Source organism: Saimiri boliviensis, chromosome 12 (genome assembly GCF_048565385.1).
Source record: "Saimiri boliviensis isolate mSaiBol1 chromosome 12, mSaiBol1.pri, whole genome shotgun sequence".
Lineage (NCBI taxonomy): Eukaryota > Metazoa > Chordata > Mammalia > Primates > Cebidae > Saimiri > Saimiri boliviensis.
Window position 1 is genome coordinate 15,700,669 of NC_133460.1, and position 72,089 is coordinate 15,772,757.

The 72,089-nt window shown below is 40.7% G+C and overlaps 1 protein-coding gene across 4 annotated transcripts; it reads right to left on the reverse strand.

The window, feature by feature from the left end:
- Nucleotides 1-7,722: 7,722 nt before the first annotated feature.
- On the reverse strand, nucleotides 7,723-40,843 carry RBBP6 (RB binding protein 6, ubiquitin ligase). 4 transcript variants are annotated; one of them, XM_010340791.3, is made up of 19 exons: nucleotides 39,575-40,843; nucleotides 34,111-34,210; nucleotides 31,312-31,348; nucleotides 26,744-26,788; nucleotides 24,589-24,677; nucleotides 24,374-24,470; nucleotides 23,857-23,996; nucleotides 22,047-22,160; nucleotides 20,920-21,092; nucleotides 19,205-19,308; nucleotides 18,750-19,087; nucleotides 17,280-17,376; nucleotides 17,094-17,172; nucleotides 16,934-16,988; nucleotides 15,775-15,843; nucleotides 13,084-13,446; nucleotides 12,695-12,796; nucleotides 10,085-11,842; nucleotides 7,723-9,709 (listed from the first exon to the last, which is right to left on the reverse strand). In XM_010340791.3, exons 1-19 carry the CDS (start codon nucleotides 39,738-39,740, stop codon nucleotides 8,140-8,142), a joined length of 5,496 nt encoding a protein of 1,831 aa, XP_010339093.1. In that variant the 5' UTR covers nucleotides 39,741-40,843; the 3' UTR covers nucleotides 7,723-8,139. The 4 variants fall into 4 exon arrangements, with proteins under 4 accessions (XP_010339093.1, XP_003930256.1, XP_074238019.1 ...); XM_003930207.4 differs by lacking the exon at nucleotides 22,047-22,160; XM_074381918.1 differs by lacking the exon at nucleotides 12,695-12,796.
- Nucleotides 40,844-72,089: the final 31,246 nt, after the last annotated feature.

The following is a 72,089-nucleotide window of genomic DNA, read 5'->3' on the forward strand; positions in this document are numbered from 1 at the left end:
AAGTGGGAAGGTTGCTTGAGCCCAGGAGGTCAAGGCTGCAATGAGCTATGACTACACCACTGCACTCCAACCTGATCAAACAAGAATGAAAATAGTAGAGGTTCAGTCCAGAAAATCTAATATCAAAATAATGAGTCCCAGAAAAAGAAAGCAGAAAAAAAAAATGGAATGGAGAGTATTATCCCACAAGTAATAGAAGAATGTTTCCTGGAAAATCATGAAAGACATGATTTCAAGAAAGACAGAAATGGAAGAGCTCATAGAGCACTTGACAAAGTAAAATTTTAAAAAATCACAACATCATCATCACAACATTGGGTTTGCTAAATGCACTAGGATAATAGGAAGTTACCAAAGAATCCTGGGAGGGGAAAATATTGCAAAAATTGCATATAAATGGATTAGGAGTCAGAATGGCTTGAACGCCTGGTCAGCAACGCCAGAAGGATTATGACAGAGAAATGTCTCCAGGTATGACTGTAAATAATTTCCATTATAGAATTCTATGCCCAATCAAATCATAAATCAAGCGTGAGGGTAGAGTAAGAACATTTGTGACATTTAGACTTTGAAAAATTTTACCTCCCAGGCATCCTTCCTCAGTAATTTACTAGAGCAGGTGTCCTCCACCTCAAACGAGGAAGCAAACCTAGAAAGACAAAGACACAGGGTGGAAGACAAAGATCCAGTGCAGAAGAGAGGGTGAGGGGAAGTCCCAGGAGCAGGCAGGATCGTAGTATTGTGGCACATCTAGAGCACTTTTTTTTTTTTTTTTTTTTTTTTTGAGTCGGAGTTGTCCCCAGGGCTGGAGTGCAGTGACGTGAGCTAGGCTCACTGCAACCTCCGCCTCTCGGGTTCAAGCCATTCTCCGGTCTCACCCTCCCAAGCAGCTGGAAATACAGGCACCCACCACCACACCCAGCTAATTTTTGTATTTTAGTAAAGACAAAGTTTGACCATGTTGGCCAGGCTGGTTTCGAACTCCTGACCTAGTGATCCCCCCACCCCCTCGCCTCGGCCTCCCAAAGTACTGGGAATGCTTGTCGCCCAGGCTGGAGTGCTGCTTACTGCAACTTCCACCTTCTGGGTTCAAGCGATTCTCCAGCCTCAGCCTGAGGAGTAGCTGGGATTATAGGTGTGCGCCACCGCGCCCGGCTAATTTTTGTATTTTTGTTAGGGGATGGCATTTCATCATGTTGGCTAGGTTGGTCTCAAACTTCCGACGTCAATTGATCCACCTGCCTCTACCTCCCAAAGTCCCGGGATTACAGGTTTGAGCCACCACACCCAGCCCCAATTTTTATTAGATAGGTTCTGGGAGGGATATCCCAAGAAAAAGGATAAAACTGATGACCACTTGATATATTTGAATATCCTGGAAGTTTGTTTCCAATAATCCATAAAATTCAGACACTTTTAAAACTGGGAGTTGTTATTAATTTCAGGAAAAAACATTATTTTATAGGAAAGGAATCCTGCTATACCAAAGTGACTCAATGTGGAACTATTTGTATAGATACATAATGCACACCGCGATTTTTATTTAATCCAAATGGCAAAACTTTTATTGAGAAGATGGGAGAGGGTAGAGGTGTGTGTGTGGGGGTCATGCTAAAATCAATTGTAGCTCATACTTGAGACTGAAAAATCAAGTAATAGGAGGAGTATGTTATTTACATCTAACATTCGACTTTCCTTTTTTAAAGAAAGAACTAGCAGAGTTGAAATTGCCTCTAAAGAATTAGTCAGGGTATAATTAATTAGAGCAGGAGAATGAAGTTTTTGTTGAAGAACTTTACGACTTTTTAAACAATGTACGACTTTGTTAGAAAAATAAGTTCTTCAAGTCTGCAAAATTGAGAATGTTTTATGACCTGGGCAAACGTAATGAAAATGCTAACTACCATAGACATATCCTGGTAGAAACAACAATATTGGGAGGAAGATGGAGAATCACACTGGTTTTGGACTTAGAAGTAACTCTAAATGCCTGAAGGCACCAGAACTTTGTTTTGTTGGCATTTCTGTTTTATTACTAGTGGCATTTATTTTTTATTTTTTATTTTTTTTGAGACAGGGTCTCAATCTGTCACCCAAGCTGGAGTGCAGTGGCATGATCTTGGCTCACCACAATCTCCACTTCCTAGATTGGAGTGATCCTCTGCCTTTCTAGTAGCTGGGATTGCAGGTGTGTGCCACCACATCCAGCTAATTTTTCTGTATTTTTAGTAGAGACAGGGTTTCACCATGTTGGCCAGTCTGGTCTTGAACTCCTGGTCTCATGTGATCTGCCCGCCTCAGCCTCCCAAAGTGCTGGGATTACAGGCGTGAGCTACTGCGCTCGGTTGCTAGTCGTATTTAAAATTTTCAGATATTTATCGACCATTCGTGTAATAGTTGAGATTGTAATTTTAAAAAATTGTAGAGGGGGAGAGTTGCTAAAGAACAAGAAGCTCCTTCTGCCCTCTAATGGCATAATTCATCTGAGAGGAATTGTTTCTTGATTCAGAAAAATAATGGGTAATTTCAGTTTCAGAGATGAAGAACGTATGACGTAGGACAGTAAAGAAGTGATAATGGTGTGCATAGGAAAATGAGAAGATGTGATGTGTTCTCAGAAAATAGGCAGTAATCAGAAAATGTATAGATTGAGACTCTACCATAATGAGAACCTCTGAAAAGAAAAATCAACACCAGGAATAGAAATAAGAAAATTAAAAAGGGGCAAACCAAGATAAACCAGCTCTCATACAACAATCATCAAAAATATTGGGGAAGCTCCTGGGTTTCCAGTTGACTGGCCAGTTGAAATAATAAACTCCTAACCTATTAAAAAATGGTCATCCTAGAAGATGAGAAGAATATAATCCAGGAATTTAATAAGATAGGTCAAAACACGCAATTATCACAATTTTATTTAGGTACCATAATTTCTACAAAAGAATATTTTAAATCCTAAATATATAATAAAATTTTAGATAAACAATATTTAATCTAGAATTTTAAGATGTGATTTTTTTTTCCTCCAAGTGTTTAACTAGTTCCCTCAAAGTTTATTGAAAAACCTATCCTTTTTCACATTTACTTATGCTGAAACTGTTGCATATCATATTTGGGCCAATTTATGGTGTTTTACTCAATTCCACTCACTTGTCTGCCTCTTCTAGCACCAGGGCCATGATGCCTTGAAAATCGCATACCTCCCCGCTTCAGCCCACGTAATAGCCTGGGGAATGAGGTCTGTGTGGTCTGGCCTCTGTCCTGGCAACAAGACCAGCTATAACGAATCTGTCTCTGGACAGTCTTCCTCCATCCCCATCAACATGGTAGCCTATGCTTCAGGTTTCCTTGGTGCAATTTTCATATTAAAAGTTGCTTTCAAGGAAATTATCTTCATTTACTCCATGGCCTATCCCTGTTTCTTCAGATGATGGCGTGTTCCCGGTACCCAAGATCTTCTATTCAAGCTTCCCAAGAGGCTACCTGCCTTCTCACGGAGAGAACTGTCAGTTGTCTTTATTTCAGCTTCTCCCCATTAAAAACAAAAAATTTTAAGATGTGGTGCTATGGCAGAAATGCCACATTTTTTAGCTACGTCTGCCCCTTGTGTCTTTTCCTGGTTTCTAGCACTAATGCAGTTTTCCCTGGCTTCATTTTACATATTTGTATTGGTTGTAGTTTTTAAGATATGAAAAGAATCAGTCTACCAGCTTTATATATCATTAAGCTAGGTAAAAACATATTTTAAGAAATATCAAAATTTTGTTAAGGGGCCAGGTGCAGTGGCTTATCCCTGTAACTCCAACACTTTTGAAGGCCCAAGCAAGAGGATTCCTTGAGGCCAAGAGTTTGAGACCAGCCTGGGCAACACAGCAAGACCTATCTCTAAAAAAAATAAATTTTCTAAAAAATTAGCCATGTCTGGTGGCACATACCTATAGTCTCAGCTACTCATAAGGCTGAGGGAGGAAGACTGCTTGAGTCCAGGAGGTTGGGGCTGCAGTGAGCTATGATTCTGCCACTGCACTCAAGCCTGGGAGAAACAGAGAGAGGAGAGTGAGAGGAGACAGACAGAGAGAGAGAGAGACTCTCTCTCTAAACAAAACCAAAAACACTAAACAAATTCCACAAAAGAATATTTTAAATTTTAATTGTATATCCATTCTCATGTTAAAATCTTACCACCAAAGACTTTAAAAATAGAAACCTAAATTGAAAACATTCACACTGGCCAAACCAACTTCATAGCAAATTACAAAAGACCCACATTTGAAGCAAAGTGGAAAAGCAAGATTCATGCTGGTGTTGGCTTTAGCATGAGATCACTGTTCACTCTTCATTAAGTTTAATAAAGGTAAAGTGCATAAAGGAATTAGTAATATTTTTTAAAAGTTCTTTTAACATGATCCTAAAAATAATCTCAAAGGGATTTTTCAAAGAGGAGCCTTGATAAGCTGTTTAGACTTTAGATCCATTACTGAAAGAATTCACCTAAAATATTTGAATATTCCTATTAACCTTATTTCTTTCATATCCATATGCTGAAGTTACTCACATACAGCAGCTCTATGGCATGGTTTTTCAAAGATTTAGGTAGGTGACCTTGTCTATTCTTTCCTGACCATTCCAATTCTCAAAATTAAAATGTTTGTGAAAAACATTTAATGTCAAAGGATGTGTTTATGATAAAAATGCAGGGTATACGCCTTCTCTCTATATTTTACATATACACGCATATACATACATACATACATACACACATGCTATGTATAGGAGGCTTTTTTCTTGTTAAAAATAAGACAACTGCTGAAGCTACAGTAAATGAGCAGTGGAATAAAAAGTCTCAGAAAGGACATGTTCCTATTCAGAGGTTTTGTTCTATGTCTAGCTTTATACAGTAAGAACAGCATTCATTACAGGTGCTGAAAGACCGGGAAAAGTGGACAAAGTACACAGAGACTCTTGCACGGACTGGGATGAATAAACCACTAAGTTTATTAAGTAGCTTTCTGCCCCTCTGAAATCCTGGCTTCAGTATTTTGGAGCGGGTTTCGTTCCCTTCATTTGGCATGCTGACACTAGCAAACGAGTGATTTTTAAGCTCCTGATTTCAACACTCTGAAGTGTTCTTGGCACAAAAAAGCACCTAGGTCCTTGAAAGCTACTACTTTTCAAACCTATAATAGGCCAAAATTAATCTCCTCCCTTGAGAAACTGACACATCACCGGCTGTCTGTGAAGTCTGCTCTTATTACTAGCTTTTACACATACCTCTTTAGGCCACTGCGTGGGTAAGAATTGATTTGCTCGGTAAAACAATCTCGGAGTTTAAAACAAGATAATTTCATTTTATTATTTCAAACTTTTATTCCTACAAGGCATGGTTTAGCTTCCGGAATATAGACTAGATCTTTTTGTGGAAGTCATGCTCAGTCTGGTGAGGGAGATAAACACAGACCACAGAAAACAATTTGGAAGGTGTTACTATAGCATATCCAGGGATGCTACCGCACCTCAGGCGTTTATGGGGGCGGGCGGGCACAGCAAGGGAATCATTCCAAAGCAGCAACCTAATTCCCAAACAATGAGTAGGAAATTATGAGGCAGGCAAAGGAGGAAGGAAATTACAGCTGAGTGCAAAAGATAGGGAGACATAACATGGTCTTTTGGGGATCAGCAAGAGGTGGAGTCTTACTTGCTGGCTTTCTCTTCTACATGGTGGGGGCGAGTTGGATTAGTTAGGAGTTGGCTTGACTATCCAAGGCTGGACTGAGCCTTCACTGGTAGTGGACTTTCTTGCTTAAAGTAACACAAGACTTCATGTGCCGCTGGAATTTTTATGGATTAAATTAAGTACAACCACTTGGCACAGTGCCTGGCAAATAAGTTCCTTCTTACATTGTTTTTCTTTCGTTTTGTTAAGCAGTGTTCAGGACCTTAATCCAGGTTTGAAGGTTAGCTGTGTGGGTGCAGCGAGATGAGTAAGTAGCAGCAGGTTATAGGGATGTTAGCGCGTGGCTCAAACAACGGGATATAGCACCAGGGAAGGGAAAGAGTAGAAAGAAGAGAGACTGGGGGATGAGTTGAAACTTTGTTGGCCCCAAATAGACCAACAAAGGATGGAGCTGGAAGACCAAGTTGAGACCACAAGAGCTTAACTCCAGTGTGTCATCAAGAGAGGAACTGTCACAGGTGCTGAGTAACTAGAAAATTGTCATAGGAGTGGACTGCAGTTAAAGAAAAGGTCAGTTTAGCTTAAATAACAATGAGCTTAGGTAATGAAATTCACCACAGATGATGGAATGTATGATAAAGTCAGTTCTGGGTGCCAGATCCTATGAAGGTCAGAGATTGAATCCAGAGTTTTGGTCCAGATTAGCAAGAATTAACAGTAAATCTAGCTAGAATATTTTAAAGTAGAAATGGCAGCGTGTGTTGTGTGTGGGGTGGTGCTGAGTCAGAATGGTTAGGCCAGACATCCCATCCTTGGCAACAAGGGTGTTTGGGAATAAGCAAATGTAATCTAAGCATCATAACAAACACAGGGCCCTCTAGAGGAAAGTTAATTGGATTTAGAGGCAGCATTTCTCTAACTTAATTCAGTTCTGAAAAGCTTTCATGATCTTTACAGTATTTGGATGTCATCTATACAAATTAACATTCTAAAATTTTAATGTCACTTACTATTTTTAAGTATTACACTTCGAAAAACACGTAGTCAAAAAAAGGTATGCCTGTATAGCGCTTAAAATCTATGACTGGCTAGGCACGGTGGCTCACGCCAGCACTTTGGGAGGCAGAGGCAAGCAGATCACCCTGAGGTCAGGAGTTCGAGATGAGCTTGGCCAACAGTGAAACCCTGTCTCTACCAAAAATACAAAGTTAGCCGGGTGTGGTGGCGCATGCCTGCAATCCCAGCTACTCTGGAGGCTGAGGCAGGAGAATCACTTGAACCCAGGAGGTGGAGGCTGCGGTGAGCTGACATTGTTTCACTGCACTCCAGCCTGGCTGATAAAGGAAAAAAAGATTATTCTCTCAATCCCTACTTACACCATGTTTCTAAAGTACCATTCCTACCCTCATTCCTCAAATGCTTTCAGTACCTTTTCACTGTCCCCAAGTTCCCAAACCAGAGCAATGAAGGAAACTAGTAATTACTGCTTGCTTGTCAACTGGGCAGATTAGGTAGGCCACAGATGCTCACCGGTTTAGCTGCATTCTACTTTATCAAGGAATTTAATACTCATTCATCAGGGTTTTCAGAAAAATATGTTGCCATAAATGAGCCACAATTCTGCATCTCTAATATTCAAATCCAAACCATTTTGAAAGCTCAAACTTCTAATTTCTATGTAATTCAAGACTCTCCTAGACTTATTTTTATTTTTTTTAATAAAGACAGGGTTTCACCATGTTGGTCAGGCTGGTCTTGAACTCCTGACCTCAGGTGATCCGCCTGCCTTGGCCTTCAAAGTGCTTGCATTACAGGCATGAGCCACTATGCCCGGCCTCTCCTAGATTTATTTAACTACATCTCCAATTAATCCCGATTCATTTCTGGCCTTTACCACGAGCCCATCTATGAAGTTTTTCAGCTTAAATACTAGTTTTTAAAACTAAAATAGGGAAATGGAGACACAAACATAACCTGTGTCTGGTAGGTTAAGTATATAAAGTCTATAGATGTGGCACTACTTTCCGTAATAACGCGAATACTCAACATTTGAAAAGTTTACTGAAAACTTTTATTGTAATCAAAAAGTGACATAACGGGGTTGTAATGAATTCAGCAAATCATTCTGCCGATATTTTAGAACTGATATCAGCTTTTGCCAGGCAATTAAAAAAATTCAAATGTGAAAATTTCACATTACAGTAAACTCCACCCCAACTAATTAATGGTGGTTAAAAATAATAGGCCCTAGCAAAACCTCTCGTTACATGGTCACAACTCACAATTCTGTACAAAAGTTCGTGTTATAAAGCTCTGATGTAAAAATCAAATAATCAAGCAGCAATATTTTAAGTGCAGCACAGGGTCTTCCATGTCATTATTTACAAGGCTTGAATCTCTTTACATTATAACAAAATTTAATACAGATGACTTAGTAATTAAGTCAATTTTTAAAATCTGTCCTTTTACACAGTGACAGATTTCACTTTTTGGTCATCTTTCTCCTTCTCCTTTTCTTTATCTTTGTTCTTCTTAGACTTCTTTTTCTTGTGTTTGTGTTTTTGGCTTTTTTCCAATTCTACTTCAGTGCCTGCATGTTTCTTATGCTTCTTATGCTTTTTATGTTTCTTGTGTTTTTTCTTTTCCTTCTTTTTCTTCTTCTTCTTGCTGTCCTGACTTTCTGCTGAGCTGGCACTGCTACTGTGGCTTCGGGTCTGGCTTCCAGAAGGGCTGTGGCTTCTGCTGGGGCTGACACTGGGGCTGCTGTGGCTCTGGTTCCTGCTTATTCCCACCTGGACCACGGCTGCTGTGTCCAGGCTCTCTTTCGCCTTCTCCATTATTTTATCTTTCAGGTCATTAGAAACGGTTCCTGAGGTTTCCTCTTCTTTTACAGAAACATTACTTTCACTGTCACTTTCATTATAGTCTGGTTCAAAAGCAGCTTCATCAGTTTCTCTAGTTAAGTCAGAGGAGAGTCTAGAAGAATGACTTAACTGGGGTTTAGGCTTGACAGCATTCTTGTCAATCTGTCCAGTAATTTGCTCTTTTTCAACTTGTGTCTCTGGTGGGTTAAGCATATAAAGTAGTTTATTGCCACTTGACTCTTTATTGTTCTTTGCTTCTAATACATGCTTTTCACGATCCTTACAAGGATTTTTATCTACAGATTTTGTCTCTTCATTTGGGCGTTTAGTATCATAAGTGGCTTTGTGATCATGAGGTTTTCTGTCTCTTGAGGGACTAGAATTACTTTTTTTGGACTCTCCAGTTCCTTTTTTAGGCAAATCTCTCTCTTCCCTTGGCTTATTTTTCTGTCCAGAAGCGGAATCCTTATTCCGAGAAGGAGAGTCTTTTCTTCTTGTTAATTCGTTCCTTTCATCTCTACGTTTGGAACTTGAATACTCTCTGGTGTCATAGTCAGTTTTTTTGTCTCTATTGGGGGTGAAGTCTTTATTTGAGGAAGTACGAGTGGAATCATGTTTATCTGATGTTCTAGCTTCTTTGGAAGATTGAGACAGACTTTTAAGATTTCCTTGTTCATTCAGACGGTCCAAATTACTCTCTTTCTCTGGCTGAGTGCTGTTCTTCCTCTTTTCAGGGTTTTCCTTTTCCAAAACTGAATAATCCCGATCTTTGGTTTTCCCTTTTTCACTAGATGCAGAGTTTTTTGAACTTTTAATCTCGTGTTGTATAATTTCGTGGCTCATGTCCTTGGTGAATTTTTGAATTTTCTCTGATGGTTCACTTTCTTTCTCAGGATACTTGACTGTATTTGATGGCTTGGTACTAACATTTTTTATAACACTAGCAGGTTTTCCTACACTTGATATAGGCTGTGTGGATTTAACATCTTCTTCTTCGGATTCAAAGTCATCTTTATCCCATTTTGATTGAGGAACCTGAATCATAATGATAACATCTTCAGCTGGCACTGTATTGTCATTATTATATTCTTCCATAGTTTTAATCACAGTTCGCTTTGTATCTGTTTTTTCTTCAGATTTCCGCACAGGACTGCCTCCAGTTGAGCTCGTACTAAAAAGAATAACAATATTTTTAATTACTGAAGAATTTACTAATTATAGAACACCAATAAATACAAAAATACTAACTTAAACACAATAAATGTCCTTTTAACTTAAAAAAAAAAAATCTTATCCTGTCCTAAAAAAGATACACAATTTAAGATTATGATTGCATAAAAACAAATGTGGCTCACCCCCAAAATTTACTTACAACCTTGACTTTAGCAATTCCCTTCTTTTCAAAGATAACAAAAGACTAAATAAAACCAGCCTACTTCCCTAGATCAGCACATTCATAATTAATATAAAAAGCACAAGCATGGATAAAACTAAAGAAAATCCTTCCCCCAAACAATTTCCACACCCACCCCCTACAGTCAGATACCTGGTATAATCCACCAGAGTTGAGCTGGATCCTTCGGTTCCAGTCACTTTTCGTCTGACCTTTCCTTTGACTTTTTCTTGTTTAACTTTGCTAGATGTTGACTCCAATTTTTCAGAGGGTTCTTTTGTGTTAGATATATTTTCTGTACTTCCAATTTTTTTCCCAGTTTCTCTGTTGAGCTTGATTTTTTTGGCTGGCGCAGTTGATGACGAAATTTTGTCCTTTTCAGGGGTTCTATCCATTTTTTCAATATCAGGTTCCATTTTGCGTTTTGGTGATGGTTTCACTATTTCAGTCACTTCTAGTTTTGAGATTTTCATTGAAGAAGACTCAAAATCTTTATCTACACCTTTTTCTTCAGTTTTTCTTTTCCTCTTTTCTCCCTTATTATCAAGTGGTTTGTTTTTCTCATTAGGCTTTTTGGCCTTTTCTTCCTTAGTTGTTAGTTTTTCTGACTTGACGTCTTTGGAATAGTCCTTCTTCACCTTTTCCTCTTTGACTGGTTTTGTCTCTTGGTGTTCTTTCGCTGATTTAGAGTGAGCTTTTCTGGGGGTTCCGGTGACTTTTTCATCCTTCTGAGAGGAAGATGATGATTTAGCATTGTCAGTCTTTGGAGTCTCCTCTTTGGCTTTTTTAAGTGGAGGTTCAGATCGAGGAGATTTCTCACGTTCGCCATCTACTTTTTCTTGGGGTCCTTTAGCAGGTTTTACAACATTTTCTTTTTTGGACACAGCAGATCCATCATTTTTCCGTTTGGTCTTGTCACCCTTTGCTTTTGGTTTATCCCTTTCTCTCTTGTCTTTTTCAGACACTGATTTAAAAGTGATGGATTCTGCATCCATTGGTTCATCTCTAACAGGTGTGGCATCATCTCTACTTGGGAGAACGAACAATGAGTCTGTCTTATTTTCTTCAACAACTGTAGGTTCTCTTGATTTTCTTGAAGTCTCTAATAACTCTGGGTTCAGAAAACCCTCACTTTCCTCCCCTTTTCTTCTTTTTCTGTGTTTCTTATGCTTATTTCCTTTACCATCTCCTGGAACGTTTTCACTCTCCTTCTCTTTTGACTTTGTATTATCCTTCTGATTGTGACCATCTCTTGCTGAAAGCTTCTCTGGATAGTTGCTACCTATGTTTCGACTTCTATGACTTTGTCCACCAACGTAATCTTCTCTGCGGCCTCTAGTGAAGGGAGAATTCCTGATGTTAAGTGGTAAAAATCTCTCTGGAGAAAAGTTCTCTCTATTTGCTGAGGGTCTAGGCTGTGCTCCAGCAGCATAACCTTTATAATATTTTTCATACCACTCTCTGTATTTTCTCTCCCATTCCCGGTAGCGTTCTTTTTCAAATGGGTCTCTAAAGTCAACACTCCTTCCATAATAAGCTTTCATGTCATAGGGTGGTGGAACTTCTCTGTATCTATTAAAATATTCACGTTCTGTTTCTCCTTGAGGTACGTTACGTTTATTAGGAGACTGTCCCCTAAATGCTTGAGGAGATCTTGATCGTGAATGATAGCGTCTATAAGGAGGTGACCTTGACCTAGATCGATGATATCCATGAGATCTAGACCGTGAACGGTAATTTCGACTCTTGCCTCTGCCTCTTCTGGGGTATGGAGGTGACCGTGAATAGGAACGAGAATGTGAGCGGCTGAATGATCGAGAATAAGAGCGTGAACGTGTTGAACCAGATCTTGATTTAGAGTAAGTATATGAACTTCTTGAATACGAAGAACCACTATAGGGAGATTTAGACCTAAAAACAAAACAAAACAACAGTTGATAGTTGAGAAATATATACAAAATAAAACACAGACTCTCAGATTCTAGCAATCTCTTCTCACGGTTTCATCTGTCTTTGCATCAAATTTCATCTTAGATGATTAAAAGAGGCACAGTGACCTCTACTGGAATGGAAAAAAAGTACACAAATCAGAGCAATCACTTGTTACAAAATAAAAGTGAAGTCTTAACAATTAGAGTGGAGTGCATTAATGTACCGTGAGTTATATGAGCTAACTAACATTAAACAAAATGTCAATTAAATTTAAATTTCACTTCCTATCTGAATATTGAGGTAGGAGTCTGTTTTTTGTCCTATACTGGCCAACAGCCTAGTTGTAAAAGAAAACACATTTCAAGTGTAAAGCTAAAAAATAGTCTTTTAAAACAAACTTCCAGGGAATTTTTATAATTTACTTTTTCTATCAATAAAGCAATTTGTACTCTACTATTACTTCATAATTACACAGGTTAATGTTCCAGCAAGAAGCTGTAGCCTTATGGTAATAGGGTCCTGAGAACTGTTCTTTGGCTATTCCCCTATTTCTTTCCTTCCAAAAACATTTCCCAATTATTTGATACTATAAATAACTTCAAGGGACAAGGGTAATTTAATCCCCATAACTGTTAGTTCTACACAATAGAATTTACATTGAGACATTATTTCAATGAACAGATATTGGGAAATAAGCTACATCTTCACTTCTATACACCTAGACCGAATCAGAAAAATTCCTAAGTGCAATGTTCTTTATATCCATAGCTAATCCCTGGATATTCAAAGTCCCATTTGTAATTCTGTTGTGAAGGCTTGCAAAACACTAACCTGGAAAATGAGCGCCTACGCTCCTTTTGAATCTTTTTGTATTCCATCAATTCCTTAGCAAAATCATTTGTAAACTCATCTAGCTTGGACTTTTTCTTTTCCCTAGTAAAATAAAGTTAAAGAGTGAAAGTTAACAAAAACCATTTAAGAAAACTAACAAGACAAATGTAATTAGATCATGAATGAAATGAATGAAATTGCCATTAGTTTTCCACTTTAAAACTATAAACTAGGAATCCCTGAGGAAGTTGCTTGTATGGCTTTGGTTTAAATTTTAGGTGAATTTCTCATACTAACTGGAAACACTGGAAAACGTTTCCAGATACCTATTTAATGTTATTATCAGAAAATGAAAAAAGTGTATAATAATTCCAAATCAGAATACATACTCTTCTTTTAGTCGTCGCTGCTCTCTATAGAATTCTTCCCTGGACAAAGGTGGTGCTTGTGTTGTTGGGATGGTATTTGAATGAGCTGTCTGCACTCCTGATGATACCCAAGGTGTTGATAAATTGGTAGGAGCTGGAGGAAACCCTGGAGGAGGGACACTATACCCAGCAGGTGGTGGCTGTCCAGGAGGAAACTGAGGAGAAAACTGTGGAGGAGGAACACCCGGAGGGAGAGGAAGTGTATGGGGAGGAGGTGGATACAAAGGAGGTGGTGGAACAGGTACAAAGACTGGAGTTGCAGGTAGTGACGGGCCTTGAGTCCTCTGTGATCTTTCGCTGTGGTGTCGCCCACGGTTTATACTTCTGGAGAAATAAATTCCAAGGTATTACTTCTTCAAACTAAAGTCACCTGAGAAAAGTAAGCTTATCTTTTCTATCTATAATTATTTTCTAACTTAAAAACAGTGAAATAGAACCAACTATTCAACTAGTATAGAATCATAAATACCATTTATTTGTAAAAATAACTCTACAACATCATTTTTAAGGTCACGTAGCGACTGAGATGATGCAAGTTTATGGGACCTTCTCTATGTGGAAATGTTGTATTTAAAAGTTATCTTTTATGAAGTCCAGATTGATTATCACTCCACTAATTACCACCCATTACTTCCTAAACTGTCTTTTGAAGGAACTGACAGGTTAATGCTGCTATGACCTAGTTCTACCCAAAAGCTTACTTACTCATTTATTTTTTATTTTTTTGAGACAGAGTCTTGCTCTGTTGCCCAGGCTGGGGTGTGGTTCTGATCTTGGTTCACTGCAACCTCTACCTCCAGGGTTCAAGCAATTCTCCTGCCTCAGCCTCCCAAAGTAGCTGGGACTACAGGCGTGTGCCACCATGCCCAGCTAATTTTTGTATTTTTAGTAGAGACAGGGTTTCATCAGGCTGGTTTCAAAATCCTGATCTACGTAATCCGCCTGCCTCAGCCTCCCAAAGTGCTGGGATTATAGGCGAGAGCCACTGCACCCAGCCCCAAAAGTTCAAATGAAGGAAAACCACCTCCTGTAACCTCTTTTTTGATGTAGAAGGTGGGTGAAGATCATATAAAGCAGAATAAATTCTAGTTTTAACTTGTATAATTAACAATGAAAATATCAATGCTTTCTCTCAAAGGCTTAAGTAAAAATAACAGTGTTGGGCTAAAGTTTCTAATTTGTGCCTCACCAAAGAAATAGAACGGGCTCACTTCTGTTAAACTACAGGTTCTTTAAATTATAAATAACTGGTATACAACAGCAGCAGCAGGGCTTTAGATTTTAAGTATTTTGTTCAGAGAGCCATGAATTATTAAATATTACCCTTCTTTTAAAATGTGATCCAGTAATGACAGAGTAAACTTTTTAGTAAGTTTAGCAATGAAGCACTAGAAGATATCCCTAATTTTCTTTCTTCTTTTGAGACAGGGTCTCACTCCATCCCCCAGGCTAAAGTGCAGTGGTGCGATTAGAGCTTACTGTAGCCTCGACCTCCTAAGCTCAAGTGATCCTCCTGCCTCAACCTCCCAGGTAGCTGGGACCACAGGTGTATCCCACAATGCCTGGTTAATTTTTAACTTTTTTTTTTTTGTAGAGACAGAGTCTTGCTATGTTGCTCAGGCTAATCTTGAACTTCAGGCTTCAAGCAATCCTCCCCCTTCAGCCTCCCAAAGTTCTCAAATTAACCAGCATGAGCCACTACACTTGGCCAAAACTCTTTTTATAAAGTTTTGGAGGCCCCTTTATCCTGGTGGTGATTATGATCTAGACCAGCAGTTTCCAACCTTTTGGGCACCAGTGACCTGCTTTGTGGAAGACAATTTCTCCAGGGACAGGAGTGGGATGGGGGGATGATTTCAGGATGAAACTGTTCCACCTCAGATCATCAGGCATTAGTTAAGATTTTCATAAGGAGCGTGCAAACTAGATCCTTCACATGCGCAGTTTACAACAGGGTTTATGCTCATATGATAATCTTAATGCCACTGCTGATCTGACAGGAGGTGGAGCTCAGGTGGTAAAGCTTGCTCACCTGCTGCTCACCTCCTGCTGTGTGGCCTGGTTCCTAACAGGCCAAGGACAGGTACCAGTCTGTGGCCCAGGGTTGGGGATCCCTGACCTAGACAGTAAGACTCTTACTTCTTGGATTAATAATGCTTGTACCTGCCCAGAGCTGGAGCCTCTAACAATCTCCTGTCTCTTCTTTTGGAAGAGAAGGTGGGAGATGATTGGGACAGTGGAGTCTAGAAGATAAATAAATATAATTCTTTTTGACAGTTGGGAGCTGAGCTTGTTAACTTTCATCTTAAACTGGTATCTTAGAGATTGTCTGAGTCTTAACGACTTTCTTCTACTTCCAAGAGGGTAAATACAAGCCAATACTCTGCTGTTTGCTGATAGAAAGTAATCACTGGGAAGGAACATTAAAAATGTCTTAAAAACCATCATTTAAGATACTATATGTAATTTATTCTTTCTAGGCCTCTTTAAGGGTAACTATTGAGGACTTAAGAGTGATAAACATAATCCAAACAAATGACCTCCTTCCTGCCTGCCACTGCTGTGCTTTAATTTCTTTGATGTTATATATATTCTTTCGTGATATACATATATAAGAAGATGATTATTTTCCAAGATTTTTAGCATACCTACCTGTAGCAGCTTCTCTCCCCTCTTCTAATTTGTTGTGGTGGAGAAACCAGATAGCCAAGTTTGTTGGAACTGTATGAGAGAAAAAAATAAAATAAGCTCAAGTATTTTTCCATGGGTATAATACATGACCTTTCCATGCATAGATGTTAAAACACTGATTTTAACTACTCAAAAACTTTTTCCTACTCCCCAATTCTTAAACTTATTTTGGATAGAGGAGAGGTGAGCAAACATTTTATTTACTTAAAACTAACTTTCCCCCCAATTAACAGTATTATAACAGTAATTAGACCTTAAAATAGATGACTTTATGTAATATCACATTTTAATTAGCATTCTATAAGTTACTCTGTGAACTTATTGTTACATACAAGCCCTTTTGTCTGCTGGGCCCTATGAAGCTAGGTAGGTAGTGTCATTCCAATTCCAAACAAGGAAATGGATGTTAGGGAGTAAAACCACATGACCACTGTTATGCAGCTAGAAAATGAAGAAGATGGGATTCAAAACCCAAGTCTACCTGTTTCTAAATTCTATGTTCATTCTACTGATATATCCTGCTAGTAACTCATACTTTAAGAATATGTCAGTTTTCAATTGGATTATATAAACAGAAAAAATTATATAAATAAAAAGATAATTAAGTAAGTCTGTTGATTTTCAATGCCATGAAATATCCCACAGAGAAAATCAAAATTCTTTCTATTTCAAGGTGGAAAAAACATATCCTGTGGAATAAGACATGACTTAAAACAACAAATTTTTGTTTGGTAGACTTTAATCTTATTATGTATTTACGTACTCAAACCAAACTTTGATCTTCCAAATTAAGGATAGAAAAAGTTAAACCTACTAGGAAAATAACTGACACCATAGTTAAAATAACTTTTCTGTAATTCTAATCCTACTCATTAACTGAAGTCCTGTCAAGATCCCCATTTGTTGGACATGAAAGTAGAAAAAAAATTCTAAGATTTTTGTATTTTAGAAAAGATTTACTCATTTAAAAAAAAAGAAAAACAACTCATATAAGCTTGAATTTTGTTAATCTGGCACGTGAAAGTTTACAATAAAGAGCGGCAACCCGCTGCCTGGTTTGAAGCTTCCGTTATCTAGTTTGCAGGCAATCATCTGAAGATTATTGTAAACAACTACTCACTGTTCCCAACCTGGTCGACCACCACCTGGACGAGCAGTATTTATTCTTACTGGACCTAGAAACAAAAAATAAAAACAGTAAGGTAAATAAAAAGTTGCCTATTAAATCAAGCTAAAATTATTCTTTAAAGGGAAAAAAGTCTAAAAGTGATCTTACTCACCAGTTGTGGGGATCAACTGTCCGTGCAATAATGACTGTCCAAGCAAAGATGGGGTTCCGAGAACAGGCACCTGGTAACCCTTTAGAAACAACCACAAATGAACAGAAATTGTTAAAAAAAAAAAAAAAAAAAAGGTAAAAACAAAACCCTACTATAAGAAATCTCAAATTAAAGAGTAAAATTTACCTTCTCTTCCATAAGAGCGGTAATTGCAATTGAGGAGGTTCCCTTTGAGTGCTCTGATGCAAGAGCTGCAGCTGGCAATATTTTATTATCAGAATCCCTTAAAAAAATGTAAATTACAACACATTAAAAATTATCAGAAAGGGACAATTAAGAGTAAAAAGGTTTGTTGCTGTTTACCCATCATCTGCAGTAAGATGAGTCAAAGATGCAAAGATGATGAATACTTTTGAGGAACGTGAGCGAGGACTCAAACTTTGAAGAGTTCTCTATATGTAAGTGGAAAAGAAAAACGAAGGACCTTCCCTAAGAAGCTATGATAGTTATGACAGAAATCAGTTGCAAGAAGAGTAAAACTTAAAGTGTGGCCTATGGAGACAAAAATTCCCCTAGGATTAGGAGTGTTTTAGCTCTAGTTCTACCACTAAGCTAAAGGGATAATCTTGGGTCAGCCACAGAACTCTCTGGGCCTATTCCCACTATCAACCAAATAAATTCCACTAGATTAGAATTTCTTAAATGTATATGTAAAGGTCTCATCCTAAAGATTTTGCTTCAGTATGTCTGAAATGGGCCTGATACCTATTTTTTTTTTTAAAGAATTTATGAGCCGTTAAGCTACATGCACAAAAGTCTCATTTCTGAAGTGGTAGGCTTTAAGTGAGTTTTCACTATTCTCCTGCATTAATTATGTCCCTAATCACTTTCCTGAGTTTTCTACTTACCTGTTTTTAACCCCCTTGTCTCTACCTATCCAAACTATTCTACTCAAATCTACTCCTATCCAGTAGCATCATTATGACCACAAGTGAATTCTCCCACCTCTGAAGTTCAGAGCTGTTATGGTATATAGTACATTTAACATTTAACAGGGGCTGCTGGCAACCTGTGTAGTATTTGACCTTGGGATGCTTAATCATCATTTGCCGAACAAATCACCTTTATTTTCCTCTTCCCGCAGTAAGACTAAATCATTTCTTACAAGTCATCCCATGTTACTGAACACAGTGGTCCACTAAGAAAGCTATTAAAGTCGGGTGCGGTGGCTCATGCCTGTAATCCCAGCACTCTGGGAGGCTGAGGTGGGTGGATCATAAGGTCAGGAATTCAAGAACAGCTTGACCTATATTAAAGTTGCTGCAGTTAAAAAAAAAAAAAAAAAAAAAAAAAGAGACCAGCCTGAGCAACATGGTGAAACCCCGTCTCTACAAAAAGTACGAAAATTAGCTGGGTGTGGTGGCACACACTTTGCAGTCCCAGCTACCTGGGAGGCTGAGGCAGGAGAATCACTTGAGCTAGGAGGCAGAGGTTGCAGTGAGCCAAGACTGTGACACTGCATTCCAGCCTGGGTGACAGAACAAGATTTCCTCTCAAAAAAAAAAAAAAAAAAAGCTATTAAAGTGATACCCAACAACAAAATGTAACATCATTGACCTCATTTGGTTTCTAACAGTGAAAAATACATAGGCTTACCGAAAGGGTCCATCTGATTTTTCTGAATGGACCGATATGGATACTGTTGCAGTTATATCAGGTACAGGAGCTGGAACAGAAGATGGATTTCCAGATACAGGAGGGGCCAAGGAAGACTGATTAGAAGTTAATGAAGATATAGAGGGAGTTGGGTGAGTTGATGAAGATGTCACTGGAATCATGAGAGGATCTTGCTGTCTTGATATTGGAGATCTCATCAGAGGTTGTAGGTTTCTCTGAATCAGTGGTCTTGGAGGTGGTATTGGGGGTGGTGGAGGAGGTAACTGTTTTCGTAGTCTTTTTGTATAACCAGTTTCATTTTTGAAGTTATTAACAGCCTAGGGATACCAAGCATAATAATACAGAAAAATGTTATGTAGTATTCACTGAAGTACAGTTAAATCAGTTAAAGATTAAAAATAAATTTTTCATAAAATGGATACAAAGTTAGCTACCTGTCGTAAAAATTTATTGGCAATTAAAGCATCAGGAGAAACATCATTCTGATGACACGTTGGACATGTATGCTCATCTGATTCCAAGAGTGCTGTTCTTATACCTATGTGTAAGATTTCAAGTATTAATAAAAACATGGTAGGAACTCAGTGTTTACAGAATGAATTAAAAGGATGGTCTACATTTGTTCTGTTACATTACCGTTTTTCCAAGCACATCATGCTAATCACTTCTTAGATGAACAAACTTAAGTAAAATCTCTTATCTTACAGTACCCCTCTGCTCTTTTCTCTATGATTGATGCTATGCTAAAAAAAGAGAAGTCATAGCTGGGTGTGGTGGCCTAAGACAGGATGCCACCTTGGGAGGCTGAGACAGGAAAATCACTCGAGTCCTGAAGTTCAAGGCCAGCCTTGGGGAAAACAGTAAGGACCTCAACTTTTTTTTTTTTTAAAGGACACATTGAAATAAATGTCTGAACTGAGAACAAAAGCACTTTCTCAAATATTATTCTGTGTTTAGCTAGTAAATGGAATATTGTAGAAAACAAAATAGAAATATGAGTCAGTCTAGAAAGACAAAACTTTTACATGGCTAACTTGGGGTTTTCATTCAGGCAAGGAAATGAGACCTACAGCACAGCAAGTGAGAGCAACACTAAATTACAGATATGAAGATCATGCTTCAGTGTAATGAAACTCCAGGAATATCAAGTGGTTTGTTAAATCTAAGATATATTCTGAAACAAGTCTTTACCAACCTCTTCTTGACCTTGGTCTTTTCACTGAAGAGGTCAAAAAACAAAGATTTACAGGTATCTGAAGGGGATGGATTCCAGGACCCTCTGAGGATAACAAAATCTGCAGGTGCTCAAGTCCCTCAACTACCTCAAAGGCACAGTATTTGCATATAACTACTATGTACATCTTCCAGCATACTTTAAATAATCTCTAGATTGCTTATAATACCTGCTGCAATATAAGTGCTATGCAAATAGTTGTTATGCTATATTTTAAAATCTGTATTAGTCTTTACGATTGTATTATTTTTTACTGTTTCTTTCCCCCAAATATTTATCATCTGTGGTTGGCTGAATCTGCAGGTGCGGAACCATGTGTATGGAGGGCTGTATATTTCAAAACTATCTTTAAGAATGAAAAGAGCCAGAGCAGGTTTGAGCAAATTTTCAGATAACACTGATTTCTTCAGTGTAAGAAGGTACATGATAAGTGGCAGGAAACAACTGCTAATATAAGTGATTTAAAAAGTCATAACAGCATGGCAAATGCTGGGTAATAAATATGTCTACAGGAAGTATGTCTTAATATACCTAGAAAAATTAGGATAAGCTATTCACAATCCAGAAAAGGGATTTACTTAAAAAAATTTCCAGAATTATCTAAGGCCCAAAAAGGTTTTAAAATTCTGGATACCGCTTAAAACATACAGGAAACAAAAAGTCTATATAAAAAAACCTGTCAGTCAGGTCACCCTGATGAAGGTACAGAAGGTGGTCAATTCTATTATTTCAAAGGACAAAGAGGTTATTGTTTAAAAAAGATAGAATAACAAAAACAGACTTTTCATTACTAAATGCTCACTGATCAACACTTGTCATCAACATTATTTATTTTGTTATTAAAATAGATGAGGTTAGGAAGAGTAAATACAAATATTCTAAAATACACAGTTTCCAAGATTCGGCATTTCTTACATTCGTCACAGTAACTGTTTCCACAGCAGGGGATCACAACAGCATCAGTCATAATATCTTTGCAGATGAGACACAACAATTCATCCGGAATAGGATCATCTTCCTCCGAGGAAGAAGATGGCTCCTCTGGTAAGAAGGGAGGTTTCTCTTTCTTCCCAATTGCATATGCTTCTCTGTAAAAGAAGGAATTCAGTGGTTTAGCACTGTTAAGAAGGCATAGTATTCATGCTACATGTTCTAGTATAACATAATGGCAACACATAATTCAGAATAATGCCAAATTAGACAAGCACCATATCTTCTCAAATAAGGGGGTAATTATGTACAACCTCACCCTAAAAAAGACACAAAAGTCTAAACAAGTATAACAAAAATAAGAGAAGAAATGCTATAAATACAGTAAAACAATCTTAGAACCCATAACTCTAAGAACTGAGGGCCAGAAATAAAGCAAAATGTTCTATGCCATAAAGTTCTGTTTAAGTGACAAAGACAAGACTTGAATTTAGACAATACCACAATCACAATTTTTCCTACTAAGTTTCTTGCAAAAAAAACAAAAAAAACAAATTAACACCCCCCCCCCCAAATTTTCCCTTCTCCATATCCGAAAAGTCCCTCAAACCTGTGAAGGTACTGGAGTAAATGCCACAAGATGGGAAATAAAATCAGTACTGACATTATACTATTAAAGATAGTTAGTTCAAGGGAATATTATGCCATTACCACACAAATAATTATTAGAATGAGACACCAAAACCCATGATCTACTTATTAGTATTTTAAGAGAGGTTAATCAATTTATAGTCAATTAAGCGTTAGTGACTTAAATGATCAAAATATGTGTTACAAAAATGTCAAGTAACACCTCATTAGACACTCTAGGTCCAGTTTTTTGTAGAAATGCATTTTGCAGAAATGTTGGGCATTAAATATAGTACTAAAAAAAACTAAAACAGCTATTCTCAGACTTGTTACCACTGCTTCTACACCCCCATCTTCTTTGTAATCAGGCAAATTTGCAAAACACAGGAATCCCTAAAGAAACCCTTTCTATTTCATTCAGGAACAGTGTGTTTATCTCAATGCTGAAAATGAAAGAATCTCGGCTATACAGAGTAGGGTACCTTAGGTGTGTTATTTGTGTTGCAGTTGCTCCATAGACATCACCACGATTCCAGAAATAAGTATCAATTTGCTTATGCCCCATTGTTCCCAATTTGTGAAAGAGGAGTCTCCCACTGCCCAAAAGAGAGAAAAAAGAAAAAAAAAAAAAAAAAGAAAAAAAGAGGAGAACAGAGGATAGAAAAAGAAACAGAAGAAGAGTCTGAGTTGCTTATCAGTGGTGTTAGTGAAGAGAGTGAAAGTTTCATTTAAAATATTTGGATTCCCATCTTTCCCCAGTATTTGCTGTGTGTCTGGCACAAATGGACATTTGTATTTCAGCATTCAAAAGCAATGAAGTTAATTATTAGTTAGGGTTTACAGGTGATACTAATTTTTCCAACACAAATTTCTATTTAAAAATTTTACATAACATAGATGAAGCGGTCTGCTCTTAATTGTGTCTGTAAAAATAATCAATTTCAAGCTAAAATTGTTTGGAAACATCTATGAAATGTCTCTGAATTAGAAACAGCATAACAACAGACTGTTCAATGATGAACCACAAAAACACAGGATGGTGACTGATAAAAAATAGATGGGGGTGAAGCTGAGGAAGTGAGCAGGGTTGGGAGTTTAGGAAAACATTCTTATCTGTGAATGAAAACACTATTTACTGAAGTACATATTCAAAAATACAAGATCTTTTCAATATTATTCTATGGCATAGCTATTTTCATTATCCCCACCTGCTCACTACACTACACTTCAATAATATTTATAGCATGAAGCTGAGGAAAACTATTCTTACATATAGTACTTTTTTTTTTTTTTGGTCACTGAGAACATGAACACCTATTCTGTAAATTTATGCTCTGAGGATCTCCTAACTTCATAATCTCCTGGACAATCTGTTAAAAATGTAGAATCAGGGTCTTATATAACCTCTAAATAAAAAGCAGGGGTGTGGGGCAGAGCAACTAGGATCTTATTTTTTTTTTTTTTGCCCAAGGTCACTCTACCTGACCAGTCTTTTAACATACTTTTGTAGGAGTTTCTTATGCACAACAAAGTTAGAAAACCACAGCCCAAAGGAGCACTTAATATTATGTTGTATGATATGTGAGTTCACATCTGTTGAAGGTAATGAAAAAAGTAACTGACTACATTAATAAAAGCAGATAAAATGGGAAGTTACCTAGTTGAACCCTGCACTAAATTTTCACATCTGTCCATTTCACTAAAAACTGGTTCATAATATAAAATCTGAATACACATGAAAAATGGGCATTGAGGTGTTTTACAGAGCTACAGTTGATCTGAACTAGTGGTTTATAAAATAAACCCTACTTGAGAATCTTAAGACTCACAGGGTATATCCAAATTTATTCAAGATACTTCAGTATTTCATTTATGCTTGACACTTAAATTTATCTCAACATCATGCAGAGCTTTTATCCTTAAGCCTCCTGTTTCTCAAAATGATTACAATCTGTTTTGTTCACTTAAAAATGCAAGTAGCATATATAATAATATTATGTGGGAGTATGTATGTGAATGAGGAAGAAAGCAGGGAATGACAGAAAAAGAAAAAATTAGAAGACTACAAGGGAAGTGGCACTCACTGATAACAAAAATCCCCAAATCCATTTTAAATTTGTTTTAAATGGAGCAGACTGCAGTCTCACAGAAATGCGAGCTATAGAGACTAATGACCTTGGCATACAAAATTCTCAAGGAATCCAAGTAGCCATGTTACAAGCCCATGATTAAAGCACTATACCCTGTGACTGACTGGAGTCTCCACAGGTCATACCTCATTTGCATACTTACGCATCTATAGTTGGTATTGCGTATTTTCCAGTGTTGGTAAGCATTGCACCTTTCATGTTAGGATCTTTCACTTCCATCATGAAACTTCTGGGAATTCCAGTGCTCTTTTTAATCCTAGGGCCAGATTCAAAGTTTTTATCCTATTCAGAGGAAAAAGGAAGAGGAGAAGAGACAAAAGTTATCTTTATTTAATAAACTGGCTAACCTTATACAGTGCTTATTTTATTACTTGTAGTGCTTTACACATATGATCTCATTTAATCCTCATAACTGCTATGTAAAGTTAAGTACTATTCTATCTCAATTTTAGAGAAGAAAAAACAGGCTAATAGAGATTAAGTAACTTGCCCAAATTCACTCAGCTAAGGGGCAGAAACAAGATCTGAAGCCTGGCAAATTTGGCTCCAGAGATCACACTCATTTGCCATTGTCTACAGAAGGCAGTATTAACCAAGAAAAATAAAATGGCTAAGAAACAATTCCATAGGGAAAAAAGTGATTTCTACTTTGAACTTACCCCATTGGTTGGGCAATTCTTAATATAATGTCCAGGTTTACCACAACGGAAACATGTGTAAGATGGAGGTGGTGGACCTAGAGGTTTCTTCATGTAACTAAAAAGGGGAAAAAAAATTACATGTACACAATGACTTTGAAAAAGCAGTGCTTTTGAATTGGGGTGGAAAACCCACCCCAAAAGTTCCTATTTGTGTAAAATATTTATGAACTTACTTGATTGGGTCGTATTCATGGCCAGATTGCGACATCATTGCTTTAATTTTATCTTCTTCAGAAGCATTGGCTTCAGCCAGATTGGCAGTCTGTTTAACAGGTAATTATTTGACACACACATTAGAAACACATTTAAGACCACACAGCCAAAGACAACACCACTCATCCTGTAAAGAGCAGTATCTAACTAACCTTGCATAAAAACAACTATTTACACGTATAACCTGGAAGAGGCACTTGGGAATTCCTTAGGTAATTACATGATGTTTGGGTGTCTGCAAGGCTGAAGAAAGTCATTCTGGGGGCACTCAAACCTTAGACCCTGTTTGTACCTTACAGTAAGACTTGCATACTACTTTTCTACAAGTTAAAGAAAATGATATTAAGTTAGAAGAGAAACACTTGATGTTTTAAAAATTCAAGTGTCAGAGCATTAAGACTATAATTTATACTTATAATGTGAAGGTAGGGATGAGGGTAGAATGACTGAACATATTATGCAGCAGATATTAGAAGCAGAAGGCTGTTTAGGTAGTGCTGTTAGTTTCAAATCAAGTGCAAAGGATGTGCATTGAGCATAATAATTTTAAATTAAACTCTCCAGATAAGTTTTATGGATTTCATCTTTGAGGTATGATATATCAGGTCTAGATATAAGCAGGGTCTAAGGGAGTGATTTCTAACAACTTGAATCTTCAAGCATTTAGCACTCATATCAGCCATTCACTGGGGTTTGTCTTTACATTCATCCACAAAACAAGCAACCAGTTTTAACATTTTATTGTAATTTTATATACAAAGAATGCTTAACATTAACAGAGCTTAAAACAACAGCAACATTTACAGAAAACTGGATTACAGATGTTTAACAACTAATTTGTTTGAACCCAAACATTATTTTACAAATACCTGTAGTAAAAAAAAAAAAAAAGAAAAAGAAAAAAAACAATCCCCCAAACCTTCCCAACTCCTCCCCGCAAAGAAACAATGGTAGGAATAGACCAAAAACTCAAATATGGTCCTTACAGTACATTAAGAATAAAAACAGTAAACTATAAATATCTAAAGTGTTAACTCTATACTAAACCACTTTGCATTAGAAAATTATAAAATAGGATGGCTTTAGTCCACTTTATGTTTTAGAATACTCAATTTTAATGCTTAATTTTCCCAGAACAGGAGCTTAAAAAGCAATTTGTTACTAGGACATTTTGTTGGGATACAGTCTAGGGGAAAGGACATAACAAAGCCAAGGACAAGATAGGGACAGCACTAATGGAAAATCCATCTTTTCATTAATCGTGGTTGCTAAATTTGGTTTCACATTTCTGATGGCAGGGAAAAAGGATTTTTGGAAAACTGGACAGGTTCCTTCTTGGCCCTCAAAAGTCTGCCTATTTTTTTTTTAAAGGCACAATTTGCAAGCTAAATATATTGCTTTAAAAAGTAATCCATCACTAGTGCTTTCCCAAACAGAAGATACACATTGTTGAGCAGAAAATGCAAGCAATCTTATCGCAAAACATGGCATATACAATGATTCAGGAGGTAACAATTTGCCCCTCTGCCAAACATACACATTGGTATATTCCTGCAAACAGCTTTATACACTTACACAATTCATGTAGTCTGTGTTCAAACAAATTAGGTTGTTCAAAACTTTTTCTAATGCAGACTACAGTTCTATAGCATAAAGAAACAACTGTATCACATTTAAAATATTGACCTTCATGGGATCAAGTCAAATATTCAAGAAATAACCATGCAATCGTCCGTGGAAAGGAAATCTTCTGTTTTGGCTGCTTAAAAAAAGTCCACATAATTTATAGCCAAAACCAGGAAATTACTCCAGAACCTTGTTAGTTTCCAATGTATAATTAAACAAAATGTATGAGGGAAAAAAAAAATACTTAAGTGTAGCTTCATGTGTTTCTTCTGTCTTGAAGGTGAACAATACTCCAATACGCTGAGGCTGACAAAGTACTCCCCTATCTTCTCAAAACAGCAACTACTCTTTACAGGATAGTAATAATATGTACAATGCTTTTGCAAAATACATCCTCCCCCAACCCCTCTTAAAAAACCTTTCCACATAAAAAATATGATGTTAGAAAAAGACTTATATTTTCAAGAATATATATATATATATATATACCTTTGTAAGCTGGGCCAGAGAAATAGACGCGGAAGAGTCATCAATCTGTTCACAAAAAATTAAACATACATTCAAGTTCCAAACTGAAAACATCTTAAAGTGATCATTTAGCCCCTCCCTATTGACACTTAATGTTGAAATATTGGGCATTTTCTTAGTTTTCTAAAGAATGTTATTTGGTTTTAAGCTTGAAAGTGTAGCTCAGCCTACTTCATTCTTCTCTAGATATTCCACACAGTTATAAAAGGCTATCAGTTGGAGGGGGAGGGGAAGAGGGGACTCAATTACAAGGAAAAAATGCATCACACAGAAAATCTGTTCAGAGTATTGAATGACTACTAGGAGTCCCATGTGTCTCTACGGTCTCTAAATTTGACAATGCTCAAGACAATGTACACTGGATGAAGAGAATAAGAAATCTAATTTTCCTCCAAGGCTATTACACAACATTGTAAAAACAATCAGCCCTTTAAGGGCTCAGATAATTGCTTTAATAAGTAGCAGCTCCCATATAATTGCTACTTTTTTAATTTTTGAAAATGTACTCTTCAGTTTGAGTATGTTTATTTAGTCTCTCATACAAAGAGTAAGAGTGCTTCTCGTCAAAGAAACTACAGCTTTATCAGGGTAAAGATGTTAAGTCAAAAACAGGAAAAACAAAGGCACCCTGAGGAGAAGGCCGACAGAGCTGTCACTTATTATGATGGATTCTAATAGCTGAAGAAAGTTAATTTAATCAAACACAGCAAGTATATATAAAGGATATAAGAGGGCTTTAAAAAATGTGTATTAATGAGTCTTAAGCATTCTGCCCCACTCACTAACTGGCAATTCTGTAACTCTGAAGTGGGGAAGACAACTGGGCATATTTGAAGAGGCATCTTTGTATAAAAGATGTATGGAGTCAGGAGATAGCCATCTTCATAAACCACTCTGTGCAAAGAGGAATAAAACATTTCCTTTTCAAAATAAAATTAAAATATAAATGTATTTTAACACTAAACTTTTTTCATGATTTGATCCTCTGAAATAGTTTTACTATCAGTTTTTTAAAAAATCTTTAGCAAATAATCCCAAAGACATGACTACCCTACAGCTTTCTATGTAGTACGTGGTTTGCTTATTTAACATGTTGTAAGGTCAGAATTCTTCATTTAAAATGGAGAATGCAAGAAGATGTATGGATCGAAGAAAAATGTCTTCATCAGGTATTTTATGTTCCAGGGAATTAACAGTTTTAAAATAAAAGTAACATGACTTAAGAGCCCCAAAGAGAAATGTAACCACCCTCAAAGTTCTTAGCCAATGCCCACCACAGGGATCAATAAATGTAAATAAAAAATAATGTTGGCTAAATATAAGACACATCTCACAAATATCTTAGGGTTTTAAAAGTTAGTTTGATGAGTATTACTGGGATGTTTATTCAGACAAAAGTTCTTTCTTTGCTACCCATCAGGGAACTATAAAAGAGTTCATAATGCACTAATCCCCCATCCTAATGCATAATTACATAATTTGCCAATGGAATGTCATTCTTGTCCAGCTTTAAAGTATTTTTTTCCTTTAAGAACTAATCTCAAGTGGTAAAATAGAAAAAAAAACAAATAATACATACTCTATTTTTATCTAAAATAAACTCTGACCTACTCAATCTATTTTAAGGATTTTATACCAACCAGGAATTATCTGATTTTAATTAACAAGGACTAGAGAAAAATTGCTGTCAACCATCATCTACACTACCTTTCTAACCAACGAAACAAATAGCTTTTAAAAGTAGCCCACTACTAGCTAGAATAGAATACAAATACTGATGACTTCCTTGGGAAGAAAGCAATTATGTTAACTTTCTTACCACTGGAACTAAAAAACTAAGAACAAAAAATCATCCCATTCCTAACACTTTTTTGTTTTTATACTGTGCTTTTGTGTGCTCTTTTAAGCTTTCTGCCAACTTATTAAATATTTATTGACTTTGAAGTGGTTTCAGATATGTAACTGCACCTAAATCACCTTTTTCCCACCAAATAATCACAATTGCCCCTAATATCTTACAGTCCACAAAGAAGTCAAATTTACCTCAAATTTAGAAAAGCAACCAATTTGTTTTCTAATATAGCAAGGTGTTAAGAAATGAGTGAAAAATATTGATAAAGAATGGTTTAAAAATGATTAGGAATTTGTATTACTAAAATCAATAAAAATAGTGACTCTTGGTAAGATACCAATGGTAAAAAAAAAATCTGCCACTTTAAAGTTTCACAAAACTGACTGATGCAGACTGTAGGCATTAAAATGAACTCATCTCCCTGTATCTAAACAGGGGTCACGTTTTGGAGAGCAAGAATCTAAAATCTTTTATGCCAATAATACTTGCTTTTTGAAGTTAAAGGATCCTACAAAATGCAATTCTGATGTTTAGTTAACAAGAAGAACATCCAGTTTTAGAGTATCAACATGGACAAATGACTAAAAACAAGGCTGGGGAACATGGAAATAGCTATCCATCCGTCACAAGAGTTTGCTACAACAACCAAAACTATACATCTGCTTTACTAATCAGGATAAGAAACATTTGGCTTAGTGCCTCTATTTACTTTGCTTTAGTGAATGTGTACAATCCACATGACTCTGACACCTCCTAAAATGGGTACTAATTACGCTTGATGAATATATTCTCATCCTAAATGCCAGCAAGTTTACCCCAAGCAAATAAATGATGGGGACAACAAGGTATCTACTGCATCTATTTCAGTTAATTCTACCTAAAAATTAAAGCCACTTTTAAAGTATGAAAAAAAAGAAATGAAAAGAGAAACCTAAATAAGCTTAGAAAAACTGCTTCTTATAAATGTAATACAGACATGCCGGAACACACAAGGCTAAAAGAATGTTAACTTTATTTATAAACATGTGATTTGTGTTTATACACATGCTAATTAAACAAAAAGGAAATAACTGTTTTCAAGAAATAAAACTTCATCTGAATTAGTTTAAATACTATATAAACTGTACTTTATACAAAATGTGTTACATTAGCTACTACAGTCACCAAGATAGTCAATCTAATTTATGCTAGCATTTGGATACATAAAAATCAGTTTTAAACCAATTACCAGCAAAACATAAGCTTGGACAGTTTTTACAGCATTATGCTTAAAAAAAAAAAAAAAAAAAAAAAAAAAAGAAAAAGAAAAAGAAAAAAAAGTCCATATCCAAAAAGAGGAAAAAAAAACCAAAACCCCAACACTAAGGCTTTTGATCTTAGAATCACTGTATTTAGTTCCACAAGAACTAAAGGCCATATACTCTAAAGAACAAGTCCAATGTTCAGATACTCTGTATTATCATGTTTAAGATCCAATAATCCAAGGTTAGTGAAATGCCTCATATACAAAGATCAATAGTATTTATAAAGTATATAATGTGAAATAGCAAGCAATACCCTTGAATTCTAAATGAAGATTTTAGACATCTTGCATTGTATACAGTAACAAGCCTAGGCATTAAAATGTTTAGAGAACCATTACATTTACAGAACTCAATTATGATAGACCTGTATTATGAAACAGATACTTCACCCACAACTTAGGAATGCTGCTACTTTTTACTTAAGAGCTCAAAGTTAAAATGGTATCACAAATTAAAGTTAATCTGTGATTACAAAAATTAAGGTGTTATCCTGGTTAAGGGGAATTACCTCTGATAAGCTAAAGCTTTCAATAGCCTACAATTAACATAGCATTTTAGTATCTGATGAGAAAGAGGGAAATATTTTAATTTGGACATCTGTGCTAACTAGACAAAAGTGGAAGATCTCATTAAACTTTGAAAACAATGTAATCAATTTATATAAAATCAAAATAGCACTGAGACAGACCACAGGGGGCCCCAGTTCCAGGTCTCACTTTATAGTACAGATGTAAACAAAAGGAGCTCAAAATGCCAAATAAAGCAAGACTAAATAATAAAGCTGCATCAATGGTCTCTGGAAAGCTCTTTTATATGATGTGTTTGAACTTGGAGAAAGCATCAAACTTTAATATAAGCTTTGCATGTTGCTAATGCGTTTTTGGAAGCCATAAATCAGGCAGAAAAAAAAAAAACTAACAAAAACTAAGTGATACAACGTGAAAATGGCAAAATATACACTCCAAACATTTTTTATTGCAAGAAACAAAAAGCACACAACAGCCTGTACATACATACAAAATACTAACTATAGACAGACAGATGTAGAACATGTCATCATGTTCATTAGTGTAAAACCTAAACGATCTAAAAAAGATCATACATTAACTGTACAACACAGTGTCATACAGGGAGAATGCTACCATATTTAATATGAAACAATGTTACGGGCACAAATTACCCATTTCTACAAAATAAGTGTGCAAATGATGCCACATATATCCATATTCAACTGAGCTGTCATCAAAATACATTTTATTTACAATATGTACTATGATCAGTTGGATATTAAGTTCTAAAATGATTTACTTGACTGCTACATTATAAAGGTAAAGCAATGTGTAGAAAAAGTGTGAGATTGTGTTTTTACATACTGCTTTTGTAGTTGCCATCGCTGGTTCAGTTCGACTTCTAAAAAGCAAAATAAAAACAAAACATTAGCTATTTATGAATTTCTGTGTTAATAACTTTTAACATCTTCAATCATACATTTTTAGAAACATAATTTTCCTTTGGTATATAACAGTCAATTTCTGAATGAATAAATTACTTTTGATTAATCTTTACCACCTTTGAACAGTTTTGAGATGGATTTGTGGTTGGAAAAAAATTCCACACTAGGGAACGTGAAAATAGGAGTATCTTGCCACTTAAAAGAAGTGTTTTCTGAAAGGTGATATAGGGATTCTATGTTTAGAAATGTGTTTTTTTCTTAATAAACTGAAAAATTAAATTATGTTATTTCTCAGTTTCTGAATAGGTTCAGATGTAAATTTCCACTTATCAGGAAGACCACTATCGTAACATCTGTAACTTGGATCCCTGAGAAACTGCTGTGCTCCAAAAACTAATTTTCAAATCTGAAAAGCCAAGCTGATAGTTATTTTTACTTTTCAAATGTCTCAAAACAATGATCAAGAATTGAACAAGAGGCCAGGTGAGGGGGCTTATACCTGTAACCCCAACATTATGGGAGGCAGTGAGAAGATCCCTTGAGTCCAGGAGTTTGAGGGACTAGCCTGGGCAACACAGTGACCCCATTTCTTAAAAACAAAAACAAAACTGAACAAAAATTCTCACTCCCAGGAAAACACATTTAATCTGAGAGTATTTTAGTTAAAAGAACTGACTTAAATGGCTGTGTAGAACTGGACAATTTGATGTTTAAAAAACATACAAATAACCCCCCCAAAAATTCTTTTAGTCCACAACGCAAAGGAGAAGGAGTTGAGTTGCTAAATATAGCCTTTTTATGCTTAAAGTTTAAGGCATATTGACTACTAGTCCACAACGCAAAGGAGAAGGAGTTGAGTTGCTAAATATAGCCTTTTAATGTAACTTAAAGTTTAAGGCATCTTGACTACAGAGAAATGTTAGCATTTAACAGGAGTTTCTAGGTTTGTGTATAATTTGGAATTTGAGATTAAAAAATCAGCTTTGATGTTCTAGTATCTGCTCAAAAACTGATGCATTTTATGAGTCAAATGTATCACAAACAGAATCCTATACATTGTAAATTAACATATAATTCTGGGAAGAGGCAACTTATTTTGCCATGTACTTCAAATAATTCTTTCCCTAAGAGTTTCTATCAAAAAAAATCTACAGAAGCAGTGTCTGCCATTTTTAAAAAAGCACTTGGTAAATTAAAGTAAAATTTCATACTAGATTGTAGGAATTAACTCCATAAATTTATAATTCTTAGGCTGGGTGTGGTGGCTCATGCCTGTAATCCCAGAACTTTGGGAGGACAAGGTGAGAGGATCACCTTGGGTCAGGAGTTTGAAAACAGCCTGGCCAACATGGTGAAACCCCGTCTCTACTAAAAATACAAAAATTAGCTAGGTGTGTCAGTGGGCACCTGGAATGCCAGTTACTTGGGAGGCTGAGGCAGGAGAATAGCTTGAGCCCAGGTGGTAGAGGCTGCAGTGAGCCAAGATTGCATCACCGTACTGTAGCCTGGGCAACAGAATGAAACTCTGTCTCAGGAAAAAAAAAAAAATTACAATTCTTAGAATCATTTAAAGGTAAGAACACATGCCATTAAGTCCACTTGGAAATTACACAACAAGGAAAGAATTCAGCTTTTTAAAGTTGTTACTATATGGAAGATACTGCACAAAAAGACCTCCAAGTGTTAAGATACGGAATGTAACTTTACAACAAACTAATGAGAAAAATATTAGAATACCCATTGCCCACATGAGGTAAAACTCCAAAATGACTATTTTTACCTTAATTTCAAGAACACATTCCATTCCCTAGCACTGGCAAATTCTAGTTTTCATTGACTCAAAACAATCTGTTCCAATTTCAAACAAAGCTACCTAATTCTAAGTGAAAACCACTATACTTTAAATAACCAATGTTGTTGCCCGTTTCACTACTGCATCTGCTATCATTACTAAAATTGCAAGAAAGTGGAGAAAGTTAAGGATATAAGGTTTTAATCCTGCCCGAGGTTAGTGAATATTAGCTCTAGACTAGTTGTGGGAAATTGCTCTTTTCCAACTCCAATACTGTGCATTCACCATGTGCCAGACACTATTTAATTCTTACAACCCTCTAGGGTTTTAAGTACTCACATCCCTATTTTATTTTTGAGGAATCTGAGGCGCAGAGACTTACCCAAAGTCCAAAGTCACACAACTGGTATGAAGCAGTAAATGGAATCAAACCTAAGCCTGATTCCAGTGCCTACGGTTATAAATCCTACATACTTTATGCCTCCTGGCCAAAGCCCCTTATTGATAAGGAGTAAATATTAGCATTACTGAATACTCTTGATGCTGTCAAAATATTTAGGACACATCGTTACAACATTAAATTTTTGTGGTGAAGAAAATTAAAGCCCCTCACCTCCAAAAACGCAGGTAAAGAAGGGCACAGAAGTAATTTGAATATGAATTTCCTGTCTTTGTAAATACTGCCCATATGGAGCAAACATTTTTCCTAATAATGGCCCCTTTCACTATAGGCTAAGTCAATTTAACTGGGGGAGGAAATCAAAAACAAGTAAATGAACAAATTCCTATCCTTATAGTCTTGAGAAGATGTATTCATTAAGGTTAAGGTGATGAGTTCAGTTCTAAAACACACTTCTCACGAAATTAAAAAAAAAAAAAAACTAAGAAAAAGTCTATTTAGAGAAATACATGAGATTTGATACTTACATAACATATGTCTTGCTTGTAGATTTAACACCTCCAATAGGAATTCTTCTAACAATTACAGACGAATTCTTAGGAATTAGAGCATTATCATCAGTATATTCTGTAAATAAAAAGATAGAATTGAATTTCCATTTGGGATTTGGGTGAGTACCCAAGAATTAGAAGACTTCAAATACAAATTTTATGGGAAATGAACTTAAACATAATAACTACATGTTCCTTGCGTCTAGATTACTGGTAACTGTCAGAACAAACATCCAAAGCCATAAGAGAGCTTCTTTTCAAAGGACAACAAATATCATCACGCTCTTGGCTCTAGCACCTCTACTTTTGTGGAACTCCAAATCTCAGTAATACTATCATTCTTTAGCCAGAAATGCTAAACATGTGAATGGAGAAAAAGCTGTTATTTAGAATGAAGATATTCTCTCTCTCCTAGTCCCTAAACATTTTAGTTGAGTATTATAATTCCTGCACTCAGAAATTATTACTGAGGAAGAAAGATTAAAAATTAAATTATAACATGTTATGAATAAAGAGAAAATGGAATAAAGGAATAAAATTCATTCCTTATTCACTCCAATAAGGAATGAACAGTGGAATAAAACTTCAGATATAATGTTGATTCCAAGAAAGCCCCTCAGAACTTCCACTGGATACTTAAAGACTGAGAACCCAGCTAGATATGGGGGAAAAAATACTGGTTGAGGACTATTTCAGGCAGAGGATAAAAAAAGCATGTGGAAAAATGACATAAAACAGCTTGGTGGGCCTAAGAAAATAAAAGAGAAGAATGACACAAAGGTACAGATCATATACTGATTTATATTTTGTTTTGAAGTCCATAAGGAAGTCACGGAAGGATTTTAAGCAAAGTGATGATTTGCTTTTTGTTAAAGAAAAAAAGACTACTGTGGCATCCATGTGGAGCAGGAACTGCTAGGAGAACAAGAGTAGATACCAGGGGACCAATAATGAAGCTGCTAGACAATCCAGGTAGAGATAACAATGACCTGTGTTAGGATGTGGCAGAGAGAAAGACAATGTTTTCAGGTAGAATTGACAAAGCTTGCTGATGGACTGAATACTGGGAAGATGAAAAAGAAAGAGGAATCAGGTCAGAGGAATCCCTGGGTTCCTGGCTTTAGCCACTAGATAAACAGTGATGTCACTTTTTGGGAAAACCAAGAGGGAGGTGAATGGATCCCATTTTTATACACCTTGGACTATTATTCGCAATACTTTTAGAAGAATGAAATTAAGAAACTGGACTTTAACTCTGGTAAAAAGATTTGCTAAGGAAAGAATCTGTAAAATTGGCAAAAAGAAAAATTACCTAGAAGACGCAAAAATATATCCATTTCTTTTAATTATACAACTAGACCTTTTTAATGTCACTAAGTTTACTCACTTCACTTGAAGTTACTCTGCCCCAAGTGATTATCACTGTTCTTCCAACTATTAAGCTTACCAGGCATGTAGGCATTTAGGCTTTTAACGTGTATCAGTTTCATTACTTTTAGTCATAATGCTAACAGTATTTCCTATTATAAAATTGTTCAGGGAAGGGTTGTTTTCTATATACTTCAAGTAGAAGGCTATATCTCAGAAGTATTCTATTAGAGTTAGGCAATTTCCTAGATTTAGCCATGCCAATGTAGGACTATAATCATTATCTTGGGACAGTTCATCATAGTCCCAAATTCCAAGAAAGCTTTGAGTCAGAAAAACTGAGAGCGTGCGTGGCATGATTTTTTAAAAGTTAATTCTAGAAACAAAACTTAGTGTCAAACACCTGACAGGAAGTTTCTGAATATATAACAACTCAATGCACTCACAAGAGCTTTCAAGACAGCTTATTAATTTGATTAGCACAGTACTGTGTCAAACTAAAATGTGCCTCAATGCCCTTCCAAAGAGAAGTTCTAACTTTTTAAATACCTGAATTATACTGGTGATTTCTTACCCCTCAAAGTATCTTTCTAGGGGTAATAAAGACACTTTGGGGGTATTTCATTTAAAATATCTTCTTAATAAGTAGTCTGTTGGCTTCAAAAGACCCTTTCTGCGTGCCAGTTTTTTTGACCCCAGACATGAAAGGCAATGGATGAAATGAAAAACAAGATAAATCTGAGAAATGGAAAGTAAGAAAGATAATAAGGGTCATTTACAAACACTTCATATTCAGCTTCCAAATCTCTCACACTTTTTAAGTTCAGAATGAAGTATGTTTTGTTTTTGTTTATATATATATATATATATATATATATATATATATAAACTACATATAAAGCTTCTCATATATAACAAAGATTACTTGAGATTCATTTTGAAATACAGTCTAGAAACAAGCAAGATTCTTGTCTAAAAATACATGGAATTCTGACCCAAGCATTTTAGTCTTACCAAGATTTAAGGGCCCTAGGCTGGGCACAGTGGCTCAAGCCTATAATCCCAGCTCTTTGGGAGGCCAAGGCAGGAGGATTACTTGGGCTCAGGAGACCACCCTGGGCAACATGACAAAACCCCCATCTTTAACAAAAAATTAGCTGGGCATGGTGGCGTGTGCCTGTAATCCCAGCTACTCAGGGGACTGAGGCAGGAGAACTGCCTGAAACCAGGAGGCGGAGGTTGCGGTGAGACGAGATCGCGCCATTGCACTCCAGCCTGGGTAACAAGAGCGAGACTCCGTCTCAAAAAAAAAAAAAAAAAAAAAGAAACTGGACCTTAACTACGGTAAAAAGATTACCATAATGACACTGGCTACTATTTCCCATAAAACTAGTTAAGTAGCTACCCTCAATATCTTTTCTTTTCCTAACTTGACGATTACATAAAATACATGTTTTCTCCATCATGGCTATCTTTTCTCAACAACTCCTAACATCAAAGCTTTCTCCAATAAAGGGCAGTTCACACAAATATAAAAAAGAAAATGTGCTGGGCAAAAACACTTCTCTGGCTTTCTGGGTTTAAAATTATCTATCATTTATTTTCCTGGACTGGGAAAAAAAAAATTCAGTTACACAAAGTCACAAAACTCTTAATTTGTAGAAAGGATTCTTTCAACTATAATTTACCCCAGTCTAAAATTGCATTCACTCCCAAAGTGCTGCATATAATCCACTTTGGGAGATCCAAGTGGGTGGATCACTTGAGGCCAAGAGTTCGAGACCAGGTGGCCAGCATGGCAAAACCCTGTCTTCACTAAAAATAAAAATATTAGCTGGGTATGGTGGCACAAGCCTGTAGTCCCAGCTACTTGGGAGGCTGAGGCATGAGAACTGCTCGAACCACGGAGGTGGAGGTTGCGGTGAGCTGAGATGGTGCTACTAAACTCCAGCCTGGGTGACAAGAGTGAGACTCGATCTCAAAAAAAAAAAAAAAAAAAAAAAAAAAAAAAAGTTGCAGGCTGGGCACGGTGGCTCATACCTGTAATCCCAGCACTTTGGGAGGCTGAAGCAGGCGAATCACAAGGTCAGGAGTTCAAGACCAGCCTGACTAACATGGTGAAACGCTATCTCTACTAAAAATGCAAAAATTAGCTGAGTGTGGGGGCAGGCACCTGTAATCCCAGCTATTCGGGAGGCTGAGGCAGGAGAGTGGCTTGAATCCAGGGGGTTGCAGTGACCCGAGATGGTGCCACTGCACTCTAGCCTTTGCAACAAGAGGGAAATTCTGCCTCATTAAGAAAAAAAAAAAGTTGCATTCAAGTGTGGGACAAAAAGATGGATAAGGCCTAGCCCTAATGATTCAATTGTGTAATACTGCAGTAAAATACGAAACCTGAATATATGACGATTAAAATTGCCTTAATAGCCTTTAATTTCATTCATATTGTCTCTCCTCTCATACTGAACTTCTTATAAACCCATCTGTTCTGTGAAATGTGAATGTTACAGTTAAGGGATGCCTGTGATGCACTTAAATAAAGATATTTATCAACTGTTCATGACCACCACCAGCCTTTCCTCTCCTTAGGCAGAGGATTACAAATAGCTCCAATTATCATCAAAGGGTATGACACTTGTTTTTAAAAACTGGGGAAGCACAGTATTTTCACATAATATCATCCGGACAAATAAAATTCTTCCTTAATATTTTTGAGTTATGATATGCCAGCACTGCTGTTCCTTAACCTAATACAATTACACTTAGGTCTGCCTTATAAATGGAACGCTGGCCTTCTACAAGACAAGATTTACTCTACCTACTAAACTACGGGCTGGAGGTGGGGGACCTTCCACTTCAACTATAAGAATTCACGTCATACCTCAAGTGTGATAAAAATTTTAGTGACTGAATGGGTGTGGTGGCTCACGCCTGTAATCCCAGCACTTTGGGAGGCCGAGGTGGGTGGATCACCTGAGGTCAAGAGTTCGAGACTAGCCTGACCAATATGGTGAAACACCGTCCAAAAAAAAAAAAAAAGTGACTAAAAAAATACCCTAACATAATCGTAACTTCATGTTATTCCTTCTTATCCCGTCAATAACTTTTAGGACATTAAACTGCTAAAAACTACCCGTCGGCATTACTGATCTCAGAAAAACCAAAACAAGTTCAGAGTCAGGAAAGACACATTTATCTACTATTAAGTTCCAGATATTATCAAATATTTTGGAAAAGCAAAGAATCTAACGATTCTCATCAGTGGCTTATTGTGTTCTATGGTAGCAGCCTATTTTTCAGTACCTTAGTATCAACAGTCACGTAAAATCTAGCAACTACTACTTTTTAAAAAATCAGTACTTTTGATGTTTACCTATGAATTGCTAAATCCTAAGGGTAATGTGATGAACTAGGAATTCAACTGCTTAATTGCCGTATTACTAATTCCGGAATGGACACACAAGACAAGAGCAGTGACATCAGAACATTTCAAGATCCAAAAACAATTCCAACACTGAATATCTTCAAAAATATTAAAGTTCAGATCCCTTCCCCACAACACAGGCAAGCAACTCCAGATACATCAATTCGGGGAGGGAGAAAGGCAGGACAGAAAATCTGCCATCAAACTCCACAACGTTGTTAGGCTGTTAGAAAATGAGACGTCTCTCTTTTTTGTTTTTTTCCTGATTGAACAAACAAGCCTTGAATAGGCTCTCCTCTCCTCCTGATGGAAAATAAGTTAGAAAACGCCCTAAGACAAGCACCCTAAGAATCTAGATAGCAATCCTCCTCTTCTCCCTCCCTCATTTAAAAAAACATCGAAATGAATAATTAGGCTTCCACGTTTTGGGGTTAGCATGTTACTGATGACCCCAGTATGCAGAAATCAAATAAACCAGTGAAACTCCAAGGCCGGCTGCTGCAACCCTTGGCTATCAACGAAAGTTGTATCCAAAGTACTAGAACGAACAGTCCCACTAGAGACATAATGGCGGTTAGCTTCCTGCCAGGCACCTTCTAACTAGTATCTCTCCAGCCAGCAAGTCTCTGAAGCCCAAGCGGCACTTACCTTCTTTCGTCTGCGCATTGGTGATCTGCAGGTCGCAGTCGGCAGCTTTCAGCTTCTCTCTCCCCATAATCTGCTTCTTTAAGTCGCAGAGGGAGATGTGGAGCCCATCAAAGGTGACAGTATCATAGTTGAGTTTAGAGGAAAATTTATAATGCACACAGGACATGGTGCCAAGGATTCCTAAGGTTCAGCGAGGAGACGTGGACACTCTCAATATATGTATATTTATAAACTTTAAGAGCAAAATATGTACACACAAAACACTCAAAGACACCGAAGGACCCTAAGGCCTCAGATTAAATACCCCCCAACCACAAGCAGGGGTTCGTGAGAACAATGATCCAGAGCCCCCCCGATACTCAGAATCACTTCATGGGGGAGGAGGAGGGCGAGGACGGGGCAAAGGGGAAATCGAGAATCCGCCAACGGGCACAATGTCACCCGGCTGGGTCCCCCTCGCTCATGCTACGGGGCCGGCAGAGACAGGGGCAGGCGGTGCAGTCAGTAGCGGTCAGTCCACACGTTAAGAGTCCGAGCGACCCCACTGGGTCAGGGGTCCATAGCGCGGCCGCACCTCCCGGCGGGTCTCTCTCTCCGTGGATTGGGGTGACCCAGGCCCCGGGAGAAGGTTGAGGGGAGAGGGCCTAGGCCCGGAGTCCACGAGCGGCCTCACGCCTCCTCCTGGCTTCCGGACGACCGGCGTCAGCTTCCCCAGGCCCAGGCCCCCACCGCACACAAACCCCTGGCGCCTGCTCCCCGGAGGCCACGAGCAGCCCGGCGGCCTAGGCCGAAAACGCGCGGTCGGCGGAGGAGAGGCCTTCCCGCAGGCCGCCCCCGGCTCCGCCTCCCACCGCCGCCGCCGCCGCCGCCGCCGCTGCCGCCGCCGCCGCCCGGAACACAAAGCCGGCGCTAGGCCTCGGCGAGGCCTCGGAGCACTTCCTCACCACACCGGGCCCCAGCCGGCGGCCGGGTGGCTTCGGCGGACCCCGGGGACACCGCCGAGGCTCCCTGACGCTTCCTCTCGCCGGATCCTCCGCGCTTCGCTCGTCTTTCGCTCCCGTCGCCTTGAGGCCCGGAACCGCGAGAACACGCCCGCAAGCCGCTGGGCGGCGGCCAGGGCTTCGCCGGCTCCCTTTTTGTGCTGCCCCCCTGCCGCTCAGGGGCCCTCACCGAGCGGCGGCGACACCTCCAAGCCAGGCACTATGGCGGATGCGGCCTGGCTTCGGACGAGCGCCCCACTCCGGGGTCTCTTAAGCAGGGATTGCACGGGCGGCGCGCGCGAGGCGGGGCTGGCGTGCGCGGATAGGCGGGCCGAGGGGCGGGGCCGCTGACGTCACAAAGCGCACCGGCCCGCCCACGTGACCCTGCGCTTTGTGACTCTCGAGCGCGGAACCTGAACTAGCCGGGACAACGGGAGGAACCATCTGCTTCAAAAGGGAGGGGGGTATGTCGCGTCAGGATGTCGCGTCAGAAGGACCGGCTCACAGGAAGGTTCGGGGGTGGGGGAAAGCTCGCCTTGCAGGAGCTGCGTGCAGTTTCTACTGGAAAGTGGCTTGCCTAGGGGTGGTCGGCCAACTCCTCCTTTCCCACAGACCCCGTTAGCTCCCCTAAACCTCACAATTTAAGTAAACATTATGGTTGCTAGGCAGAAAACTATGGTTGCTATGAAAGCGCTCCCTAGCTGCCGCTTCCATCAAACTGACTACCCTAAACTCTTCACAAATGGAAAATAGTGGAGCAGTCGCTGCCAAGAACTGGTAACAGCTACTAACACCGTACAGATTTATTGAGCTCTTACTACGTGCTAGGAACAGGGCTGACCCATTAATAACATTGCCAGACTCAACAGCCAAGTTGTCTGGGTTGTATCCCTAGCTGTACGGCTCTAGATTTAACCCCTCTGTGCCTGGGTCCCCTTGGCTGCAAAATGCCATTAAAAATAGTACTTGGTTTCCTTGGTTGTCACGTATTAAATAAATGCACATAAATCCACATTCTGACACCATGACGGTGCTTCCGAAATATTAATAGCTGTGGCTCAATAAATGTCAATTTAACAACAAAAACCGTACGTGGTCAACACAACCATTGTTTCCGATTTATAGATGAGGAAACTGAAGCTAGCCATCATGTACTTTCGGAATTTGTAGAAGGGAATGCCTGCTCAGTGGCAGGGTCCCAATTCCATTCCTAAGCGCAAAGGCCAGGAACAGTGACAAGAACCCCCTCAGCAGACTGGAATGCTTTTTTTCCTTCGGTCATGGGGGCATTATTACATTCAGAAAAATCATACTGTAATAAAATTATATTCATAAAGGACAATAATCACTATTGTTTGCAATGTATATTCTCATCCTCTCTGAATTTTATAGGCTAGGCTCAGTGAATTTAGGCAACTGAGAGTAAGATCGTATAGCCAAGGAGTAGCAGAGTTTCCCAGGGACTTCCTGAACGCACACTCCAAATTCTTACTGAACTTGATTTAAAATTAACCATCATCTTGTCAGAAAAGCCTTCCTAAGGCCATCTTATTTAAATGAGATGACGATCTTTCTCTATACCTTTAGTCTTTTCTTCCCAGAACTTGCAGATAGTCGACATGTTATACATTTACTTTTTAATTATCTCCTCCAACTCCTACCTTCAGCTGACAATAGGGATCTTATCTTTATCTTTGTTTTTCCTGTAGAACATAGTAGGTGCTCAATAAATATGTGCTGACTAACTCGTTACATTTTAGCATGATCTATAGAGATGCTGTGGCAATAAAATTTTGATCACAGTCAAAGGCAGCTCTAGGGATACCAATGCAATTTAACTCAACTACACACATCAGTACTTTTCATATGTAACAAGTTTCTTCCACCCTTAACCTTCTTTGTTATCTCACCAAAAATTTCTTGCTGTCAGGTCCTCTTTAGGTTGGTTGCTTTTCTTAAAAGCCTCTGTGTGAATGAAAGGGCGAGAGCTATCTCTAATGAGGAAAGAACTCCACGAGAAACTTGCAAACTATCATGAAATTCACTCTGGAGGGCTGAATCTATTCCTTTCGCTGGTCTTTGACCGACCCCTTTATGTACTGAATGTCGAATTTAATCAGAACGGTGCATCATGGATCGCAAAGGGAGCCACACCCTCGGATTATAACCCAATCAGAAAGGAAGACAGCTGGGAGTAAGGAATGGGGGTAAGGGGTGGGGGTGGGGGGTGGAGGTGGGCTTGGGGGTCGTGTGGGGTGGGCTGCCCTTGGAAAGAATGTTGTCCATTGGTCCAACTGTTCTCATTCTCCAAGAACTTTGTTCAACCTGGATATTCTCACTTACAGAGGCCTCACTTCATATCACACCAAACAGATCAAAATGCATTCATCACCCGCAATAAGCCTATGACGAAATTAACTTGAGTTGCTTGACTAATTGACAAAATGCTACATTTGGTCCATTTTCATTAAATTCCTTTACTAATCTCCTTTTTGCAGTTTTCTCTTCTTTTTTGAGATGGAGTCTCGTTCTGTTGCCTGGCTGGAGTGCAGAGGTGCCATGTCGGCTCACTGCAACCCCCACCGCCTGGGTTCAAGAGATTCTCCTTCGAGCCACCACACCCAGCTAATTTTTGTATTTTCAGTGTAGACGGGATTATCAAATTGGCCAGGAATCTCTTGACCTCATGATCCGCCGGCCTCAGCCTCTCAAAGTGCTGGGATTACCGGAGTGAGCCACAAGCGCCCAGCCTACAGTTTTCTTTTTCTTTCTTTCTTTTTAAGTTCTTTTTATTTATTTTATTTTTTCTTCGGTGAGCTGAACTGCAAATTTTGCAGTTTTCTTTGGGTAATATGGAGCTGTTTTCTCTGCCATTTCTCTCACCTACCAATATTTTTGTAAGCCTGAAAAAGCCATTCGTACTATACCTACAGTGAATGAAGCATTCCTGTCTAAGCTTCCCATAATGTAGCAATTCTGGCATTCCCATGTCTCAGGATTTCAAAACTTTGTCATTCTCAAACCCATTATAGCCTCATACCACCAACCATAGATAGTTAGTAGGCCCCCTAACTTATTTTCTTATGTCAAAAGTTCAGTTCCAGCCAGCAGAATTGGGAGATCCAAGGAGCACTGCCTGCCTGCCGTCTGTAGTGAACTACTCAGGCTCAGGAAGTTGGAATGAGATCTATTCCATGGAGGCTATTCTCTCTTTGTTTAATTATTAGTAGTGTTATTTTGGAGTCAGGATCTTGCTCTGTCACCCAGGCTGGAGTACGGCAGTGCAATCATAGCTCACTGTAACTTTGAACTCCTGGGATCAAGCAGTCCTCTTGCTTCAGGCTTCTGAGTAGCTGGGACTACAGGCTTGTGCTAACATGCTCAGCTAATTTTTAGTTTTTTAAGTAGAGTCAGAGCCTCACTATGCTGCCCGTGTTGGTCTCAAACTCATGGCCTCAAGCAATCCTTCCGCCTTGGCCTCCCAAAGTGTAGGGGTTACAGGCCTGAGCTTGTGCCTGGTCCCATAGAGACTGTTCTATGCTTTTATATTGAATTTAATCTTAAAAATGCACCAACAAGGCTGGGTGTGGTGGCTTATGCCTGTAATCCCATCACTTTGGGAGGCCGAAGCAGGCAGATCACCTGAGGTCAGGAGTTCAGGCCAACATGGTGAAAACCCCATCTCTACTAAAAAAGAAAAATACAAAAATTAGCTGGGTGTGGTGGTGTGTGCCAGTAGTCCCAGCTATTCAGGAGGCTGAGGGCAGGAGGATCACCTGAGTTCCGGAGGTAGAGGCTGCAGTGAGCCGTGATTGCACCACTGTACTCCAGCCTGAGTGACAGACCTTGTCTCAAAAAAAAAAAAAAAAAAAAAAAAAAAAAAAAAAAATATATATATATATATATATATATATATATATATATGAAAAAAAGAAAGGAGCCAGGCAAATGGCTCATGGCTGTAATCCCAGCACTTTGGGAGGCCAAGGTGGGTGGATACTGGAGGTCAGGAGTTAAAGACCAGCCTGACCAATATGATGAAACCCTGACTCTACTAAAAATACAAAAATTAGCAGGGCATGGTGGCGTACACCTGTAGTCCCAGCTACTCGGGAGGCTGAAGCAGGAGAATCGCTTGAATCCAGAAGGCAGAGGTTGCAGTGAGCCAAGATTGTGCCACTGCATTCCAGCCTTGGTGACAGAGTGGAAAAAAAAAAAAAGAGAAAAAAAAAAAAGGAAGGGAGGGAGGAAGAAAGGAAGAAGAAAACAATTATTATTTAAAAAAAAGACTTACCAAAAAAAATCTACAGTAATCAGGAAAGGATAGTGTTGGTGAGATATCTATCAATCAGTCAATCAAACAGCATAGAGGGTCCAGAATTAGACTTGTACATATTTTTTTTTTTTTTTTTTTTTTTTTTTTTTTTTTTTTTTGAGACAGAGTTTCGCTCTTGTTACCCAGGCTGGAGTGCAATGGCACTGTCTCGGCTCACCGCAACCTCCGCCTCCTGGGCTCAGGCAATTCTCCTGCCTCAGCCTCCTGAGTAGCTGGGATTACAGGCACGCGCCACCATGCCCAGCTAATTTTTTGTATTTTTAGTAGAGACGGGGTTTCACCACGTTGACCAGGATGGTCTCGATCTCTCGACCTCGTGATCCGCCCGCCTCAGCCTCCCAAAGTGCTGGGATTACAGGCTTGAGCCACCGCGCCCGGCCAGACTTGTACATATTTATAGTTAGTTGATTTTTGACATATGAGTTAATATAATTCAATAGGAAAAGTGTAGTCTTTCCAGCAAATTGTTCTGAAATAATAATATATCTATACTCAAAAAGTATGTATTGAGGTTTGATGTTGTTTGTTTTACTTTTTAAAAATTTTTTTTTTAATATATAGAGTCTCACTTTGTCACCCAGGCTGTAGTGCAGTGGCACAGTCTTGGCTCACTGTAACCTCCACCTCCTGGGTTCAAGAGATTCTCTTGCCTCAGCCTCCCGAGTCACTGGGATTACAGTCCAGCACCGTGCCTGGCTAATTTTTGTATTTATAGTAGGGACGGGGTTTCACCATGTTGGCCAAGCTGGTCTCAAACTCCTGACTTCAAGTAATCTGCCCACCTTGGCTTCCCAAAGCACTGGGATTACAAGTTGAGTCTGTGAGTCACCACACCCAGCCTCAGTTTATTTATTTATTTATTTATTATGTTTAAGTTCTGTTGGTACACAATATGCTCCTTTTTAGAGCAGTTTCAGGTTTACAGAAAAGCTGAGTGCAAAGTATAGGGTTCCCATACACCCTTCTCCCTCAAAGAGTTTCCACTATTGTTAGCATTATTTGTTATGATTGATGAGTCAGCATTTATACACTATAAACTAAAGTCCACAGTTCGCATAAGGGGTTACCCTTTGTTTTGCACGTTCTATGGATTTTGGCAAATGTAGAGTGACATATGTCCACCTTTAAAGCCCTGAGCTCTTCCTACTCATCCCTCCTTCCTGTTGCTGGACAAAGGGGTCCCCATCCAGACCCCAAGAGAGGGTTCTTGGATCTGGCATAGGAAAGAATTCAGGGTGAGTCTCAGAGTTCAGTCAGCAGAGATGGTGTATTGAAAGCTACTCCATTACAGAGTAGGGCATCCTCAGAAACCAAGAGGAGGAATGCACTGTCTTTGTTTTAAGCTGTTCTTTTATAGGGGTCTTATCTATGTGAAAGCTAAGCTAGTCCACCTGCTAGTGGGCTGACAGCATAACTAAATTTATTACTTTGTCGATTTCAGGAAAGTTATCCTTAGCACTGAAATCTCCTTTAACATAAAAAAAAAGAAAAAAAAAAGAAAAAAAGAAAGTTATCTTTGCATTTTAGTGGGTAAGTGCATCAAGCCATGACTATAATGATTATAAAAGCATATATTGTTATGAGATACCATGACATCTGAACATTTTATTATTGGAGGAGTTTGTCCTTGTAGGCTTTACCTAAGCTGTTTCTTCTGTTGTAAACGTCTTATGACCATGAGCTGAGACCAGCAAGGAATGTGTCTTGCTAGTTTTAAGATGAGTCTGTTTTAAAATGGTGTCCCTGGCTGGGCGCAGTGGCTCGCTCCTGTAATTGAAGCACTTTGGGAGGCTGAGGCAGGTGGGTCACCTGAGGTCAGGAGTTTGAGACCAGCATGGCCAACATGCTGAAACCCTGTCTCTACCAAAAATACAAAAATTTGCTGGGTGCGGTGGCACATGCTGTGATCCCAGCTACTCAGAGAGGCTGAGGCAGGAGAATCGCTTGACCCTGAAAGGCAGAGGTTGCAGTGAGTTGTGATTACGCCATTGTACTCCAGCTTGGGTGACAAAAGTGAATGAAATTCCATCTCAAAAAAAAAAAAAAAGAAAAAGATGGTGCCCTGTCATCCTATGCCACTGTTTCCCCAACCCTCCTGCCCACCCCAAACCGCAAGCAATCATTGATTTCTTTACTGTCTCCAGTGTTTTACCTTTTCTAGAATGTTACATAGTTGAATCACATAGGTAAAATATCATACAGCCTTTTCAAATTGGAGTATTTCACACTTACAGATGAATTACAAGAACATAAGAAACCCCTATTTACCCTTTACTTAGATTCAGCAATTGTTTACATTTTATACCATTTCATTTTTTTCTTTTTGTTTTGGTTTTTTTTTTTTTTTTTTGGAGACAGAATCTTGCTCTGTCACCCAGGCTGGAGTGCAATGGCGCAATCATAGGTCACTGCAGCCTTGACCTCCCGGGCTCAAGCAATCTTCCCACTTCAGCCTCTCCAGTAGCTGGGAATATAGGCTCAAGCCACCACACCCAGGTAATTTTTTTTTTTTTTTTTTTTTTTTTTTGCAGAGATCGGATCGCTCTGTGTAGCCCAGGCTGGTTTCAAACTCCTGGGCTTGAGTGATCCCCCTGCCTTAGCCTCCCAAAGTGCTGGGATTACAGGCACGAGCCATCGTGCCTCATCTTGTCCCATTCCATTTTTTTTGAGACAGAGACTCACCCTGTCACCCAGGCTGGAGTGCAATGGCATGATGTGGGTTCACTGGAACCTCTGCCTCCAGGGTTCAAGTAATCCTCATATCTCAACCTCCCAAGTAGCTGAGACTACATGCATGAGTGACCATGTCCAGCTATTTTTTTGTATTTTTAGTGGAAATGGGGTTTTGACATGTTGACCAGGCTGATCTCAAACTCCTGACCTCAGGTGATCTGCACTGCCTCAGTATCCCAAAGTGCTGAAATTACAGGTGTGAGCCACCTCACCTGGCCCCAATTCTTTTTTTAACCATTTATCCCCTGTTCTTCTTTATATTGGTATATCTGGATCTCTGTGAAAGGATTTTGGAGACACCATGTGACATCATTTTTTATCCCTTAAAAAAATTCATGTATATTTCTTGAGAACAAAGGCACTTTATCTTTTTTTAATTTATTTTTAATTTTTTTTAGAGATGGGGTTTCTCCGTGTGGGTCAGGTTGGTTTCGAACTCCTCACCTCAGGTGATTCACCCACCTCAGCCTCCCAAAGAAGGCATTTTATCTTGAACATTACTTTTATCAAAATCTACTACATTTATCAAAATCCAAACATTGATAGAAAACTATTATTCAATCCACAGTTCAGATTCAAATTTTGCCACCTGCTAATGTAATTGATCTCTTTTTCTTCTGGTCTTTGAGCCAATCTTGGATCACATTTCGCAGTTAGTTGCCATGACTCTCAAATCTTCCTTAATCTGAAACATTTTGTTAGCCTTTTCCTTCTGAATTTTTTTTTTTTTTTTTTTTTTTGAGGCAGAGGCTCGCTCTGTCACCCAGGCTGGAGTGCCAGTGACATGATCACTGCAGCCTCAAACTCCCTGGCTCAAGTGATCCTTCTTCCTTAGCTTCCCTAGTAGCTTGGATCATGGCATGTGCCACCATGCCTGGCTAATTTTTAATTTCTTGTAGAGACAGGGAGTCTCGCTGTGTTGCCCATACTGGTCTTGAACTCTTGGCCTAAAGCGATCCTCCCTTTTCAGCCTCTGAAAGTGTTGGGCTGAGCCACTGCACCCAGTGGTCTTTGATATTTTTGAAGAATCCAGAATAATTCACTTATATTTATGTCTCTTTATTTGGTTTAATGTTTCCTCATAATTGGATTTAGAGTTTGAATATCTGGCAGAAAAAAACACAGAATTGATGAGTCCTACTCTGGCCATCATTGCAGCAGGGAGTACATGATGGCTACTCATTATTGATGATGTAATTTTAATTTTAATTTAATTAATTAATTTTTTTTTAGAGGTGGGGTTTCACCATGTTGTCCAGGCTGGTCTCGAACTGCTGACCTCAAGTGATCCACCCACCTTGGCCTCCCAAAGTGCTAGGATTACAGGCGTGAGCCACCTTGCCCAGCTAATCATGTTATTTTTAATTTTTTTTTTTCTTTTCAGAGACAGGATCTCCTTTTGTTCCCCAGGCTGGAATGTAGTGGCACGATCGTAGCTCATTCCAACCTCAAACTACTGGGCTCATGCAATCCTTCTGCCTTGGCCTCTCAAAGTTTGGGATTTTGAGAACAAAGACATTTTCTGTTACACATTACGTTTATCAAAATTCAGACCTGTAATATTGATACAAAACTGTTATCCAATCCACACTCAGATTTGAATTTTGCCACCTGATACTATAATTTGTCTTTTTTTTTTTTTTCCCGATCTTTGATCCAATCCTGGATCACACATTGCAATTAGATCATTAAATTTGTATGAAGCATTAGCCACCATGCCCAATCTCTTTTGATTTTTAAATAAGGTTGTTTTTGCTGGTTTTATCCACTAAACAGATACTACCCCTTTGTAATTAGTAACTAATTTGTAGGGAGATCCTTTGAGGGTTTTTTTTTTTTTTTTGAGATGGAGTTTCATGCTGTCACCCAGGCTAGAGTGCAATGGTGCTGTCTCGGCTCACTGCAAACTTCACCTCCCGGGTTCAAGTGATTCTTCTGCCTCAGCCTCCCAAGTAGCTGGGATTACAGGCACCTGCCACTGCGCCCAGCTTATTTTTTGTATTTTTAGTAGAGACGGGGTTTCACCATGTTGGCCAGGCTGGTCTTCAACTCCTGACCTCGTGATCTGCCTGCCTCAGCCTCCCAAAGTGCTGGGATTACAGGTGTGAGCCACCGCGCCCAGCCACTTTGAGACTATTTAAAGATCGTGTTCCTCATAAATTTTTTACTCACTAGTCTAGCGTTCATTGAAGATTCCTGCCCAAACCAATGATTAAGATGACAGTTGCAGAATGTTGATTTTTCTGAGTCCATCACGTCTTTTAAATTTTTTGGTTGTTAGTTTAGATATACGTTGATGAATAGAAATGTTTTTAAGTATAGAGTCAGATTTAAAAGACGTTTCTTTATAGGCAGTGCATTTAGTCGATTCTAATAGCTTTTGAGTTTGCCATTCATATTTAATTCTTTTGTCTAGCTGAGTTGAGTTTTGTTTATGGCATGAACTGTGGGTTTTGTTTCATTTTACTTTCCACAAATGGATATCCAAACGTCTCAGTACCTGTCTTTTGATAAGTCTGTTTTCTCATGGATTAACTTTTTTTTTCAAATAGTCAACTATTTTTTTTTTAATTAAAAGTATAATAATTCAGCTGGGTATGGTGGCTCATGCGTGTAATCCCAGCAGTTTGGGAGGCTGTGGCAAGTGGATCACTTGAGGTGAGGAGTTCGAGTGCAGCTGGGGCAACATGGCAAAACCTATTTCTACTAAAAATACAAAAATTAGCTAGGTGTGGTGGTGCACGCCTGTAATCCCAGCTACTTGGGAGGCTAAAGAATGAGAATTGCTTGAACCTGGAAGGCAGAGGTTGCAGCAAGCCAAGATCACGGCACTGTACTCCCACCTAGGCCACAGAGCAAGACTCTGTCTCAAATAATAATAAAAAATGTGTAACAATTCACTGCAAATCATTTCCCCCAAAAGTAACCTGCAGTATTCTGCCAACAGCATCGATTTTGGAATTTCATGTTAACTTTTTTTATTTTTTGTGAGAGTTTCTCTCTGACATCCAGGCTGGAGTACGGTAGTGCTGTGGTTCAATCATAGCTCACTGTAAACTCGAACTACTGGGCTCAAGCAATTCTCTTGCCTTAGCCTTCCTGGTAGGTGGGACTACAGGCATGTGCCAACATGCCTGGCTAATTTTTTTTTTTTTTAAGTCCATCATAGCAAGACCCAGAGTGAGACCCTGTCTCAAAACAGGAAAAAAAAAAAAAAAAAAAAAAAAAGCTGCGGATGGTACCAAGGCGGGAGCAGGATTACTTGAGCTCAGGATTAGTCTATATTACTCTGGGCAACGTGGTGAAATCCCATCTCTACAAAAAATGCAAAAATTAGCTGGGCATGGTAGCTCACACCAGTAATCCCAGCACTTTGGGAGGCTGAGGTATGCAGATCACCTGAGGTTGGGAATTTGAGACCAGCCTGACCAAGAGGGAGAAACTCCAGCTATACTAAAAATATAAAATTAGCCGGCGGTGATGGCACATGCCTGTAATCCCAGCTACTTGGGAGGCTGAGGCAGGAGAATTGCTTGAACCTGGGGGCAGTGGTTGCGGTGAGCCAAGATCATGCCATTGCACTCCAGCCTGGGCAACAAGAGTGAAACTGTCTCAAAAAATAAACTAAAAACAAAATAAAATACAAAAATTAGCCAGGGATGATGGTGCATGCCTGTAGTCCCAGCTACTTGGGAGGCTGAAGTGGGATGATTGCTTGAGCCCAGAAGGTTGAAGCTGCAGTGAAGTGTGGTCATGCCACTGCACTCCAGCCTGGGTGCCAAAGTGATACCTCGTCTCAAAAAAAAAAAAAAAAAAAAAGCTGGAAACAACCCAAACACCCATCAACAAGAAAATGAATAAATCCATATTGTGACCTATCCAGATAACAGAATATCCTACAGCAGTGAAATAAATAAAATACGGCTACATGTAATAGCCGTGATGGAATATTTGTAGCAAGTATCCAAAGAAGACATAACTTTTTAATGAATTTCAAAGACACATAAAACTGAGCAATACACTATTTAGGTAGGCATACATACTTAATACATCTTTTCAATTTATCATTATTATTATTTTTAGAGACAGGGGTCTCACTATATTGCCCAGGATGGTCTTGATTTCCTGGCCTCAGGGGATCCTCTTGCCTTGGCATCTGGAAGTGCTGGGATTACAAGCAAGAATCATGGCACTTAGACCTTAATTCTTCTTTAAAAGGGTGACTAAAAAACACAAAATTCAGGGACTGGGGGTGGTGGCTCACACATACAATCCCAGCACTTTGGGAGGCTGAGGCAGGTGAATCACTAGAGGTCAGGAGTTTGAGACCAGCCTGGCCAACATGGTGAAACCACGTTTCTACTAAAAACACAAAAATTAGTGGGGTGTGGTGGTGCTTGCCTGTAATCCTGGCTACTCAGGAGACTGAGGCAGGAGAATTGCTTGAACCCGAGAAGTGGAGGTTGCAGTGAACTGAGATCGCACCACTGCACTCCAGCCTGGGTGACAGAGTGAGACTCTGTCTTAAAAAACAAAACAAAACAAAACAAAATTCAGGATGGCAATTACCTCTGAGATGGAAAGATGAGTTGGGGGAAGCCACCCCCCACACCCCCTCCCAGGGACGCGAGTTGTTGGTAATGATGTTATTCTTGGGTGAGTGAGTGGGTTCACAACTGTTCATTATTTTACCATAAATAAATAAAGAAAAAATAATGAAACTCACAGAGAGTCATGCCCAGGGCAATGATGAGGTGTTATGACATTAGAATTATGATTAATTCGTTTATGTGTTCCTGAGTTTCCATTTCTCCCCGCGCTGTCCCGACTGCCAGCAAAGCATCTTATAAACATTCAGACAGAAAAACGTAGTTGCTTTCAAAGAAACATTAGGTTAGCTCCCTAAATCTAGTTAAAATTAGATTAGTCTAATTAGATTACTCTAGATTAATTAATCTTGACTAATCTAGTTATTTACCAGCATTAGCTGGTGCTCTCTCTCTCTCTCTCTCTTTCTCTCTCTCTCTCTCTCTCTCTGTGTGTGTGTGTGTGTGTGTGTGTGTGTGTGTGGAGACAGGGTCCTGCTCTGTTGTGCAGGCTGGAATGCAATGAAACAAAGACAACTTACTGTAACCTCAACCTCCTGGGCTCAACTGATCCTCCTGCCTCAGCCTCCAGTTAGCTGGGACCACAGTCACATGCCACCACTTGCGGCTAATTTTTAAATTTTTTTGTAAGGATGGGATTTCACCATATTGCCCAGGCTGGCCTCAAACTCCTGGGCTCAAGGGATCCTCCTGCCTCTGCGTCCCAAAGTGCTGGGATTACACGCCTGAACCCCCGAGCCTGGCAGCATTGGCTGTTTTTTCACTTAATGCCATAACCATAAACAAAACCCATTTTTTGCTTCTACTTTAGTAAGTTGCTTCTAGTTTCCTTGTGTTAGGATCAGACTAGGGACTTGGCTATTAGACTTCAGGTGACCTGGAGTCTGATGGCAAAGAGTCAAGGATGCCACCAGTGACCTTCCATTATCTCATGTCTCCTAGCTTCACTCCACCCTGTAAAAGTGGGACTCACAGACCAGGAATGCTCTGGGGAGGTGGAGCCTCACAGAAGTGTCTGGCGTGTGGCCATTCCATGTAGACAGGCAGCTTTTTCTAGGAATTCAAGGCTTTAAGTAAACATGAAGGAGGGGCAGAAATGGGAATGTTACTTGTGCCAGAGCCAAGGCAAAGGAAGAGAATCTCCAAGAAGCCACTTGGCTCTTGGGTGAATGTGACCTATTCATTCATTCCTCCAAATATGAAATATGTCACGAGTGCCAATGTGTGACAGGCCCTGAGAGGGTGCCAAGCAATCAGCGGTGATCAGATCAAAGCCCCTGCCTGCAGGGAGTTTTCAATAAGTAAAGGGAGTTGCGTCATTTTAGAGGCTGGCCTTGAATCTTGGCTCCAACACTTGCTGTGTGACCTTGGGAGGTTATATAGCTTCTCTGGCCTGTGTTTTTCTTCAGAGTCTGCTTCATGGGCCTTGTGCTTCGGTTAATGCTCTATTGTGGCTGTCTTGACCTTCTTTATAGTATTTTAAACACTGGGGCTGAGCGAAGTGGTTCACGCCTGCAATGCCAGCAGTTTGGGAGGTCAAGGTGGGCGGATCACTTGAGGTCAGGAGTTCGAGACCAGCCTGATCAACGTGGTGAAACCCTCATCTCTACTAAAAATACAAAAATCAGCCAGGTGTGATGGCAGGTACCCTGTAATCCCAGCTACTTGGGAACCTGAGGCAGGAGAATCGTGTGAACCCTGGAGGCAGAGGTTGCAGTGAGCTGAGATTGTACCCACTGCACTCTAGTCTGGGTGGACAGAGTGTGACTCCATGCCAGAATTTTTTTTTTTTTTTTTAAAAAACACATTTTCATTTTACTCTGAGTCTGCAATTATGTAGCTGGTCTTGGTTTCTTGATTTGTGAAACAGGGCTAAAATAGTCCCTTCCTAGAAACAGAAAGTAGAACGGTGGTTACCAGGGACTGGCAGTGGGGGATGGGGCAGAGGGAAATGGGGAAATGATGTTCAAAAAATAGAGTTTCAGTTTTGCAAGACAAAAAAGTCCTAGAGATCGGTTGCACAACAATGTAAATATACTTAATACTTAACTGTGCACTTAAAAATGGTTACGAGAATAAGTTTTATGTGTAAAAAAATAAGAGATGACAAAAGTGCCTTCCTCATACAGCTGTTTTTGTTTTGTTTGGTTTTGTTTTGTTTTTGAGACAGGATCTTGCTCTGTCACCCAGGCTGGAGTGTAGTGGCGCAATCACAGCTCACTGCAGCCTTGACCTCCTAGGCTCAAGTGATCCTCCCACCTCAACCTCCCAAGTAGCTGGGACTACAGGCTCATGCCACCACACCCAGCTAATTTATCTTTAGTAGAGATAGGATCTCACTATGTTGCCCAGGCTGGTTTCAAACTCCTGAGTTCAAGCATTCCTCCCACCTTGGCCTCCCAAAGTGCTGGGATTACAGGCATGAGCCACCGAGCTTGTTCCCTCATAGAGTTGTTAAGGCAATTTAATGACTGTGCCTGGTACACAAGCACCACTCGGTTGTTGTCTGGGAAATAAATTCATGTGGCGAGTGCTAGGGATATTTCTCTGAGGTGCGTCCAACTTGGTAGACCTAACACCAACAAAACAACAAATGCCTGCATTTACCAAGCATTTTCCGTTCACTGTACTCTGAGCCAAGCACTTTTTACTGCACGGAATTCTTAAATCCTTCCAGCAACACTGTGAATCCATCCCAATATCGTCCCCATTTTATAGATGAGGCGATGAAGTTCAGAGAGGTGAGGTCACATGCTCGAGGTCACACAGGAGCCATCATTTAAGATGGATGTGAGCTGGGTGCAGCGGCTCATGCCTGTGAAACCAGTGCTTTGGGATGCTGAGGTGGGGGGATTGTTTGACACCAGTTCAAGATCAGCCTGGGCAATAAGGTGAGATGCTGTCTGTCTCTCCAAAAAAAAAAAAAAAAAAAAGTAAAGGTATAAAAACAAAGCAAAACAAGAGGCCAGGCTTCAGTGGCTCACACCTGTAATCCTAGCACTTTGGGAGGCCAAAGTACTTGATCTCAGGAGTTTGAGACCAGCTTGGGCAACAGTGAGACCCCGTCCCTACAAAAAATACAAAAATGAGCTGGATATGGTGGTGCCTGTCCGTAGTCCCAGCTACTCGGGAGGCTGAGGTGGGAGGATCGCTTGAGCTCAGGAGGTGGAGGTTGCAATGAACTGTGATCTTGCCACTGCACTCTAGCCTGGGTAGAGTGAGACTCTGTCTAAAAAAAGCAACAACATCAAAACCCCCAAGAAAATGAGATGTGTCTTGCTGGGAAGAGCAGTGTTTCTACTATCCCACTGACGCCATTTTACTGCCTGCGGCTAACATTTCCCATGGAGAAGGGACCCCCTCATCCCCAGCTGCCAGGAACAGAGCTGGCCCTCTGTAAACAGACCAACACACCCACTTGCGCCAGCGAGTCTCCAATTTTCTTTGTTCTTATCTTGTCTTCTGCTTCGGGATCAATTTCCCAGAGGGCGCAGACCTTGTCTGCCTCACCTGCGTCTTCCCTGAGCTCGTGGGAGGGATTGGGGAGTTATTTTTGGGCCCTAGAATGACTCTTGATAAGTGGTTCTGTCTGGCTTCTGCAGCAGTGATGAGCTTGATAGATTAAAGCAGAGTGCTGGCCTGGACTCTCACCTCGAACTGCTGAGCATCCCTAGAAGTACACACGGGGAAGCCTTTGCTTGCCTGCGTCATCTCTCAGGCTTTGCGAGTGATCCTCCCTGCAAACTTCTGCCTTACTTTCGTCTCCCCGATTCTCTGTCTGGGGTTGCTGGTCCTATGGGCTTGGTGCTGTACTACAGGCTTAACAGGTACAACCTCATCTATCCTTATGATGACCTGGTGAAGGGGGCCTGAATCTTCTCCCTATTTTACAGAGTAAGAAAACCGGGGTTCACAGAGGGGAGCCTCAGGTTATATACCCCAGAGATGGGTCCAGGGCCCCTGCTAATAGTGATGGAGCCAAGGTTCAAACTCAGGGGGTGAGCTCACCCATCCCCACCATTAGGTGCCCCGATGGTGTCTGTCACACCAGTGCCCATCTCAGGTACAGTAAGTCCTCACTTAACGTCGTTAACAGGTTATTGGAAATTGTGACTTTAAGTGAAATACATAACAAAAACCAGTTTTACCATAGGTTTATTGATATTAACAAGAGTTAAGTTCCTATGGCATATTTCTGGTCACAAAACATCACCAAACTTCTAAATAAAGATCAACACCCTTCTCATATTAAACATTGAAATGAATGTGAGCTATACGGACTTTCGAAAGATTAAGAAAAACAAATAAGATCGTTATTTTCCTGTTTATTCCAGTTCAGGGTCTTGGGTGGCCTGAGCCTGTCCTGGCAGCCCAGGGTGCATGGTGGGACCCCATCCCAGCAAGACACATTCCATTACAAGACACACTCACAGACACACTTACTCACACTGGGACCACGTAGATGCCCCCATGCATCGAAAGTGCACAGCTTTGGGATGTAGGAGGAAACCTAGTGAGGTATCCCATGCAGATACAGGGATCGTATGCAAATTCCAGATAGTGGCCCTGCCTGGCAGTTGAGTTATGGTGAAACCACCGATTTTGAATAAAACAATGTGTTATTCAAGGACCCTCTATTTTTTTTTTTCTTTTTTCTTTTATTGGGATGGAGTCTCCCTCTGTCTTCCAGGCTGGAGTGCAGTGGTGTGATCTCAGCTCACCCCAGCCTCCACCTCCTGGGTTTAATCGATTCTCCTGCCTCAGCCTCCTGAATAGCTGGAGTTACAGGCACCTACCACCACTCCTGGCTAATTTTTGTATTTTTAGTAGAGACCATCTTGGCCAGGCTGGTCTCAAACTCCTGACCTCAGGTGATCCACCCACCTCAGCCTCCCAAAGTGCTGGGATTACAGCCATGAGCCACCATGCCTGGCTGACAACTTTAGAATGTGATAAGTGCTGGGAAGATAATAAAGCAAGGTAGTGAGATGCAGAGTGATGGAGAGGCAGAGAGCGAGGGTGACTTAACGTTGGGTTGTCAAAAAAGGCCTCTGTGAAGAGGTGGCATTTGACTTGACATTGACATCAACAAGAGTTAGCTGTGGGAAGTTCTAGGGGGAAAACTTTCTTGGTAGGGTCAACAGTAGGTGTCGAGAGCCTGAGGTTCGATCCAGTGGCTCACACCTGTCATCCCAGCACTTTGGGAGGCTGAGATGGGAGGATCGTTTGAGCTCAGGAGTTTGAGGCCAGGCTGGGCAACATAGCGATACCCTAACTCTACAAAATAAAAACTAAAAAATTAACTGAGCATGTTGGTGCTTGCCTGTAGTCCCAGGTATTTTGGAGGCTAAGGCGGGAGGATCGCTTGAGCCCAGGAGGTCAAGGCTGTGATGAACTTCGATTATGCCACTGAACTCCAGCCTGGGTGACAGAGTAAGACTCTGCCTCTAAAAAAGGGGACAGGGAGGGGAGAATCAAAAGGCCAATGTGGCTGAATGAAGTGTGGTTATTTGGGTTGGCGTTGTGGGGAGTGGTAGGGCTCAGGCCTGACAGATGAGCAAGGGTCAGATAGTGTAGGACCATAAAGCCAGGTGAATGAATTTAGATTTGGGAAGGGAATGTCCTAGAAGGATATGAGAACTCAGGACATTCCTATTACAATGTTCAGGATTCTCAGTATGGTTGGTACAATGGATTCCTAAGACCTTCAAGTTACAATTGAAATGTAATTATCATCAAGAGCATCCTGGGAGGTTCCAGGAACTTGCAGGGGGTCAGGGGAGCATGGGGTTGCCAGGTGTGGTTTATTTAGAAGGTAGAGACTGGATGATACGCACTATGGCTCATAGCATCTTGGCCAGTGGCCACATGACCAGAGTTGCAGCTTCAGCCCGGTGGGGAAGGATGATCCAAGGGGCAGCCGTTTCCCGCTGAAGCTCCTGGAGCCTGTTCCACCTGTCGCTCAGGCTGGTGACATAGATCTGTCAGGAATGCGTCAGAGGTTACGCTAATAATCTAGGCCTGCCGCTTGGTCGAGAGCCCAGAAGAGGCTGGCAGCAGCAATCCTCCCCTGTGAATCAGGAAAGGAGAGACGGGGAGGGAAGGATGTTCATATTTCAGCACTGACTCAGTGCCAAGGCATGGAGAGTTTTTCAAATACAGAGGCTGGCGATTCTGATTCAGCAGGTCTTTGAGGGAAGCCCAGGTGATTCTGATGCACAGCCAGGATGAAGAAACACCGTGTTCGGCTGGGCATGGTAGCGCATGCCTGTAGTCCCAGCTACTTGGGAGGCTGTGGCAGGAGGATGGCATCAGCCCAGGAGTTCGAGGTTGCAGTGAGCTATGATCGTACCACAGCACTCTAGGCTGGTCAACAGATCGAGACACTGGCTCATTTTTTTTTTTTTTTTTTTTGAGACAGGGTCTCATTCTGTGACCCATGCTGCAGTGCAAAGATGTGATCTCAGCTTACCGAAACCTCCACCTCCCAGGTTCAAGTGATCCTCCTGCCTCAGCCTCCCAAGTAGCTGAGACCACAGATGTGCACCACCATGCCTGGCTATATTTTTGTATTTCTAGTAGAGACAGGGTCCCGCTATGTTGCCCAGGCTGGTCTTGAACTCCTGAACGTGAGCTATTTGCCCTCCTTGGCTTTCCAAAGTGCTGGGATTATAGGCATGAGCCACTGCACCTGGCCTTAAAACAAAACAAAACAAAACAAAACAACCCCACGTTCTAGGTTGCACATGATTAGGTGCACAGATGCAGGCACCACACAGCCTTGGTTCAAATCCCAGCTCCACCACGTACTCCATGAAGGGTACTGAGCAAGTCACATAAACTCACTGTGACTTGGTGTCCTCACCATCAGATAGAGCTGATGATCACAGGACCTCAATCATGAGCTGTTGCAGGGCATAAAGTACCTGAGCAGCAGTACCTGTACAGTGTAGTTACCACAGAAACACTGGCCATCACTGTGGTATCTCATTCAACTTCTGCACAACCCTGCAAGGAAAGAATCATTGCCATTCAGCTTTATAAATGAGAACTGAGGTGAAGCGACCTTTCCAAGGTCACGCTGACAGTATTTTATTTATCAACACACAGAAAAACCAAAACCATACTCCATCCCAAATTGCTCCAGTGATCTGGGATCTGAGGGCCCATAATATACTACCCCTTGCTCTGAAGACTGGAGGGTCGCAGAGGTGTTACTTCTCTTTTTCTCTTTCTCTCTCCCTTCCCTCCCTCCTTCCTTCCTTTCTTCCTTCCTTCCTTTCTCTCTCTCTTTCTTTCTTTTTTTTGATGGAGTTTTGCTCTTGTTGCCTAGGCTAGAGTGCAGTGGCATGATCTCAGCTCATTGCAGCCTTCCACCTTCTGGGTTCAAGTGCTTCTCCTGCCTCAGCCTCCCAAATAGCTGGGATTATAGGCATGTGACACCATATCTGGCTAATTTTGTGGTTTTAGTAGAGGGGGATTTCAGCATGTTGGCCAGGTTGGTCTCAAACTCCTCAGGTGATCCCCCTGCCTCAGTCCCAAAATGCTGGGATTACAGCACTGGGCCTATCTTGTTCCTTCCTATACCTTATGTTTTCTTTCTTTTTTTTTTTGAATTTTGAATTTTTTAATTTATATTTTTTTGAGATGGAATCTCGCTCTGTCACCTGGCTGGAGTGCAGTGGTACAATTTCGGCTCACTGCAAACTCCACCTCCCTGGTTCAAGGAATTCTCTGCCTCAGCCTCCTGAGTAGCTGGAATTACAGGCGCCTGCCACCACACCGGGCTAATTTTTGTATTTTTAGTAGGGAAAAGGTTTTACCATCTTGGCCAGGCTGGTCTGGAACTCTTGACCTCAAGTGATTTGCCTGCCTCAGCCTCCCAAAGTGCTGGGATTACAGGTGTGAGCTACCGCACTGGTCTCCTTATGTTTTCTATAGTGGTTTTACAGTTTCCGGTCTTATATTTAAGTCTTCAATCCATTTTGAGTTCATTCTTGCATAAGCAGTGAGATAACGGTCTGTTTTCCTTCTGCCTGTGGATATCCAGCTTCAGTTTCATTATTTTAAGTGACTTTAGCAAGTGGATGCTGTTGATGGCTGCCCCCTAGTGGACTCCCATCAGATTGTGGCCTCCAGCAGAGGGTAAACTAATTAATTCTCCCCAGTATGGCAAGGGTGTAGAGAAATGACATTCTTATCCCCGCAACATGGACACACGCTTGGGGGGCAAGATGAAAATCTGCCTTCAGTATCACAGCTATGATTACAAGGTTGGACTGGCTATCAGAGAGGCACAACAGGACCAGGTATGGAGGTTCAAGCCTGTCATCCCAGCACACCGGGAGGCTGAAGCAGGAGGATCACTTGCGCTGGAGTTTGAGACATCCTGAGCAACACAGCAAGACTCATCTCTACAAAAAATAAAAAATTAGCCAGGCGTGGTGGCATGTGCCTGTAGTCCCAGCTACTTGGGAGGCTGAGGTGGGAAGATTGCTTGAGTCCAGGAGGTCGAGGCTGCAGTGAACTATGATCATGCCACTGCACTCTAGTCTGGGTGACAGAGCAAGACTCTGTCTTAAAAAAAAAAAAAAAAAAAAAAAAAAGAGCTAGGCGTGGTGGCTCACTCCTGTAATCCTAGCACTTTGAGAGGCCGAGGTGGGTGGATCACCTGAGGTCAGGAGTTCAAGACCAGTCTGGCCAGCATGTTGAAACCCCATCTCTACTAAAAATACAAAAACAATTAGCTGGGCATGGTGGTGGGTGCCTGTAATCCCAGCTACTCGGGAGGCTGAGGCAGGAGAATTGCTTGAACCCAGGAGGCGGAGGTTACAGTGAGCTGAGATTACAGTATTGCCCTCCAGCCTGGGCGAAAAGAGCAAAATTCCATCTAAAAAAAAAAAAAGAAAAGAAAAGAAAAGAAAAGACGCATCAGATTTTAGTCTAATAGTTCCTCAACCTTGGCACTACTGATGTTTGAGGCTGGACAATCTTTTGTGAGAGACTGTCCTTTGCATTGTTGAATGTTAAACTACCTGCTAGATGCCAGTAGCATCCCTTCCCCTATTATGACAACCAAAAATATTTTCACACATTGCATGTGGTCCCTTGAGGAGCCAAGTTGCCCAGAGTTTTTTTCTTTTTTTAATTTTTTTGAAATAGACTCTCACTCCATCACTCAGGCTGGAGTGCAGTGGCAGGATCTTGGCTCACTGCAACATTCACCTCTTCGATTCAAGTGATTCTCCTGTCTCAGTCTCCTGAGTAGCTGGAATTACCAGCATGTGCCACGATATCTGGCTAATTTTGTGTTTTTAGTAGAGACAGGATTTCACCATGTTGGTCAGGCTGGTTTTAAACTACTGACCTCAGGTGATCTGCCCGCCTTGGCCTCCCAAAGTGCTGGGATTACAGGTGTGAGCCACTGTGCCCAGCGTCTCCCAGTTGTTATAGAAGGATACAAGCAAGAGATATGGCTTGCACAGCTACTTCAAGTCATCAGGAGGACCAGGGTACCCAGGTATATACTTTCTCCTGCCCATCACCCACACAGGGCAGATATAGCTACCCCAAGAAGAGCCAAGGTATTTGGAAATCACCTTTATGCAGAGAAGAGTCAGCCTTGATTTATCATCAATCTCATGCCATATTAGTTATGGAGGCCTAAAGCCCACGTTCAGATTCAGGGAATTTCCAATACAGGTGTATTCCCACACAGAGGCAGAAGCTGTCACAGCAAGCATCCTAACTCTGTTTTTATTTTTATTTATCTATTTATTATTATTATTATTATTATTTTTTTAAGACAGGGTTTCTCCATGTTGGTCAGGCTGGTCTCAAACTCCTGACATCAGGTAATCCGCCTGCCTCGGCCTCCCAAAGTGCTGGGATTACAGGTGTGAGCCACCATGCCTGGCCATCCTAACTCTATTATTTAAGGAAACTGCACTGTGAGAATTCAGAGACTTGAGGTCATTCCGACGTACTCTTGCACCAGCCCAGGCCTGAATCTAATTAACCCTCGATTTACGGAGCCACAAAACCCTGCCCAACAAATTCGAGTTGGCTTATCAAGTGCTCCCTTCCCCGCAGAGATGTTGTTCATGCCCCCCATTCCCCAGCCTCTCAAGAAAGAAAAAACTGTGGGCCCCTGTATCTGCTGAGACCTGCATAGCCTCAAAGTATCCCCTATCTGAGACGGCTTCCTGCTCCCCCTGACCCCTACATAACTCCCTGGGGCATCATAAACCTAGACTTCTGGGGGAGTTTGCAATGATTGATTTCGTTTCTCCACTTACAATATTCCCCTTGGGGCCAGGCTTGGTGGCTCACACCTGTAATCCCAGCACTTTGGGAGGCCAAGGCAGGTGGATCATGAAGTCAGGAGTTCGAGACCAGCCTGGCCAACATGGTGAAACCCTGTCTCTACCAAAAATACAAAAATTAGCTGGGTGTGATAGCGGGCACCTGTAATCCCAGCTACTCAGGAGGCTGAGGCAGGAGAATTGCTTGAACCTGGGAGGCGGAGGTTGCAGTGAGCCGAGACCGCCCCATTGCACTCTAGCCTGGGCAACAGAGAGAGACTTTGTCTCAAAAAATAAAATAAAATATTCCCCTTTACATTGTGAGTATTGTCCTGGTTAAGGACTATGGTTCTGGAATAAGACTCCTGAATTTCAATTCTGCCTCCTCTACTTAAAAACTGTAGTGCTGGCTGGGTACCACGGCTCACGCCTGTAATCCCAGCACATTGGGAGGCTGAGGTGGGCAGATCATGAGGTCAGGAGATTGAGACCAGCCTGGCCAAGATAGTGAAACGCCATCTCTTCTAAAAATACAAAAAATTAGCTGGGTGTGGCGGCACATACCTGTAGTTCCAGCTACTCAGGAAGCTGAAGCGAGAGAATCACTTGAACCCAGTTGGAGGTTGCAGTGAGCCGAGACCACATCATTGCACTCCAGCCTGGGCACAGTGGCTCACGTCTGTAATACCAGCACTTTGGGAGGCCTGGGTGGGTGGATCACTTGTGGTCAGGAGATCGAGACCAGCCTAGCCAGCATGATGAAACCCCATCTCCACTAAAAATACAAAAATTAGCTGGGCCTGGTGGCAGGTACCTGTAGTCCCAGCTACCTGGGAGGCTGAGGCAGGAGAATGGCTTGAATCCTGGAGGCAGAAGTTGCAGTGAGCTGAGATTGCACCATTACACTTCCAAATAGCTAGGATTACAGGTGCATGCTACCATGCCCGGCTAACTTTCGCATTTTTAGTAGAGATGGGTTTTCACCATGTTGGCCAGGCTGGTCTCGATCTCTTGACCTCAGGTGATCCACCAACCTTAGTCTCCCAAAGTACTGGGATTACAGGCATGAGCCACTGCATCCAGCAGTGGACACATTTTTTTTAGAGCCCACTTATGAGTGAGAACACACAGTATTTGACTTTCTGTGTCTGGCATGTTTCACTTAAAATAATGACCACCCCCCTACCCAGTTCCATCCACATTTCTGCCAAAGGGCATGATTTCTTTCTTTTTATGTCTGAATAGTATTCCATTGAGTATATGTATCACATTTTCTTTATCCGTTCATTCACTGATGAACACTTGGTAGATTCCAAGTGTTTTATTTGCTTTTGCGAATGGTGCTGCGATAAACATATGAGTGCTGGTATCTTTTTGATACATTGACACTATTTTTTTTTTTTTTGAGACGGAGTTTCGCTCTTGTTACCCAGGCTGGAGTGCAATGGCGCGATCTCGGCTCACCGCAACCTCCACCTCCTGGGTTCAAGCAATTCTCCTGCTTCAGCCTCCCGAGGTGACTACAGGCGTGCGCCACCACGCCCAGCTAATTTTTGTATTTTTAGTAGAGACGGGGTTTCACCATGTTGACCAGAATGATCTCTATCTCTTGACCTCGTGATCCACCCGCCTTGGCCTCCCAAAGTGCTGGGATTACAGGCGTGAGCCACCGCGCCCAGCCTTATCGACACTATTAGTATTAATCATTTATTCAACACATGATTATTGAGGGATTATTAGACACGAGGCACTGTTCTCCTGGATGTACATAGTGTACAGAACAAAAAAATATTAACTTCTGTTTCAATTATTATTACTTTCCCAAACTGCCAATAGCATCAATCCATCAGCAGATAGGAAAATAAATATAAGATTGCTTAGGAAAGCCAAGTAGGACCCTGAGGGTGGAGTGCTGTCAATTGGCAGTGGACCCAAGGGCAGACGTCTGCAGAGAGCATTCCTTTTCCCTTTATTTCAGGAGCACTTCCTTGCTTATATTAGCAACTACATCAGGATTGCCCAATAGAACTTTCTGTCATTATAGAGACATTCTATGTCTGCACTCTCTAATACAGCAGCCACTAGCCACATGTGGCTATTGAGTATTTGAAATAGAGCCAATGTGGTTGAGGTACAACATTTTACATTTAATTTAATTTTTTTTTTTTTTCTTGAGACAGAGTCTTGCTCTGTCATCCAGGCTAGAGTGCAGTGGCACAATCTTAGCTCAATGCAACCTCTGCCTCCTGGGTTCAAGTGATTCTCTTGCCTCAGTCTCCCTAGTAGCTGGGATTACAGGCACCCACCACCATGCCCGGATAATTTTTGTATTTTCACCATGTTGGCCAGGCTGGTCTCAAACTCCTGACCTTAAACGATCCATGCACCTTGGCCTCCCAAAGTGCTGGGATTATAGACACGAGCCACTGTGCCCAGCCTAAATTTCATTTAATTTTAATTAACTTACATTGAAATTTAAATAACTTCATGTCAGCTCGGTGCTGTGGCTCATGCTTGTAATCCCAGCAATTTGGGAGGATGTGGTGGGAGGATGGTTTGAGCTCAGGAGTTAGAGGCCAGCTTGGGAAACATAGTGAGAACTCGTCTCTACTAAAAACAACAAAAAAATTAGCCAGGCATGGTGGGCTGTGCCTGTTGTCCAAATTACCCATGAGGCTGAGGTGGGAGGAGCCACTGAGTCCAGGAATTTGAGTCTGCAGTGAGTCATGATTAGACCACTGCACTCTAGCCTTGGTGACAGAGCAGACCCTGTCTCAAAAAAAAAAAAAAGCCACATTTTCAGTTTTGTTTTTTATATATATATTTATTTATTGAGACAAATTTCACTCTTGTCGCCCAGACTGGAGGGTGGTGGTGACATGATCTCTGCTCACTGCAACCTCTGCCTCCCGGGTTCAAGTGATTCTACTGCCTCAGACTCCCAAGTAGCTGGGACTACAGGCTAGCGCCACCATGCCTGGCTTTTTGTATTTTTAGTAGTGATAGTGTTTTACCATGTCGGCCAGGCTGGTCTCAAACTCCTGACCTCAACTGATCTGCCTGCCTGGGCCTCCCAAAGTGCTGGGATTACAGGGAGCCACTGCGCCTGGCCTGTTTTGTTTGTTTTATTGTAACCATCCCACGACTTGGAAAGTGGAATGAAGTGGTATCTCATCGCAGTTTTGATTTACATTTCCTCAGTGACTAATGATGTCAAAATCTTTTTTGTACTTGTTAGTGATTTGTGTGTATTTTTTTTTGGCACAATGTCTACTCAGGCATTATGCCCATTTTTAAGCTGTGATTGTCTTTTTGTTACGGAATTGTAATAGTTTTTTATATATTCTGGATACTAGACCCTTTTCAGATATGTGATTTTGCAAAGATATTCTCCCATTCTGAAAGTTGTCTTCTCACTTTCTTTTCTTTTTCTTTCTTTTTTTTTGAGATGGAGTCTCTCTCTGTTTCCTAGGCTGGAGTGTAGTGGTGCGATCTTGGCTCACTGCAACCTCTGTCCAAGTAGCTGGAATTGCAGGTATGCACCACCATGCCAGACTATTTTCTTTACTTTTCTTCTTTTTTTATTTGAGACAGAGTCTTGCTCTGCTGTCCAGGCTGGAGTGTAGTGGTGCAATCTTGGCTCACCGCAACCTCTGCCTCCTGGGTTCAAACAATTCTTCTGCCTTAGCCCCCTGAGTAGCTGGGATTACAGGCACTTGCTGTCATACCTGGTTAATTTTTTATTTTTTGAATACAGACTTTTACTCTTGTTGTCCAGGCTGGAGTGCAATGGCACAAGCTCAGCTCACTGCAACCTCCGCCTCCCAGGTTCAAGCAATTCTCCTGCTTCACCCTCCCAAGTAGCTGAGATTACAGGCATGCGCCACCACGCCCAGCTAATTTTGTATTTTTAGTAGAGACAGTGTTTCTTCATGTTGGTCAGGCTGGTCTCAAACTCCTGACCTCAGGTGATCTGCTAGCCTCGGCCTCCCAAAGTACTGGGATGATTACAGGCATGGGCCACTGCGTCTGGCCGTAATTTTTGTATTTTTGATAGAGACGGGCTTTCGTCATGTTGGCCAGGCTGATCTCAAATTCCTGGCCTCAAACGATCTGCCAGCCTTGGCTTCCCAAAATGCTGAAATTAAAGGTGTGGGCCACCGCTCCCTGCCCAGGCCTTATTTCTTTCAGCAATTTTTTGTAGTTTTCAGTGTATGTGTCTTATGCCTCTATGGTTAAATTTATTCCTAGGTATTTTTTTTTATGCTATTGTAAATGCAATTATTTTCTTAATTTTATTTTTGAATTGCCCATTACTAGTGTGTGGAAACACAACTGATGATTTGTGTTTATTGAGCTTGCATCCTGCAACCTTGCTGAATTTATTAATTAGAGCTAATCGTTGTTCTGTGTGAGGGTTCTTTAGAATTTTCTGTATATAAATTACGACATCTATGGATAAAGATAATTTTACTTCTTCCTTTTAAAATTGGATGCCTTTTATTAACATTTTGTTTTTATTGCTCTTTCTTTTTTCTTTTAATTGCTCTGGCTAGAACTTCTAGTACCACATGGTAAATAGAAGTGATAAAAGTGGGCATCCTTTTCTTGTTCTTGATGTTTTTTTTTTTTTCAGATGGAGTTTTTGCTCTTGTTGCCCAGCCTGGAGTGCAGTGGCATGATCTTGGCTCACTGCAACCTCCAACTCCCAGGTTCAAGCGATTCTCCTGCCTCAGCCTCCCAAGTGGCTGGGATTACAGGCATGCACCACCATGCCCGGCTAATTTTGTATTTTAAGTAGAGATGGGGTTTAGCTATGTGGGACAGGCTGGTTTCGAACTCCTGACCTCAAGTGATCCACCCACCTGGGCCTCCCAAAGTGCTGGGATTATAGGCATGAGCCACCGTGCCCGGCCTTGTTCTTGATTTTTAAGGGGAAACTCTTCACCATTGATCATAATGTTGAGTGTGGTTTTCTCTGTCTTCCAAAATGTTGGGATTATAGGCGTGAACCACCATGCCTGGCCTGCTATAGTTTTTATAAATGCCTTTTATCATGTTGAGGAAGTTTCCATTACAAATTTATTGAGAGAGAGAGAGAGAGAGAGAGAGAGAGAGAATGTGTTTTTAATAAAAACGTGTTGAATTTTGTCAAATGCTATTCTGCATCGAGATAATCATGTAGATTTTTCCTCTTTTTTCTATTAACGTGGTATATTACATTAGCAATTACCTTTTAAGGAAGAAAGCAAGAAATTACCCACATTATTTCTATTCACATTCCACTGCTAGGAATTGAGTGACGTGGACACAATTAGCTGCAGGAGAGCCAGGAAGGTGTCATTCTCAATGAACAGCTGTATGTGTTGCTAAACTGTGGATGGGAGTTCTAAAAGCAAAGGTAGAGAGTGGAGAATGGCTATAATGGATATTGCCTGTGTCAGGAAACATTTCTCAGTGTACTAGAGACTTCTTTTTCTTTCTTTTTTCTTTTTTTGAGACATGGTTTCTCTCTGTTGCCCAGGCTGGAGTGCGGTGGTGCAATCTCGACTCACTGCAGCCTGGACCTCCTGGGCATCATTCCTCCCACCTCAGTCTCCTGAGTGGGACGACCAATGAGCATCACCATGCCTGGCTAATTTTTGCATTTTTCATAAAAATGAGGTTTTGCCATGTTGCCCAGGCTGGTCTCGAACTCCTGGGCTCAAGTGATCCTCCTGCCCTAATCTTCCAAAGTGCTGGGATTACAGGCGTGAGCTACCATGCCTGGCCCAGACTTCTTACAATGTTCTTCCAAAAGGAAAAGTTTGGAGAAATTCTACAGGCCACGATTCTACCCCAATGGGACATCAAGACTCTTTCAAGACACTGGCAGCTTTTTATAGGGCAAAGTAGTCGAGGGAACGCTAGCAAGTGTTGGGAATGTGCTGGGGGCCACAGAAATTCTGGAAATCACGGAGTTGCTTCTCCTACTTGTAAGTGCCTGGTGCTCTCAGAAAGCTTTACTCTACTTGCTCCCAGGGCCTTAAAGAACTAGGCTATGGTGAAGTTTGCTAAAAGGATAATAAACTTGAGCTCACTGTTGGCTTTAGGGAGATCCTGCCTGCAATGGAGTCTTCTCCAGTGGACTTTCCTTAGAAGCAGCCCCTGAAATAAGGACGTGAGAGCAAGTAGTTTATTTGACAATGATCCCAGGAACCCATAGGGATTAGAGACGCGAGATGAGGAAGGGAAAGAAGCCTGTCAAGAGTGCTTTAGGGAGCAGATTGTTGCTCGGGGCAATTGGGGCTCAAGCCCCCCCCTCCCCAGGGAATTCTGGGAGAGAGTGCATCTCAGAGCTATCCCAGTCAAGGGAGAGGGAGGTGGGGTATTGATCCACCAATCTGCTCAGCATTTGTTCAGGGCACTCCCAGCCTCCCTAGCAGGTGGACCAAGTGACCAGAGAATCCTAAGCAAAGGATTACTGCTGTTTGTGGATGGCAGCCATTGTGAAAGCTGTGCTCACAGATTCCCTCCCACTTCCCACTAAGTTCTCCACTCCATCTTGTTTCTCATCCTTCAAGGTGGGGACCTGTTATCACAACTTATTTTATTTTACTTTATTATTGTTATTATTTTTGGAGCCACAGTCTTGCTCTGTCACCCAGGCTGGAGTGCAATGGTATGATGTTGGATCACTGCAACCTCCACCTCCTGGGTTCAAGCGATTCTCATGCCCCAGCCTCCCAGCTGGGATTACAGGCATGTGTCACCACGCCTGGCTAATTTTTGTATCTTTAATAGAGGCGAGGTTTTGCCATATTGACCAGGCTGGTCTCGAACTCCTGGCCTCAAGTGATCTGCTCACCTTGGCCTCCCAAAGGGCTGGGATTACAGGCATGAGCCACTGCGCCTGGCCAGTAGATTAGTCTTAGTGAAAGAGAGTCCATGTTGTTGGGCTCTTTTCAGGTCTCCATCTGTGCCACATCATGGTTAGTCTATTCAAAGACCCACTGTGCCAACACAGTTACAGCTGGGTACACAATCTGGCTGGTCTCCACTGGACAAGTCAGCCTATCCGCCCGTTGTTTAATGCTCTCTTTTGGCAGATACCCTCTGGTGGGCATTGACATGAGACTTGAAGATCCACATATCTGGCACCTCTTCCACAAATCATCTTCATACTTCTTTTTTTTTTTTTTTTTTTTTTTTGAGACGGAATTTTGCTCTTGTTACCCAGGCTGGAGCGCAATGGCGCGATCTAGGCTCACGGCAACCTCCGCATCCTGGGTTCAGGCAATTCTCCTGCCTCAGCCTCCTGAGTAGCTAGAATTGCAGGCACGAGCCATCATGCCCAGCTAATTTTTTGTATTTTTAGTAGAGATGGGGTTTCATCAGGTTGACCAGGATGGTCTCGATCTCTTGACCTTATGATCCACCCGCCTCAGCCTCCCAAAGTGCTGGGATTACAGGCTTGAGCCACCATGCCCGGCTCATCTTCATACTTCTGTCTCAAGTTCTCCTGTCTTCCAATCTCACTCCTTCAAGGTTCCCTGCCAATCATTTAAGCTATTCACCACTGCCAAGAAGTCTGCATAGGTGGTCATCCCAGGCGGCTTCTCTCTTCTCACAAAGTCGATGGCCAGGTGTGCCATCCAAAGCTTGTTCAGTCTTTGTAAGCTGCCTCCGCTTGAGAATCTAGTGTGGCAGCAGGACATTTTCAGCTCTCACCAACATAGGAGTCAACCTATGGAATGAACTTGGCTTGGAGTTCCTTCTTCTCCATCAACCATACGTAAGAAACCCGGCCGGGAGTGGTGGTTCACACCTGTAACTCCAGGACTTTAGGAGGCTGAAGTGGACAGATCACCTGAGGTAAGGAGTTCAAGACCAGCCTGCTCAACATGGCAAAAACCCATCTCTACTAAATATACAAAAAATTAGCTGGTCGTGGTGGTGTGCACCTGTAATTCCAGTTACTCTGGAGGCTGAGGCAGGAGGATCACTTGAACCTGGGAGGTGGAGCTTGCAGTGAGCTGAGATAGTGCCACTGCACTCCAGCCTAGACAACAAGAGCAAAATTACCATCTCAAAAAAAAGAAAAAGAAAAAGAAAAAGAAACCTTTCAGCAGGATCTAAGTATGAGCTGAAGAAGGATGTCAGAGCAATGAGACAGGGAACACGTACGTCTGGTCACATCTTTCTATAACTTAATTGAACTTTGGACCTGCACAGGATTGACCCTGAAGGTGCTATTTCCACTGTACTACGGATTTCTGCTCTACATTTCATGCCAATGACTTGGTGGGTCTGACAATTACTGGCTCATGATAGATGTCCCATGGTTAGGTACTCATTTTATACTAGGGCCCAGTAGCATACCAGAAGCTGCTTTTTCCAATGTCGAAGAGTTCTCTGTTGCAGACAACATGGCCTTGCTCCAGAACCCTATGGGTATGTGTCGTAACTCTCTAGTGGGGCTTGCCAGAGATTTTCCACATGGTGTCATTTTCCACCACAGATACCTCTATGCTATGGGACCTGCCACACTGCATGGCCCAAGTTGTAGAACCACTTGTATTACGGCTGAAACCTATGACGAAGCTCTATTTTGCTGTATGTCTACTTCAAAACTAATAATTTTTTTCTAAGTTAGCAAGAAGCAGGAGGCCAAAGGTTGGTATCAGCTGTCTCTAAAACACCAAAGGCCTTGCTAATGCTAGGTTTTTCTTAGTGATAGTAAGTGCCTGGTGCAGGCCAGGCCCAGCGGCTCATTCCTGTAATACCAGCACTTTGGGAGGCCGAGATGGGTGGATCACCTGAGGTTAGCCGTTTGAGACCAGCCTGCCCAACATGGTGAAACCCTGTCTCTACTAAAAATACAAAATTAGCCGGGCACAGTGGTGTGTGCACCTATTATCCCAGCTATTCGGGAGGCTGAGGTAGGAGAATCACTTGAATTGGGGAGGTGGAGGTTGCAGTTAGCTGAGACTCTTCACAAAAAAAAAAAAAAAAAAAAAAAAAAAAAAAGTGCATTGTCCAGTATTCTTTTCTCTGCCTTGAAGGAGATGTCCTGCTGTGTCTAGACCACTAGCCTGCAAGGGAAACTTCACCAATGTGACAGGTTCCTGGATCTTTGTAGAATCTATCTACCATCCTGAGGCACACCACACTGTTGGGATATTTTCCACTTCCTGCTCACCAGGTCTGATTGACATAGTACCATCAATATTGTGGATGTTCTGTGGGAGACTCAGAAGGTCAAGGCCCCTTTGGGACTATGTTGTAACAGAGAGCAGGAGAGTTAGTATAGGTCTGGGCTAGAGCTACGTGTACAACCATCTGTCCCAAGTGAGTTGAACTGCTTGAGATCTGCCTATCCGATAGGGATTGAAAAGAGCTCATCTGGCTGGGCACAGTGGCTCAGACCTATAATCCTAGCACTTTTGGAGGCTAAGATGGGAAGGAGAGCAGGAGTTTGAGACGAGCCTGGGCAACATGGCAAGACCCCATCTCTACAAAAATAAATAAATACATAAAATGATTAGCCACATGTGATGGTGCATGCCTGTAGTC

Bases quoted from the DNA above. Each gene is read 5' to 3' on its own strand.
- RBBP6 (XM_010340791.3), bottom strand. From the start codon at position 39,740: ATGTCCTGTGTGCATTATAAATTTTCCTCTAAACTCAACTATGATACT. The intron at 17,173-17,279 runs GTAAATTTTACT...TTGTTTCTAAAG, and splicing joins CCGCTCTTATGGAAGAGAAG to GGTTACCAGGTGCCTGTTCT. The intron at 15,844-16,933 runs GTGAGTAGTTGT...TCTCTCATACAG, and splicing joins GGTCGACCAGGTTGGGAACA to TTCCAACAAACTTGGCTATC.